Source organism: Lampris incognitus, chromosome 10, assembly GCF_029633865.1.
Source record: "Lampris incognitus isolate fLamInc1 chromosome 10, fLamInc1.hap2, whole genome shotgun sequence".
NCBI lineage: Eukaryota > Metazoa > Chordata > Actinopteri > Lampriformes > Lampridae > Lampris > Lampris incognitus.
In genome coordinates this window covers 31,130,848-31,202,936 of record NC_079220.1, presented here as the reverse complement: position 1 = coordinate 31,202,936, position 72,089 = coordinate 31,130,848, and the positions used below count along the sequence as shown (strand labels likewise).

Here is a 72,089-nt window from a genome sequence, read left to right as displayed (position 1 = left end):
TAGCATTTCATTGCATTATTCGCAAATCAGTGTTGTGCACGAAACTGTGTGCGGAAGTGAAAGAGGCGATGGATACTGAGATGAAACTGGTAAATTTTGTTCGCCAGAGTTCCAGTCTGCAACATCCCCTTTTCAGAGCATTGTTGGACGACATTTCTGCAGAATACAAGGAGGTTTTGCTGCATAATGATGTTCGCTGACTGAGCAAAGGCCGTGTGTTGGAGAGGATGTGCGACCTGCGTTATGAACTTGTGTCATCTTTAAGCGGCATGTGGAGCCAAAAAGCCCAAGAATATCAGAGGTTATCAGAGGCATATGTTCTTTTTTGTGTGACATCATGTCTCATCTAAATCACCATAATCTGCAATTACAAGATAAGAACCACACTGTTGCAGACATGTACGAGGTGGTTGAAGCTTTCCGGTCAAAGCTGAAACTTTTGTAGAGAGACATTCATGGGAGAAAGTTGCACTTTCCACGTCTGCGGGAGCACTGCGAGAAGAACGAAATGCGGGAGGACCCAGCGATGTAGGATTTCGTGACGAGCCTGGCAGAAAACTTCAAGGAACGATTTCAAAGAGCCCCTAAATTCTCAAGTAACATCCTCTTCTTCCTGAGACAGCTGTTCTCCATTTTGGCTGACTGCCAGTGGACTGCACAGGCCAAAAGGCTGGTACTTTCTATAGATGAGGCAACTCTTCAGATGGAGGTTTTGGTGATGGGAACATCTGATTTCCTCAAAGCGCAACACGAGGACATTGAGGTGAGTGACTTCTGGATCAACACGGTTCCCCAAGCTCGACTCAAAAACATGAGAGCTATTGCAATGCTCCTAATCACAATTTTCCCCTCCACGTACATATGTGAGTCATCGTTTTGTTCAATGAACTCGATCAAGAACCAGGAAAGAAACAAACTCTACAATGCACATCTTGGCCAGTGCCTCAGGCTTGCCACAAAACAGTACAGGCCCGACATCAGAAGGATTACATCACCCAATCGCTCTCACTTCTCTCACTGATTGGTGAATGAACATCCATTTATTTTTGTACATTTATCCATAATTAAATGGTTAGTTTTGGACTTATTTTTTTTCAAGGGTGTATTTTGTTTTTGGTATGACCCTGTTATGACCTGTAGTTAGTCCGGGAATCAGTAGAAAGGAGAAGCAAGAAAAAGACATGTAAAAAAAAGGAAAGAGGAAAATAAACAGTGCTGATGTGGACGATTACTGAGTGTCGTTTCTGCTGTATAATATGTGGATAAATATCATTGGCGACGAGGTAAAAGCAACACTAAGAAATAACTGACCAGGTCGTGAACTACGTGAGCGACGCGAAGGCAAAGTGTCATCACGCGAGAGTAGGCGGCGTAGCCAGTAAGAGTGAGACCAAGTGAAGCATCGGCGACAAAACGATACTAACGATGTCGGCCTTTGGAAAAGTGGATGCATTTGATCTAGCTTCGGGAAGATGTAGTAGATACGTAGACAGGCTGGAGTTTTATGTCACGGCAAATGAGTTAACGGAAGTGAAGACAAAACGGGCCATTCTTCTTTCTGCGTGCGGCAGCACACTATACGGGCTAATAATGGATTTAATCGCGCCACTGAACCTACTGACGTCACGTTTGCGGTCCTAGTTAAACGTGTAGGTGAGCATTTCGATCCCAAACCAGATGGAACTGTGGAGAGCTTTAAATTTGAGTCTTGTACAAGAGGGACAGGTGAAGCCGTTTTATCATATGTGGTTAGATTAAAACATCAAGCCACACAGTGTGGCTTCGGTAATACATTAGAGGTGCGACAGCGAGATCAGTTCATTTGGGGCATAGACTGTGAATAGATGCAGCGCTGCCTACTGGCAATCTCTGAGTTCACATGGAAGTCTGCCCATGATACAGACGTAGCACTGGAAGCAGCAGATAAAGGTGCAAAAACCCTGCAGTATGCTAAAACATGCTACCGCTGTGGGGATCCACACACAGCTGACAACTGCAGGTTTAAAGACTTAAAGTGCCATTACTGTAAAAAAAATGGGGTCATATCGCCCGTGTGTGTAGGTAGCGAGTAAAGGACAAAGGCAAGCAGACTCGGATGCTGGGCTCAAGGAAAGCTCATCTCATGTCAGAGTGTTCTCCGTCGTTGGCTGTAGAGGAAGGGGAGGAAGAGGCTGATTACCTTTTGGCGCTAAAAGAGAGACCACATGGTCCACTAGTGATAACAGTGGAGCTGAACAACTGCCCAGTGCATTTTGAAGTGGACACGGGAGCATCTCGTGCAGTCATAGGTGAGGAATGTTTTACCAGACTACAAGCCACAGTCCCGGGGTTGGAGTTGCAGCCTTCCACAGTCGTGCTGAGGTCTTTCACGGGGGAGAAGGTCGATGTCTAACGCAAAAATAAGGTGAATATGCACTATAAGGGCCAGACAGCACAGCTGAACGTGCTGGTAGTCCGCAGCCGTGGTCCGAATCTGCTGGGACAGGACTGGATGGATGTGTTGCGGCTCGACTGGAAAGAGGTTTTCAAGCCATTTTTTAGGGTCACAGAGGGCGAGCTGCAACATAATCTCTTCAAACATGATGATATCTTCAAAGATGAACTTGGAACATTAAAAGGGATGGACGTGCATTTCCATATTGATCAGACTGTAAATGCTCGCTATTGTAAGGCCAGACCTGTGCCATTTGCCATGCGATCAAAGATTTAAGCGGTGCTAGACCGACTCCAAGCAACAGGGGTCATCGAACCTGTGACACACTCAGACTGGGTTGTACCGATCGTGCTTGTACTGAAGCCAGACAAAACAGTGAGAATTTGCGGAGACTATAAGCTGACTGCAAACTTAGCTTCAAGACTGGAGCAATATCCCTTGTCACGAATCGAGGAGCTTTTTTGCCAAACTGGCATGAGGCAGATGCTACGCCAAACTAGAAATGTACCATGCCTATCAATAGTTGGTGTTGATGGAAGTCTCACGCAAGCTGATGACGATTAACACTCACTAGGGGTTATTCCAGTACTCAGTCTCCCTTTTGGGGTTTCATCAACCTGTGCAATTTTTCAGAGGACAGTGGAGAACTTACTGGCCGGGATCCCACATACAGTGGTATACCTGGATGACGTGCTCATCACGGGAGCAACAAAGGAAGATCACCTTCGAAATCTTGACCTGGTCTTAACACAACGAGAGGAAGCAGGACTCAGGCTGAAAAAGTCCAAATGTGAGTTCATGGTTCCAGCAGTTGAATATCTTGGACACCTGGTATCTGCCACCGGGCTCCAGACCCTGGAGAAGAAAGTAAGAGCCATCAAAGAAGCCCCGGAGCCCAAAAATATGTCAGAGCTGCAGGCTTACTTAGGAATGATTAATTACTCTGGGCGATTTCTTCAGGATTTGTCATCAGTCTTAGCCCCACTTCATTATCTCCTCAAGACAGGTATAAAATGGGTGTGGGGGTCTCAACAGCATGTAGCATTCCAGAGATCCAAGGACGTACTTTCAGCATCGACACGGCTGGCACATTATGACCCACAGTTGCCACTGATCATAATATGTGACGGCTCCAAGTACGGAGTTGGAGCAGTTTTGTCACATAGGATGAAGGACAACTCTTCAGAGGCCCATCTGGTTTGCATCCCGCTCTTTGTTGCCAGCAGAAAAGAAGTGCAAGCTGTTATTTTCACTGTTCCACCAATATGTGTATGGCAGTAACTGCACCATCCAAACTGACCACAAACCCCTGCTGGGTCTACTAGGTGAGCTAAAAAACATTCAGCCAGCTGCATCACCAAGCCTTCAGTGCTGGGCACTGCTACTTGCTCAATATCAGTACGTCCTCAGATACGGGCCAGGACCCTCCATTGCAAACCCTGATGGTCTCAGCAGGCTTCCCCTCCCAGAAATGCTCAAGGACACACACAGGCCAACCAAGCTGACATGCTTATGGAAACAGCTTCAGACTGCTCCTATTACGAGTCATCAGCTGAAGCAGTGGACTTGTAGGGATCCTTTGCTTGTTAAAGTGTGTCGCTTCGTCAAAGAAGGATGACCTGCCACCTGCCCAGCTGAGGGTTTACATCCGTTCTTCAGAAGGCAGGCTGAGCTCTGTGTAGAAGGTCGTATTCTGCTCTGGGGGCTCCATGTTGTGGTGCCACCACAAGCTCGTGAAACCCTGCCGAAGGAGCTTCATGAACCACTCCAATCTTGAGAATGAAGGCAACAGCCAGAGCTCATGTGGTGGCCTGGATTGGATAATGAAATAGAATTGAAAGTGCAAACCTGTACCACATGTCAACAGGTACGCAACACCCCTCCCCAAGTGTCAGTCTCACCTTGAGAATGGCCTGGCAAACCATGGACACACATTCACATAGAGTATGCAGGTCCATTTCTGGGGGAGATGTTCCGGATAGCAGTAGATGTGCATTCAAAATGGCTTGAAGTTTGCCCTGTCCGAATAGCCATGTCAGCAGCAACAATTGGGCACCTAGGGGAGATGTTCAGCACTCATGGCCTTCCCCATACGGTCTTGTCAGACAATGCAGCAATTTTCACAAGTGCTGAGTTTAAGGGATTTTTGACATCCAATGGCATAAGACACATAACATCTGCCCCCTACAAGCCTTCCAAAAATGAGTTAGTTGAAAGAGCTGTCCAAACAGTTAAGAGGGCCCTAAAGAAAACCGTGGGATCAGGAGGACCGCTAACGGCGCACATATTAAGGTTCTTGGCGGTATACAGATCAACACCACATGCAACAACAGGAAGGTCACCAGCAGAGATGTTATTCATCCATCGTGTCAGAACCAGGTTTGACCCGCTAAGACCATATGCTCATGCTAAAGTATTCCAGAGCCAAGAGTGCATGATGTGTAGCAAAAACAGCACCAGGCCAACCAGAACACTGGCATCAGGTGCAGAAGTGTGGGTAAGGGATTTCACAAGCCATAAGAAATGGCTACCCAGGGTGGTGATTACCAGCATAGGTCCTCTCTCCTACAGAGTGGAGGTGGAAGGCCAGGTGCTTAGATATCATGTGGATCAGTGGTCGACTGGGACACTGATGGTTATAGAGCTGAGCAGTCAACTCAGCCACCATATACAGAGCCTGAGGACCAGGTACAATGACCACAAGCTGTCAGAGGGGATGTTGGAAGTGATGCTGAGCAGCCACCTCAGCCGTCCGATACTGAGCCTGATATTAGGGGGGAGGAAATATAGGGTATACGGGCCCTCGCCGTTCCTGTAAGTCAAGGAAACCCCCTGAAAAACTTGATTTATAGTTAGAGTGGCCAGATTTTGTTGGAGCACAAAAATCCCTGTTCTGAGTCCACCAGAGCTGGGGCAGTCTACAACCACTTCTGAGTTAGCTGCTTTTATATTGTTCTTTCAGTGAATATGGTGTTATTTGATTAGACCCATATTTAATCATCGGTGAGTGTTCATGGGAGTTTATTTCAAAGTAATGGTTATGCTCAACGAGGGGTGGAGGGATGTTATATCCTGTAGTTAGTCTGCCACCCACTATGGGGGCAGTAGAAGGGAGAAGTAAGACAAATGTGAAAAAAGGACAGAGGAAAAGAAACAGCTGATGTGGACAGTTACTGAGCAGTTGTGTCGTATCTGGATATGCATGTTAGGGTTTATACTCCTGTCTGTGCCTATGACCGAGGCGTGGCAAGACAAATTGGAGTTGGTCCCTGGGCGCTGCACAGTGGCTGCCCACTGCTCCTAGCTACACAGCTAGGATGGGTTAAATGCAGAGAAAGAATTTCCCCACAGGGATCAATAAAGTAGTAAAAGTAAAAAGTAAAATAACAGACCCTCAACACAGGCTTTAAGAATCGCAGGCTTAAATTATTACTGCTACTACCACCACCACTACTACTACCACAACTAGTACTGCTATCACCACTACCACTACTACTACTACTATTACTACTACTAATAGTAATAATGATAATAATAATCATCATCATCATCATCATAGCAGCAACAACAACATCTGCACAAAAAACTATTTTACTGGCACAATGGAAAAACAAAGCCATGGACGTTTTGGCCCTTGGCTTGGCATGCATGACATGATTTGGCCCTTGGTGAAAACTAATTGGGGAAGTCTGCTCTATGACATCCCAGTCAAAAACCATGGTACTTAAAAACGGCTATAAAGTAAAGGATGACGTGATACATATGTGTGAATGAGAGGGAGGACAGTGGAATGGTGAAGATGGAAGGAGTAGAGATGATGAAGGCGTATGAGTTTAAATACTTGGGGTCAACTGTCCAAAGTAACAGGGAGTGCAGAGGAGAGGTGAAGAAGAGAGTGCAGGCAGGGTGGAGTGGATGTGATGATTGGCTGTGAGTGATTTGCGACAGAAGGATACCAGCAAGAGTTAAAGGGAAGGTTTACAAGATGGTTGTGAGACCAGCTATGTTGTATGGTTTGGAGACAGTGGCACCGAAGAAAAGACAGGAGGCAGAGCTGGAGGTGGCAGAGTTGAAGATGCTAAGATTTTCACTGGGAGTGAAGAAGGACAGGATTAGGAACGACTATATTAGAGGGACAGCTCAAATTGGACGGTTTGGAGACAAAGCAAGAGAGGCAAGATTGAGATGGCTTGGACGTGTGTGGAGGAGAGATGCTGGGTATATTGGGAGAAGGATGCTGAATATGGAGCTGCCAGGGAAGAGGAAAAGAGGAAGGCCAAAGAGGAGGTTTATGGATGTGGTGAGGGAGGACATGCGGGTGGCTGGTGTGACAGAGGAAGATGCAGAGGACAGGGAGAGATGGAAACGGGTGATCCGCTGTGGCGACCCCTAACGGGAGCAGCTGAAGTAGTAGTAGTAGATAAAGTAAAGGATTGCGGGGCTTCACCATCCACTCAATTTTTTGTTTTTTTGTCTTCTAGAGAGAGAGAGAGAGAGAAAGAGGGAGAGGGGGGCGCAGAAGTAGAGCGCGAGAGGGGTAGAAGTAGAGAGAGAGGGTTACTGGTGAACAAGCTGGTGGGTAACACTTCACGCTCCCCTGACAAAACAGCAGCATTTCAGTTTTCATGTCCACATCTTCAGATTTCCGAAATGTCGGACTAATGATTTAAAGTTTTTTTTTTTACATACAGCTACCACCCTAAAAGATAAGAGAACAATAGGCGGGGCGTCCGGGTAGCGTAGCGGTCTATTCCGTTGCCTACCAACACGGGGATCGCCGGTTCGAGTCCCCGTGTTACCTCCGGCTTGGTCAGGCGTCCCTACAGACAGTTGGCCGTGTCTGCGGGTGGGAAGCCGGATGTGGGTATGTGTCCTTGTCGCTGCACTAGCGCCTCCTCTGGTCGGTCGGGGCGCCTGTTCGGGGGAGGGGGAATAGCGTGATCCTCCCACGCGCTACGTCCCCCTGGCGAAACTCCTCACTGTCAGGTGAAAAGAAGCGGCTGGTGACTCCACGTGTATCGGAGGAGACATGTGGTAGTCTGCAGCCCTCCCCGGATCGGTAGAAGAGGTGGAGCAGCGACAGGGATGGCTCGGAAGAGTGGGGTAATTGGCCGGATACAACTCGGGGGAAAACGGGGGGAAAGAAAGAAAGAAAGAAAGAAAGAAAGAAAGAAAGAAAAGAAAAGAATGGGCCCCGATATCAACTATTACTAAATTACATATAGCGGTAAATCGATAATAATATTACAGTAACGGGTTATTATGGGCTGTAAAACACTGACTATTATTATATAGGTATGCCGGTATGATGATGATGGTGTATGGTATAGTTTCCATCACTTGTCCACCGCGAGCGTCTCCTGTCTGAGTAGCATCATGAAGCGTGTTTGGTGGATCTGCAGATGATGAAGCTGCTGGGTTTATTCTCCTTACGTCAGAGCACCTCCTGGCACGTTCATCCTTCTTTACGTATGCTAGCCAACGTCATAGATTAATCATGTAAATTAGGACATAGTAAGACGCTTATTGGCACCAGAGAGGAACCTTGGGTGTCTTCGTGCTACCAGGGAGGTGTTTATAGATGTCTCGACTTTTAAAACAAAGTCCCATTGCTTGTTGAGAAAAGGGCAATTTGATTTTGTGAATCCGTAAGACATGTGGGGAACTCTTGTCTTTTTGTGTCTAGCCATTATTTAATACACAACATTTTCAGCTGCGGTTTCTACGGTTTTCAAATGAGCCCCCATACCACAACTGTTTGTCTCCTGCAACACAACCCGACAGAGAAGGACGGACGGTAGGAATAAAGGCGGGGTGAGAGCACAAAGGTCATAATAACCAGGGAAGGTGAGGGGCATTTCCTCACTGCCACATCGATTCTGCGACTCATCTCTTTCTTCCAGCACAGTGCTGATGCAGTCGACCCCCCCACCACCCCAACCCCCCAAACCTCCCACTGTCAAGTGTCCCCCTATAACCCAGTGGGGGTAAAACAGCTGGAGGGGAGAGGGGGCTGAGGTTTGCCAGTCGACAGACACACAGAGACACCGACACATTTGTGTGACGGGCATCAGATCTATACAAGGCGGACACAATCCAATGAAGTAAAATACAGAGGAAGGAAGGTGATACTGAGTGAGCGGAGAGCAGACAGCTGCAAATCATTTGGGACCTTACAAAAGAAACAGCCAGAATACAAAATAAACTCTACATAGATGCTCAACATCTGTATTTTATCAAAACAGATGGTTGTCACTGATCAGCACTAATCACTTCTGTTTATCTCAGTCATTATAGGCTGCAGCAGTGAGATGTGCAGTTGAAGTGTTAGCACAGCACACTGTATGGACAAACACTCACAGAAACCACAAGTACACACACTGCAATTACAGGAGGTACCACAAACTGGTTTGATGTCATCACAGAAAATGGAGGGAATGGGCCAACTCTCTGGTTAACTGGTCAACCAGACTGATCAGTCAGGATGATACTAACGGTACTAATGATACTAATGATAGTAACGATACAAATGATAATGATACTAACGTTACTAACGATACTAACGATAATGATACTAACGTTACTAACGATACTAATGATAATAATGATACTAACGTTACTAACGATTCTAACAATACTAATTATACTAACAATACTAACAATACCAATGATACTAATGATAATAATGATACCAATGACAGTAATGATACTAACAATAATACTGAAATTAATGATAATAATAATGATACTAACAATACTAATGATACTAATGATAATAATGACAATAATGATACTAATGATAGTAATCATACTAATAATAATAATGATATTAATGATAATGATACTAACTATACTAATGACGCTAATGATAGTAATAATAATGATACTAATGACAGTAATGATACTAATAATAATAATGATAATGATGATGACGATAGTAATGATACTAATAACAATGATACTAATGATAATGATACTAACGATACTAACGATACTAATTAGAATTATTAGCATTGTTACTACTAATGGTAGTAACAATTCTAATAATACTAATGATACTAACGATACTAATGATAATAATGATACTATCCATCCACCCATCCATTATCCAAACCATTTATTCTAATCGGGGTCACGGGATGCTGGAGCCTATCCCAGCAGTCACTTATAGTAATGATACTAATACTAATGATACTAATGATACTTATGATAATAATGATACTTATGATACTAAGGAAAAAGGTGGGGGAAAAACAATGATGCTGATGATAATAATGATAATAATGATACTATAATGACTTGATCCAGAGACGTGTGTGTGTGGAGTTATGAAACAAAGAGATCTTATCACTTTCTTCATGCTGACTCGTATGATTGACGTGTGTGTGACAGGAGATTCTCTGATGACTCTCATAATGATTAAATTCAGAGGATCCAGTTGGCCTGTTGGTATTTCGCCTTCATGAAAGCAGCGTCGGATTTTTAGAATTCCTGTTATAATTTTTGAATTGACTTGTATATAGGTTTACAATGGTGATATAGTACTGCACACCTGGAGTTTAGAAATATTATATCCTTGGCTTCATTTTCAAACAATTTATTTGTGTATATTTCAACTCATCCAGTTGTTGTTTTTTTAATCTTGTAGTCAGCTCTAATTAATACCATCATCCATATTGAGTAATTGAAATGCCTTGATGGAAAATTGTGATGGGGGCCTAAAATCTGACAATTGCACAGCTCGACAGAAGAGCAGCTGATGAAAGCAGAGGTGAACGACATAATTAGCTCAGACGATGCTGATGCTAGACTCCACACCTTCACATATACATTATGTAGACATGGGGGGGGGGGACAAAAGACCCCCCAAACCGTATCGCTGCTGGATGTAACTTGGAAACAAATGATGTTCAGAGACTTGATTTGCCTCGTTCTGAAAAACGATTAGCACTGAGCATGTTACCCTGATTTTATTTTATTTTATTTATATATATATATATATATATATATATATATATACATATATATATACTCCTAATAGCAGATGGACGAGCACATGGAGGACAAAATGAGCAGTAGGACCAATTAGGCGCCGGTTGTAATTCTCTCACGTCACGTTGGTAGCGGCAGCGTCCAGCCCTGTGGTTTATTCTTTTCATCGTGCTTGCCGGAAGTGTGAACGACAAGAGAAATAATCAAGTCGCCGTTTTAACAAAGAATGATCCACCACGAGGATGCTGCCGTCGTCTGCACGCTGTAGTGCAGCGTGGTGCCAAATGTGCCGCTCCGCAGACGCACAAGGGCGTCCACTGTGCTTAATCACACAGTAGCCATGTTAATATATATATATATATGTATGTATGTATATGTATATATGTTAAAATAAAATAACATTGCAACATGCGGAGGAGGAAGCCTTACCGCTCTGCGAGTCTGTGGAGATGCTTTCAGATATATATGTTGTCCCTTGTGATAACTGTCGTTTTGGACTTGTTGAGGTCCAAACTTGATTCTGCCGTCGATGTCGGTTCCACTTTTTTCTCTCCGGAGGAACCAGTCGAACAACAACGCTGTTTCACCTTATAGCATTTCTGTTCGAGCGAACCAGTCCACGACGAACCGGACTACTCTGGCTGTAAACACGGCTGCCGATGACACTATGTGGTCTGCTGCGTAAAAGCAGTGCCAACATTCCTATAGGGCCATTCTGTAACAACGACGCCAGACAGCAGCCTGTCCATTTTGGCACGGGTCGTCATGAAGATGCTCCCCTGGCAGGAGCGGCCGCATCAGCTGCTTAGACCAAGCTTGCGAGCTATCTCGCTCATATCTCGCTGACTTGTTGATCCTATTTTGATGCGGATTTTTTTTTTTTTTGTGTCGCTCACACGTACGATATGTCTTCAGCGCTGTCCATGGAGTCCCTCATCTTCGGAGGAGTGGATAGTAGTAGTAGTAGTAGTAGTAGTAGTAGTAGTGGTAGTAGTGGTGGTGGTGGTAGCGGATGCCGGTCCACCCAAGTTCGTCGTGATCCTCCTCTCGGATTTACCGTGGCGATCGGTCTTTTCGGCGTGCGGCATTGTCACGGCGCGGCTGACAAGAGGCGCCGAAGGCAGGGGGACCCGGCGGGGGGACGGCGGGGGGTTCTGACACAGAGCCCTCCTATCAACGCGTCTCTGCGGAGTAAACACAGCAGCCGGTTACACATCTCCCGACGTGCGGGGCCGCGCTCTCTCCACGCGTCGCTACCGCGCACATCTGCACCGTTCAGCCTTCAGTTTCGCAGCCAGCGTGGACCGAATTAACGTGGTCACGTTATGCGCACGAATTATGTTATTCATGCACATGCGAATAAACGCTGTGTTAACGCCACGCCACAACATATGTGTATGTTAATGTCACCGCCAGAGGGGTAGAAATGAGTCCGTGAGGTTCCATTTTTGACACTGGCAATTAATCTAATAGGACATTTGTACGATCATCATACATCACCTGAATACCCAGTGACTTCATGCCTTACCTTTAGTTCTGAAGGCTACCTGGGTGAATCACCTGCTGGAGCCTGGGAGTGTCTACAGCAGCGTTGACTGTCCCTTCGCTCTATTCCCCCATTACAAGACACACATGGAGAATAAAGTTCAGTCAGGAATCTTGGCTCAGTTCTGATGGGCCTTCTGTCATATGGGGCAGTTTCAATGGAGCTTGATTACAAACTGGGTTCCACAATTACTCCTCCCTGATGACTCTCCCTTTAAATCAGGACAGGGTCTTGGGATTGGTCAGGTCCGGTCTGTGAGGGCGCCCAGAAAGCAGGCGAGAGAATCCCATTGCTTTTTACTTGTCATTAGTGAGCGCCCACAGAAAGATTGGACCCAGTACAACGTTGATGGGTTCAACCTGTTACGGGAAAAGAGAATTGAGACGGTTTGATGACCATGTAAGACAGCATGACGGGTTTTCACCAGGCCGCAAACCATATTCCGGGGAAATGACTGGATCTCCATTGGGAGTCCCTTCAGTAGATTAGGTCACCTTGTTCCGTAGCCTTTTGTGTAGAAGTCAGAGGGAAAGATGAGATCCATTCCAAGGTGCTGAGCATTTGCTACCAGCTCAGCCAGTACGCTATGTGAGGGTCTGGGTCTGGTCTCAATCTGCTTTTGCGGAAGGCCCCGGGCAAAGGAACACATATGGCTCATTTGGCAAATAAGCGCTTTGAGCTTGAAGCTTGATTGTTCTAAAGGGGTTATTGCACACATTCCTCCAGCCACCCCCCCCCCAAAAAGTCTGAAGCACTTTCAGGCACCCTTGCATATGTGCTGTGCAGCCTCAGTCAGCCCGTGGGCTACATGGGGTGGATTGACCTCTAGATCCCCTGATCTCTGTGATTAGATGATGATTCAGTGCTGTGGGTCCATTAGGGCCCCCAGGGTGCGGGAGTCACAGTCAGTCATGTGGTGGCGGGGTTTTTTTTTGGGGTTTTTTTTTTTGTCTCATTCGCTTGCTGCACCGACCTTGCCGGACCTCAACTTGTCACTGACCCGTCGGGCGGAGACGGCGCCCTCATGTGTCCGTAGGTTATGCTACAGCTGACCGTTTGAAGGTGATTGAGGAATGTCAGTTTGCATTCAATGCTCTGCAGTAAAATAGATACAGAGAGGAGACATTCAGATCTGACTTTGAGTCATGCACAACCTTTGTATCCTTGCTTTTTTTGTTTTGTTTTTTTGAAGCATGACATTGATTGAAGGCTTATTTCAACTCTAAAATCTCCACTTTACTTTCGAGTGTACTGATGATTGATGTGAGAGAGGTGTGTAGACGCAAAAATGAGTGGACAAGATGAGGGACAGAAAGAATGCAGAAGAGAGATTGCAGGAGACGGAATGATAAAAGAACAGAGGTGGTTGAGACCGGATGAGTTGGGAGGATGGGAGCAAGGCCTGTCTTGCAGGAGGGCCCCCCAGCAGGCCCTAGCGAGGTAGTCCTGCTTCCTCTCTATATTTAGCACAGGGTCCACAGATTGCAGCGAACGCTCCAGGGCGTTGTGTTCAGACCGGCAGGAACCGCTGCCATCCGTCTCGCTGCCCACGACCACGCACCATCACAGCTCACGCCAGCATGGGGGGCAGGGTAATGGGACCACATCATCCGAATACACGCGTTTAACACATGGACAGATCACATCCTATCGGAACAGATGTCTTCGAAGTGGAGGTGGGCATCGCAAAACCAAGCCTTGGAAAACACCCACAGTGTGTCGGTACCGTAACGTGCTAAAATGTACAGTCTAACAAAAGCTGCGCGTGTTCACAATGATTGTTAAAGCGATTGATTTCTACGTCCCCTCGTGTGTTGAAAAGGGCAAAGTATCCCTCATCGCTATCTACTCGTTTCTAATAATAATAATAATAATAATAATAATAATAAACTTCCCCATCTCGACATTTGTACTGACATTCTGTCCAAATGTCAAAACAACTATAGCCATGGCTGTCCCCCCCTCATCCTCAGCCCCAGACCACCGCCTCCCTCCCTCCCTCCGGGTACGTCGCTGCCGTTGTCAGTTGTGAGTGATATGAACCGTTCAAATGTCAGAGGTTTCTCAAGGTGTGACAGACTCGCACATCAAGGAAAGTCATCATAACTCAGGGAGCTAATCACAGAGCTGTGGGCTGCCACTCCGCTTCCCTCAGCCAAGGCCCCTTACTATGGAGTATGAAGCGAATCCAGACACTTTCCTAAATACTAGAAGGCTGCGAGTCATTTCTCCATTGCATGAAAACACACTGGTTGTTGTGTTTTTTTTTATAAACTTGTTATGCATGGTGTGTATGGGCATTGCAAATAAGAGACACCAATTTCCAAAGAAACTCCTGTCCATCTGACAGGATGCGGAAGCGGGGCAGGCTAAGCTAACTGCTAGCTCACGCAGCCCGGGAGTTCCGATAACACCGAGGGCGGTCTGGCGGCGGCCTCGCCGGCGTTAGCTGTGGTGTGTCGGGGACGTCTGGCTGGGAGAGCCGGCGTTAGATCGGCTGGGGGAGCCTGGTCTGCTGCGTCCTGTGGGCCCAACGACCACGGCCCCCTGCCTGGAGCTGCCCCCGAGGAGGAAGCACCGAGGGCGGTCTGATAGGACGCGGAAGCGGGGCAGGCTAAGCTAACTGCTAGCCCCCGCGGCCCGGCAGTTCCGACAGTCATCCTGGCGGGAACTTGTGTTCTTGAACACAATGTGTTAAGACAGTGTGTTCTTTAAGTTATTTGTAGTTTTTGGACGTGTTTTTGTCTTTGTGTTGCACTACTGTGGACTGGGGAGACGATATTTCGTTTCATGAACGGAAGTGACAAATGAAGTGTTCCTGATTTGGACCCAGCTCTTAACAGGCACTGAGCAGCACCTTCACTGCTTTTCTCCACTGTTTAAAGACTTAATGTTGACAACTAGTTGCAACTCTAGGAGCTCTCCTCCAGACATCTCCCTCAGTATGCTCCATCACTCCCGCTTTTTGTTTTTCCTATGCAGAAGGCCATGTGACTCAACTCGTTGCTTCTTCTCTGCCTGTCTACAGCTATCCATAAGCCCATCCATCAGCCGCTGCCCACACCGCACTTCCACACTGACATGTCAATCACTCAGACTTTCAGCAAAACCTTAACCTGGCGCTGTGCTCAACTCGTAGTAACAGAATTACATCTTACAAAGTAAATGCCAAGCACGCTTAAGTGCCCCGAACCCCACTGGTGTGTGTAGTTCAATATAACTACACAAGGCTGTAAAGTCAGCATATGAAGGGGCAATGTGTGTGTGTTTCCTATAAATATTTAGTGAAAAAAAAACACACACACGCAACAGAGGAACTTGGATGACACCAACATTTTTTTAATTTAAACATTCATACATCAGATCAATAAAATCAAATTTCATTAAAAAAAAGAAAAGAAAAAGGAAGGCCTTCTAAGTTATCTATTTGTACATATAAAAAACACAAGATAGAAATGAATTGTGACACATGCCATGTTTATCCATTACTGGTCCTTTTCACACTAAGTGATTGCTGTGGACCGCCCTATGAGAAGCAGCTTTCCATAAGAAACTGAAGGGGAAGGCTGCATGAGCTCTACTGAACCACGGGTCTGCACCTCAACTGTTTCATCACCCATCAAACAGGAATGAAAGAACAGGATCGCCCTTTTGTCACCCTTCTGCTACCACTGGTTGGTTTCATGAGTCCTATTACAAAGAGGGAGATGAGATGATGGAATAGTGAAGCCTTTGAAAAACCAAAATAAGACTTGTTCTGCCCAAACCACATCTATAACGCTGATGAAGGCAAACTTTCTGTGCCTTCTGTGCTGCTATGTTGCTACTCTGGTTCTTACAATGCTCCAAATAAAAAAAAAAAGGGGGGGGGATACAAATTCTAGAAAGAAACAGGAAAAAGAAACAAAAACACAGGATGGCATGGGTGCGCTGTGACCAGAGGAAGTTGAAGTGTCCGTTGCAGTGCTGATGTGTGGTGGAAGATGCACTGGCATGGCTTCTGGCTACCTCAGCATGGGGCCGTTCACATGGGGTAGTTCAGCACCACGTCCTGCTTGGCCAGCTCCAACAACATAGGATCGTCGAAGAACTTACTGATGCTTACATCCTCGCTAAGACCCTGTCGGGGAAACAGACAAAAAAAACAACAACATGTAAAACACTGAATTTCTAGGACGTCTGAGGTTGGGTTCACACCTCCAGCCTGGTTCTTTGGTCCGCACCAACTGGTGAAAAAATTATCTTGTTGAATTTTGATTTTGGCCCGAGTTGGGTTAACATTGTCTTTTCTTGCAAATGAATCACGGATCAGTCTGACCAACTGATAACTAATTTCATTGGTTAGATTTGGTGACAGTGTATCCTGCTGAGTACTTCAGGATCTAAAGACATGCAAAAATGACTGCTGGAAAAAAAATGACTGCTGGGATTTGTTCTTGTATTGTTAACGTTACAAACGGAGTGGCCAGGCATCCTGCGTCATGTTGTACTGCACAACATTTTGACCCTTTCTCAACCTAGCCATCCCACACATTAGACGATGTCCCACAGTTTGAAACACAATAACGAAATTACATGTTTCTTTATTTAAACATTAAATGATTGATTTGATATTATCCAATAATACTCTCTGGTACTCTCTGTTTAAACATGTCTGCTCTCTCATACAGCAGTCTGATTGGTGTGAAACTGACAAGCTCTTCAGCCAAAAAAAAATACAGTTAAAATATCTGAAAGCAGCTCATCCACCATTAGTCATGCCTATATTGATTCATTTTCTGAACTGTTTTTCAAGCATATTATAAGTTGTCAAGATATAAATGTGTCAAGTTATGGCCAATATGCATTTTATCAAAACTCAATTCCTTTTTACACTGGTAAGCTGTAAAGAGCGGACACCATAAATCTGTCCCACATGGTCTCGCAAAGGCTTACCGTTTGTCAAGTCAAGTCAATTTTATTTGTATAGCCCAAAATCACAAATTACAAATTTGTCTCAGTGGGCTTCACAGCAACACAACATCCTGTCCTTAGATCTTCACATTGGATACGGAACAACACCCTAAAAAAAAAAACCTCTAACAGGAAGAAAAATATGAAGAAACCTCAGGGAGAGCAACAGAGGAGGGATCTCTCTCCCAAGACGGACAACGTGCAATGGATGTTGTGTTTACACAATTTACAGAATACAACATTGAAAGAAGATAACAGAATTATAATGGAATTATAAAATTGTTGAAGAATATGATGCACAGTATGCCAAGCAGTGGCCAGATGCCACCGGAACAGTCCAGGACCCAAGCCATGCGATCACCATCACCATGTTAAAAAAAAATTTTTTTCGCACATCTTAGTGAGAGAAGGATATAACATTGAAACAGGATAACAAAATTATATGGATTTATAATATATATAAGAAAAAAATACGAAGAGGGGGATGCCAAGCAGCATCACGCACACAGAAAAAGAGAAAGGAGAAGACATCATTCAGAGAGAGAAAAGACACAACTAAAAACGAATAAGTATATTAAAGGGACAGCTCAGTTTGGACGATTTGGAGACAAAGCAAGAGAGGCAAGATTGAGATGGTTTGGACATGTGTGGAGGACAGATGCTGGGTATATTGGGAGAAGGATGTTGAATATGGAGCTGCCAGGGAAGAGGAAAAGAGGAAGGCCAAAGAGGAGGTTTATGGATGTGGTGAGGGAAGAAATGCAGGTGGCTGGTGTGACAGAGGAAGATGCAGAGACAGGAAAAGGTGGAAACGGATGATCCGATGTGGCAACCCCTAATGGGAGCAGCCAAAAGTAGTAGTAGTAGAAAAGACAATTACACAACTTACAGAATACAACATTGAAAGGATAACAGATTATAATGGAATTATAACATATATGAAGAATATGAGGAGGATGCCAAGCAGTGTCCAGACGCCACCGGAACAGCCCAGGACCTGAACCACATGACCACCATCATCATGTAGACCTGACAGGAGGACAGACTACACATGCACACAGGGGAGACTCACATCACACCATTCACATACACAGGAGAAGATAAAGGAAAAGACATCATTCAGAGAGAGAGAAAAGGCATGTGAGAGAAGAGAACAGTTTGCAGTAGTCAATAATCTATACTCTATAAACTTGTCAGCAGAACAGTGGTTGGTAAATTCATTGAAACGAGAAACCGACCCGCCATGCAGTACAGGTTGTGAAGCACTCAATTTAAAGGCAATTAATAGTATGTTAACGCAAAAAGATGAGTTTTAAGTTTGGATTTAAATAACTCAACAGACTCTGATTGTCTGATGACAGCAGGCAGGTTATTCCACAAGAACGGGGACAGATAGGGAAAGACCCTGCCACCAGCTGACTTCTTCTTAACTTTGGGTACACACAGGAGCCCTGTATTATGAGAGCGAAGAGCTCGAGATGGAATGTACGGTTTAAGGAGATCAGACAGGTAAGATGGGGCAAGCCCATTTAGGATTTTATAAGTCAGTAGAAGCAACTTGAAGTCTGATCTAACATGGATAGAAAGCCAGGGAAGGGAGGCAAGAATTGGTGTAATATGGTTAAACTTCCTAGATTTAGTTAGGATTCTAGCAGCAGCATTCTGAACCATCTGAAGACTTTTAGTACCAGAATGTGGCAGACCTGAAAACAGAACATTACAGTAATTAAGTATGGATGAAACAAATGCATGTATTAGAGTCTGTGTGTTAGCCATGGACAGGAAACACCGATTTTTAGCTATGTTACATAAGTGAAAAAAAGGCAGTCTTGGTGATTTCTTTAATGTGCTTATCAAAAGAAAGGCTAGGAAAACACCAAAATTTTCGGCTGCCATACTTTGTGTGATCACAGAGTTGTTGAATGTTATTGTTACTTGATCAAATTGGTGTCTGCGTCTCATGCTACACACTACCACCATCTCAGTTTTAACCGAATTTAAACGCAGGAAACATAGTGACATCAACTTTTTCACAGCCAAGCAGGCCTCTAAGTTAGTCATTTGAGTTTGATCATCAGCCCTTATAGGCACATACAGCTGAGTATCATCCGCATAGCAATGTAAATTTATTCCATGACTGCGTATAATTTGGCCAAGAAGTGAAATATAAAGAGAGAAAAGTAGAGGCCCAAGAACTGAGCCCTGACTTATTTAATGTCAGAGAATTTCAATGTGTCCTTCTAGATAAGTAGGATTTAAGCCAAGAGAGAGAGAGCTAAACCAGAGACACAAAAATTACAAATTCAATCCGTCTAATAGTATACAGTGATTGATGGTGTCAAAGGCTGCACTGAGGTCCAACAGTAGAAGCACAGAGGTGAAGTCTGAGTCCATAGCTAGTAAAAGATTGTTCACCACTCTGGTCAGAGCAGTTTCAGTGGAGCGACAGGGCCTGAAAGCTGACTAAAAAGGTTCATATAGATGGTTTTCTTCTATATGGGCCGAAAGTTGTTGATACACAACTCTCTCTAGTACTTTAGAAAAGAATGGAAGTTTAGAGACTGGTTGGTAGTTATTAAGAGAACCTGGATCGAGGTGCGTTTTTTTTTTTTTAAAGTAGCGGTTTAACCACAGCTGTCTTGAAACTGCTTGGAACAATGCCGGTAGTAAGTGATAAATTAACAATGTCTAGCATTGTAGGTCGCAGAAAAGGGCAGAGGCCTTTAAAAAGTTTTGCTGGTACGGGGTCAAGGCAATTGGTTTAGAAACTGACATGAACTTAGTCAAAGTATCAAGAGTGATAGTCTCAAAAGCTGTAATAACTGGGACTGTCAGAGACTCATTGTATAGATATGAATTTGGTCAGACAGGATCTGCAGGAGTAGCTGGAGTTGAAGAACTAATTGTGTTTATGATCTCATCAACCTAATTGCAGAAAAGTCTAGAAACCCATGGGCCGTGAATTTTGCCATTGACATTCTCCTGCAGGCCCGCTTAAGAGCACGTGTCTCATCATTAAACCAGGGTGTAGGTCTCTTTAGTCACCTAGCTCTGGTAGTGAGAGGTGCAACTGGATCAAGGACACTAGAGAGGGCCACATTTAAGACACTAGTGAGATTTTCAACAGAGTCTGTCTCTACAATGAATGGAGCCAAGACTTCAGGCAGCTGCTGGCCAAGTGCAGCTACAGTGGACAGACCAATGTGGCGAGTGATAATTACATCTGTGCTGAAATTAACAGGACAGGCCACTAATGCTTCAAATTAAATGAGGAAATGATCTGACACAGCAGATGTGGTTGGCAAGGCAGTCAGATCAGAAACAGCTATCCCTTTAGATAAAATCAAATCAAGGGTGTTACCACTGTAATGAGTCGACTGTTGAACAAACTGAGCAAACCCCATAAGTATCAACAAGCACCAAAAAGGCTTCACTTAGAGGATGATCAGCCTTATTCGGATGAACATTGAAATCACCAAGAATTAGATTCTTATCAGAATGAGTAACAACGAGGCGTCTGGGTAGCGTAGTGGTCTATTCCATTGCCTACCAACACGGGATCGCCGGGTCAAATCCCCGTGTTACCTCCGGCTTGGTCGGGCGTCCCTACAGACACAATTGGCCATGTCTACGGGTGGGAAGTTGGATGTGGGTATTTGTGCTGGTCGCTGCACTAGCACCTCATCTGGTCTGTCGGGGCGCCCCCCCCCAGGATCGGCAGAGAGGGGGTGGAGCAGCAACCAGGGACGGCTCAAAAAGAGCGGGGTACAGATTCAATTGGGGAGAAAAAGGGGGAAAATTGAAAAAAAAGAACGAGTAACAACACAGGATCACCAGATCAAATCCCCGTGTTACCTCCAGCTTGGTCGGTTATCCCTACAGAGACAATTCAACATGTCTGCGGGTGGGAGGCCAGATGTGGATGTGTGTCCTGGTCGGTCGCTGCACTAGTGCCTCCTCTGGTCGGTCGGGGTTGCCTGTTCAGAGGGAGGGGGAACTGGGGGGAATAGCGTGATCCTCCCACACACCACATCCACCTGGTGAAACTCCTCAATGTCAGGTGGAAAGAAGTGGCTGGTGACTCCACATGTATTGGAGGAGGCATGTGGTAGTCTGCAGCCCTCCCTGGAACGGCAGAGGCGGTGGAGCAGTGACCGGGACAGCTTGGAAGAGTGGGGTAATTGGCCAAGTACAATCGGGGAGAGAAAGAGGGGAAAAATTATTTTTTTTAAAAAGAATGCGTAACAAGACCTGAGATGAATTCTCCAAATTATACCAAGAAAAATAGTGAGTAAGGGCCAGGAGGTCCATCAGAGTATAGAGGGATATGGACATAGAATAAGAGCCTCAAAAAATTGAAATTTAGATTCAAGTTTAGAAGTTAAATTGAAAATAGACTTAAGTATTAAGGCCCCCCCACCCTGTTTATTTGCCCGAGCTACGTGAGATTTAGTACAATTCATTTCTTAACTATTCTAAATTCTGATTCTTTGAGGTGCAAGGTCAAAACAGGCCACATGCTTATTTCACAGAAAATTTTTTTTTTCAAAAACCTTTATAAAAGTCATATTTATATTCACAATTGACTTCATACAGTTTACGGAACCTGTAAATTACTTTCAAACAGTTTCATTTGGTTGCTGTTATTAAACGATATGATTCAATAATAATCTATTCATTCTTTTCTCATTCACTGTACTGTACTGTAACTATAACACTTCAAACTGTTGAAATGACAACACGGCAACAGTTTAAAAACCAATTAATTTACAGCTTAGGGAGCTGCAGCCCATGTGGGTTTTGATGAGAGAGAAACAGGTACGCCTGTCTAACGTAGATCTACGAAAAAACACTGTATAGGCACAACTTTAACACATTTTTAGCAACACAATAAAGTATTGCTAGTGTGCTGCCTCACAGTTAAGAATAAGAAAAACGCTATTTAATTTTCACTTTCCTGATGGCGACGAGGTGCTTGCCGTCAGCTGAGGGCTGACTGAGGAGGACGAGGCATGTGAGGGAAAGGGTGACCGGCGCAACATGTCAAACACTGTACACTCACTGATTTGTGTACCATGCTGGCGAAGATGTTTTTGTCGTGTTAGTAGTGCATTCTCTTGCACGAAACAAGTTTGGCACAAGTATTGTGCTGTCCCAACCTCTCATTTTTTCGAACAAAATGAAGCCACGCTTTTGAGCTTTTTTTTCGGTCGATGATGGCACATGGCTCTACCCAGACTTGTGTGCTCAGTACTCATATTGATCTTCCCACAAAACAAAAAGTATCACTTAGCGCAGCGTCATCCAGTATAGAAAGAGCATCAGTGTGGAGCTTAGGAGATAGGAAGATATGCGTGCATTCAACTCGCATGACTACAAGCGCAGCCACAATGATGGACAAGCAGGTCCTGGTACTGAAACTGAAACTAGCATGAGTGAAACCTGTATAGGAACTGACAAGCAGAATTCAAATTAAAATTTCTTAATGATGCCACTGGAATCATAATTTTGGAACCGACTAACTTGGAACCGGTTCTCGATGCCCAACCCCACAAATGAGGGGGAAAGCGTAAATCTCTGTCCATATAAAAATACACGTTATGGTTATTAGCCAAGTAAAAGCATGTGATGTTTTGGTCATTCAAGGTTTCATCAAATATTAAATCACAGTGATTGGACATTGCAAACAAAAGCACAAAAACATGGACAGATGATGAGGCAAAATCCTTCATTTTCAGAAAATCCTGCTGTTAATTTTTTCATGGTTTCCTGACTTTGGTACTGGTAGCATTCACACCACAAACGAACTGCATCTCAGTTCACTTGGAAGCAGACCGAGACCCAACTTTTCAGGCGGTCTTGGTATGGTTGTTTGAGCTGTACCAGAGTTCAAGTGACTTCACACCTGCCCAAACAAACTCATTAAATGGAGAAATGCACCAGAGCTCGTTTCAACTGCAACACACGTTAGGTGTGAACAAGACCTGACACAAACAGAAAAGAGTGCACAGGAACAAAATGTTAAGAGCTCACCTTGCGCCTGCGGGTCTTGATCATGAACTCTCTCGCCAGGTGAGGGGCTGGCTGTGGCTCCAGAGGCCGGATCACAATGCTCTTGTCAAGGGGGTCACCGGGCACGATCTACAAGAAAACAAGCATCAGTCATGTCATGGGGGGAGCACTTAATTGGCAGCAAGACTACAACATAAGATGTAACGAGTCAGATTTGAGGGTCAAACTGATCAAGAGGATACTTCTTCTAGAATGCATCTCCTTCAGCAAATACCTGAATCATTTGCAAGTCTTTCCTTTTGTTGCAGAGTCAGGAGCACTTTTACCAACATGATGAGAATAAGTGACATAGTAAGAATAATAATAAGATAATAATAATAATGATTAATCCAGAAGAAGAAATTACACTTGAAATTACATAGCCTTTAAAACTGCATAGACTCGACTACGGAACGTCCGAGTTGGTTGGCCAGGTTATATCTATTTTCGAGTTTTTCGTTTATCTTGTGTTCAGGGATACTTTCAGATTTTTTTTCTTTTTAAACAGTACAACAGCAAGTGAAATTGAATTAATCGACTGGATAGGCTCAGTTGTAGGGGAGTGAGGGGTGCAACTGTTGGTTGCTTTCTGAAGCAAATAGCTAACACAAAGGCTACCGAGATGCTAAATACTGTCGCTGCAATTTTGAAAAACAAATTAAGCTGGTTGATTTATTCCTTTTTTAACAATATTGAGTCGAGGGGCCAATCGGTGAGGGGTTTTGCTGAGTGAGTAACGTAGCAAAACCCGGTAGATAAATTGGCCATTTACTGGTCTTATAAACTGAAGCAGCCCTGTGATGGGCTGGCAGCCTGTTCAAGGTGTCCCCCGCCTGCCGCCCAATGACTGCTGAGATAGGCTCCAGCATCCCCGCGACCCTGAGAGCAGGATAAGCAGTTTGGATAATATGGATGGATGGATAATAATAATAATAAAAATAAGGGACATAATAAGTGACAATAAGTTACTTTCCCTCCTTCAGTTTGTGACCAGCACTACATCTATGCATAATAAGCTTAGAGAATAGGCTTCTAAAATTATTTCTTAAATCTGTTATCTTGATGACTAGCCTTTCACCTCCAATGTGTCATGGATGAATGATACACATCTATAGATGGGACAGTGGAAGGATTGGTTGGAGAATGTTTACTATGGTCCAGAAAGGAGATGTGTGACTTTAGATGAGTTTTTTTTTTTTTAAATTGTTTTAAAGGCCAGACCTAGCCTCCGCACAAGAGAAGTAATGCAGTAGAACAAATTAAAACAACTCAACCAGAAGGAAAATTTTATATTTGACATCAAACCATTAAAATTACAATACTGGCAATACATGATCGAAATTTAAAAAGCGGTGTAAACACTGCCTTTCCCTCAGCTTGCAGTGGAACATTTTCCTCGTAGTTTGGGACAGTCCAGTCAATGTTCAGTAACAGAAAAATGCTGGAACTCAGAAAACTACAACATAGACCCAGCTACTTATCCTGGATCTTTGCCGTTGAAAGAGATGAGGAGAGAAGATATAGGCATTGGGTAGAGCACCTGGAGGTAGATTTCTGGGAGTAAGGGTACATTTTCTGTTTGGGAACTGACATCACTACCCTGGAGAAGCTCATATAAATACTAACACATTCCACTGCTCAACACAAAGCATTGTATCAGCCTGATGACATCCCAAGTCTGACACGAGGGAATCGTTTTGTTTACAAAAACAGGCTGGAATACACTAGATCATATGAAAGCTATAAATTGTTAAAATGACTGATGTTCTTTTTTACAGGGAAAAGGAAACATGCTGTGAAAACCAAATGACTCATGCCAAAGTTATAATCCAGAAAGAATTGCAAACTCTGCCAGATGTAAACTATTGCAGTTTTACTGAGGCTATTTACCAGTCATTAAGGACTGTATGGAAGGGGATATTATATATTTCACACACACAGACACACACACACGCACGCGTGATATATCTGATGTCCTGTCTTGCGTTTACCCTAAGAACACTGGGAAAGTCCTTGGCAGTCTGGATAATGTGGCAGTAATTCGGTGAATTTTAGTCTTTTCGAATGATTCAGTAGAAAGATGTTGAACCAAGCAAATCATTTTTACTTCCAGCAAATAATGGGTAAAAGCAATCTGCTCAATGAAGTCTTAATTTTCATTGACACGCCGTAAAGAGGGGTGACACATTAACACCCACTTCAGACAAAAGGAGGGGAAAGACAGAGATGGGCACACCACATATTACTTGCTGACTCAACACTCGTGTACATCAGAAGTAATTTAGCAAGAGCGACACACGAGGACAGAGTTGGTCACAATGCAAGCTGCTTTGATTTTGTGAATGTGTGCGAAAATTAGAGATACCATAGTGCCATTAATTTGAAGGGCCCACATTATGTATTCACACAAATGCACACAAAGAATGTACCTGCCAGTGGTGGAACACAGACAGAGCGAAGGCCTGTCCTTGAGTATGTGTGCGAAGGTCAGTCTCAAAGCCAAATGAATCAATAGCAGGGATGAAAGCCTTGATGGTGTAGAGAGGAGACCCTGGGATGGGGGCATCCTGGGTAACATGGCCTCTGTCATGTGGAAAATAGCAAAACAAGATCATATGTATATCACAAAACTAATCAGTTTAAGCATTATCAGCGCTTGAAGCTCAACTTTTGAAGCCTAACAGAAAGTTGGGTAACACAAGTTCATTCCTTGGATTTTGTGCCTGAGGTGAACACCCCCCCCCAAAAAAAGAAAAGGATAACAACTGCAGACAAACCTTCTTCGAGCCAGAACTGTGTAGACAGCAGACACACAATCGGCTGGAGCCTGCACCTCCACAAAGTAATAGGGCTCCATCAGCCTGGGAGTGGCCTGGGGGATAAGGAACCACAACTGTTACACAGTTGACTATACACACACACACCACGCGCTATATATATATATATATATATATATATATATAGTTGTTGTTTTTTTCCAGAAACCGTCAGCGGTGTTTATAAAAGTGCACCCAAAAAAAAATATATATATATATATATATATATATATATATAGTGCATCCGGAAAGTATTCACACCCCTTCACTTTCCCCACATTTTGTTATGTTACAGCCTTATTCCAAAATGGATTAAATTCCTTTTTTTTCCTCATCAATCTACATACAATACCCCATAAGGACAAAGCGAAAAAGGTTTTGTAGAAATTTTTGCAAACTTATTAAAAATAAAAAACTGAAATATTGCATGTACATAAGTATTCACAACCATCAGTGGTGTTGATAAAAGTGCTCAACAAATGAGGAACGGAATATTAATATAGACGTAGGAAAAATTAAAAGTTAAAAATTGAATTAAATGAATTATATTAACTTAATTCAAGAGTTGGACCCTTTAGTCGACTGGTTAATGTAGTCGCCTGTGGTGCGGGAGACCCGGGTTCCGTTCCAGCTGCGGCGGTTCCCGGGCTGCCCCCCCGAATTCGTTACATTGGTGTCAGAAGTGGGTGAGAGGGTCCATCATTAAATGAATGAATGAATTAAAGTTTCCACCCCCCCCCCCACATCTATCTGACTATATATATATATATATATATATATATATATTGGGGGTGGGACGATACTGGATAGAATGCCGAATCATTTGATACGGTCTTCATGGTTCGAGATGCTCCCCATTTTGCGAGATTGTGTGTTCTGGTGTTAACACTAGAACGACCAGGGTTCACTCCTACCTAAAATGACCATGGGCTGTCAAAATGACCGCCGATTTTTAAACTCTATATTTTGTCAAGATAAATACCCAATTGAGAAATCAATGCATTATATATGTTAGTATGTCTGTTAGGAAACGACTGACACCAAAATTAACGTTTTAACAACTTTAATACTGTAGCAAATTTAGGAGGCAGCTGGGAATCTGTCATAGCCGGGATGCAAACCCGGATCGCCTGCACCACAGGCGACTGTGCTAACCAGTCGACTAAAGGGTCCCACCCGTTAGCCAACAGGCAAGCGAGTCTACACATCCATGATCATTACAATACTATTTTTCAAACAATTTAAAATGGCCGCTGTGCAACGCCTGTAAATACTGCAACACCTCTGTGGTAGCCATGGTGCATCTGAAACGGTGGCTGTACCCAGACATGTTGGAAATATTACCTGAAAAACAAAGCGGGAAACACATATTGCTGATCTAACAAACGTAACAAGGCCTATAAAATGTGAAATGTAAAAAAAAGAACTGAATGTTGCAAAGGAAATGATGTGACCAACACATGTCATAAATAATGACATGAAGCACATGATGACGCGCTAATTACTCGTGATCATTTTGACCGCTCATGGTTGTTTTAGGCAGAACTTATAACTTTTTTTTGTGCAATTGATCTAAAACCCATTTTAATGCAAATAATTGCAATTTTAGGAGCATTCAGGGAGCAGCAGGTCTGTATCTTTTTTCCCCCACAAAGTTATTAAACTTTGAAAATCCAAAACGCCTTGGTCTTTCTAGTAGTTTTTAAAGTTTAAAGTTTTAAAGTAAAGCAATTGTGTTACACAAGAAAAGATTGCACAAAGTATTACGAGTTATTACCAGTATTACGTTTGAATACATGCCTTGATAATGCCAAAACGTTGGGCCTAATTCTTAAAATAAATGAAAAATTGAGAACTGCAATGGTGTTTTGTCCCTTGCTTATCAAGGCATCCACTGTATCGTACTGAATCCAAATCATGAGCCCTGAATCATGAGACATATCGAACAGTGAGATTTGTGTATCGCCCCGCCCCTAATACACAGTTAGGTCTGGAAGTATTTGGACAGTTACACAATATTTGTAATTTCGCCCCTGTACACCACCACAGTGGATTTGACATGAAGTATTTGAGATATGATTGAAGAGTAGACTTTCAGCTTTAATTTAAGGGGTTGGATAAAAATATGGCGTCAACTGTTCAGGAATTACAGCCATGGATATACAGGGTCACCCCATTTTCGAGGCTCAAAAGTAACCCGAAAAACAAACATAACTATGATTAAAACAATTATATTGAATGTTTGGAGGAAAATCCTTTGCAGTCAAAGAGTGTCTGTGACTTCACTAGATGTTGGGAATGTGTTTGTCTTCATTAGGGAAGGAATTCTGTGATCATCCACTGTAGATGTGTTCTGTGGTCTTCCAAGCCTTTTGGTGTTGCTGAGCTTGCCAGTGCATTCTCTTTTTAACAATGTACCAAAATGTTGATTTGGCCACTCCTGAAGTGTTAACTATGCATCTGATAGATTTCCTTTGCTTTTTCAGCCTAATGATGGCCTCCATCACTTGTATTGACACCTCTATGGACTTCATGTTGAGAGTTCCGATGAACAGCTACCAAATGCAAATGTAAATACTTGGAATGAACTCCAGACCTTTTATCTGCTTAATTTGTCATGGAATAATGATGGTAAAGGTCTTACTTGCCCATGAAACCACTTGTTAGTCAAGTGTCCAATTACTTTTGATCCTCTGAAAATGGGGTGACCATACATAAAACTGGCTGTAATTCCTGAACAGTTGGCTATACAACCATGTATAGCCAACTTGGCAGCTGATGAGTGTGTGACGCACGAAACAGGCTTGTACAGCTATATATTAAAGTTTTTTTCCATGCCCGGGTACAGTAGCGGTCTATTCCATTGCCTACCAACGGGATCGCTGGGTTGAATCCCCGTGTTACCTCCGGCCTGGTCGGGCATCCCTACAGACACAATTGGCCGAGTCTGCGGGTGGGAAGTTGGATGTGGGTATTTGTCCTGGTCGCTGCACTAGCAACTCCTCTGGTCGGTTAGAGCGCCCCCCGGTTTGGCAGAGGGGGTGGAGCAGTGACCAGGACGGCTCAAAAAGAGCGGGGTAATTGGCCAGATGGGGGAGAAAGGGGGGAAATTAAAAAAAAAATTAAATTAAAAAATGTTTTCCCTACATCTTACTTAATATTCCGCTCCTCATTTGTTGAGCACCTTTATCAACACTACTGACGGTTTCCGGGAAAAAAAAGAAGAAAAAAAAAACACTATATATACATATATACTACAGCTATACCATGTCATGTTGATGCCAGGACTTATAACGACCATGGGTGCACTAATGAAAGGGCAAACAGATGAAGATGAGGAAAGCGGCCAAAAAGCCGAGAGGAATGTTATCACACTGCAATTAAAAAGAGGGCATGTCAGCAGAATCCATGACTGTAATCAAGGTAATGGAACATTAAAGAAGGCAAGGATGAAAGGGAAAGTTGTAGGGGGAAAAAGGAGATGTAATGGAGGCGGGGGGAAGGGACAATAAGGGGTGAGCTCACCATGAGGAAAGCAGAGTAGACCACTCTCCTGGCTGTTGGGATGACCTGGCCTCCTCCTCTGTGGAGAGGCTCCTGAGCAATCACTGCATCTAGGATCTTAAACTTGACGTTGCGGATGGCTGAGGAGAACAGTGAGGCTTCATTAAGGGTGCGTCTATAAGTACACTTTTTCAACATACTGTAACTGGGAAATTGGGCTAATCCTTAAAATGTAAATGTAGGTAGCTAGCTGCTTGAAACATCTTTCTTTTTTTAGATTCGACACAACTGCAGTAACTAGTTTTGGAATTTAATTCAGTTTTTTAAATGAACTATACAAACTTAATTGAGCATATCAAGTGCTTGCAGATGTGTACACTAGGGCAGAGGTGTGTGTATGTGTGTTTGTTTGTGTGTACTGTGGTTTTTAGTGGCAGAAGTGAGCACTTACGCTCATCACACAGAGGCCCTTCCCTGGTGCCCCACTGGAACCCTTGGACAATGCTGTCTTTGACTGAGCCTAGCAGAGCCTTATCCACCTACATATGAAACAAAAAGTAAAACACACATGGAGAGTAAATTAGGAGAGCTGTGGTCCCATTCTGTCCAACAGCAAAAGGTTGGTTTCCCACAGGCCACAATCACTCTATCAATCACGCTGTGGGTGTGGCTCAAAACCTCCTCTCTTACAATCCACACTCACACAAACACAACCCACTAATAATACAATATACGTCCCCCAATCCATCTTGTGAGGAACGTGGTTCACACTAAACCTCATTCGTACACATCCTGGAGACGGTCACTTTCCAGCTTTATAAAAACAGGCGTCACGTTCAAATCCCCGTGTTACCTCCAGCTTGGTCGGACGTCCCTACAGACACAATTGACCATGTCTGCGGGTGGGAAGCCGGATGTGGGTATGTGTCCTGGTCGCTGCTCTAGAGCCTCCTCTGGTCAGTCGGGGCGCCTGTTTGGGGGGGAGGGGGAACTGGGGGGAATAACATGATCCTCCCATGCGCTACATCCCCATGGCAAAACTCCTCATTGTCAGGTGAAAAGAAGTGGCTGGCAACTCCACATGTATCAGAGGACGCATGTGGTAGTCTGCAGCCCGCCTCGGTGGAGCAACGACTGGGACAGCTTGGAAAATAGGGTAATTGGCCAAGTACAATTGAGGAGAAAAAAGGGGGGTTACAAAAAAAGACAAAAAAAAAAAAACAGGTGTCAGGTTGAATTATGTGACCACCATGGTGGATGACAAGACACTCAGGCTGCCACTGAACTTTCATATCAAAACGTTTGACCTGGCTTGATTTTAACCCAGGACCTTTTGCTTTTGGTGAATTTTTAACCGATTGTCTAACCCAGTTTATTTCCATGGTCAACTGTCCAGGACAGGTCAAAATGGGCGGTAGAATGGAGAAACGCCTCAAGCTTACATCAAGAGACTGAAAACAGCTAGCCAAGTCATACTGGTAATTCATGAAGTTTAAAGATTAATTAAATCTTACTAACTATAAACCCCAGAGTTTAGGGAGTTTGCTGACATCTACAGGGTTAAAAGCCACGTAAAGGTTAAAACATGGCAGGCTAGTCTTGGTACGCTGTGATGTTAGCATAGCAGGATAAACACAGCTGCATATAATACCATTAATAATGACTTTGTTTGATTTGGTTGTACCAGTACATCTATTAGCATTGACAGACAGACAGAGCCAGCACTAACAATTATCAATATTCACTCATTTATTCATCTTCAGCCACTTCTCCGGGGTCGGGTCGCGGTGGCAGCAAGCTAAGTAGGGCACTCCACACGTCCCTCTCCCCAGCAACGCCCTCCAGCTCCTCCTGGGGGATCCCAAGGCATTCCCCAACCAGATTGGACATATAGTCCCTCCAGCGAGTTCTAGGTCTACCCCGGGGTCTCCTCCCGGTTGGACGTGTCTGGAAAACCTCCAAAGGAAGGCGCCCAGGAGGCATCCTAATCAGGTGCCTGAACCACCTCAACTGGCTCCTTTCGACGCAAAGGAGCAGTGGCTCTACTCCGAGCTCCCTCCAGATGTCCGAGCTCCTCACCCTAAGGCTGACCCAGACATCCTACGGAGGAAATGCATTTCCGCCGCTTGTATCTACAAACTTACCCTTTCGGTCACTAACGAAACCTCATGACCATAGGTGAGGGCTGGAACGAAGATTGACTGGTAAATTGAAAGCTTTGCCTTCCGGCTCAACTCCCTCTTCACCACAACGGTCCAGTACAACACCTGCATTACTGCTGATGCTGCACCAATTCGCCTGTCAATCTCCCGCTCCAGCCTACTCTCTATCATGAACAAGACCCCGAGATACTTGAACTCCTTCACTTAAGGAAACAACTCATCCCCAACCCGGAGAAGGCAATCCACCATTTTTCGGTAGAGAACCATGGCCTCATACTTGGAGGTGCTGACTCTCATCCCAGCCATTTCACACTCAGCTGCAAACTGCCCCAGGGTGCGCTGGAGTTCGCGTTCTGATGAAGCCAACAAAGCCACATCATCTGCAAAGAACAGATATGCAATTCTGAGGTTCCCAAAATGGACACACTCCTCACCTTGGCTGTGCCTTGAGATCCTATCCATGAATATCACAAACAGAATAGGAGACAAGGGACAACCTTGGCAGAGTCCGACACCCACCGAAAACGTGTTCTCGGCAATTATCAATAGTACTGTTTTAACCTTTACATGGTTTTTAACTTGTAGATGTCAGCAAATGCACTACAATGGTCGAACCAAGTCATTCCCAAATTGCCCCTAATGCCCTGAACCCCAATAAGAAGCCCACGAGCAAGGTCCAGCCCGTGAGAGCCAAATGTCTGGCCCACGCCGACCCATTGGCACTAATGCACCTGTCATAATTTGTGACATAAAGTGTGCAACATATGAAATAAAGTGTGTTTGTTCTACTTTATTGTGACCTCACCCCACACCGTACACTTGACCTATGCCGTAGATCGCGCGTTGACGTAAGATTGACATGCTTGATTTCCATGCAGACCATAGCTGTCTGCAAAGTGGCACGTCAATAATATGCATGCTGCCAGTTTTAATGCCAACTACCCTACAAAATCAGATCACCGCCAACAAAAATAGCAAATATAACATCATACAAGCACTCCTTTTCTACTATCTATAAATCAACGTCAGCACAAGAGAATGCAACAGCTGCACCATTGCATGTTTCATGGAACCTTGCTAAAGCTAAGAAGCCATTCACTGATGCCGAGTTGATTAAAAAGTGTACAATTGATTTGCTTGGTGAAGTTTTAAGTCCTGATGGGAAAAACAAGAAAACGGTTGTGCAGCTATTAAAGCAGGTGCCATTGTCGGCTAACACGGCAAGAAGAAGAATAGAACTTTTAGCGGAGGAGTGTTTTTCCAATCTACTCACCAATTTGAAAAAAGCAGAAACCATATCACTAGCCATAGTCTTGTCCTGTGACGGAACTGATATGGAACAGCTATCTGTGTTCACAAGATTATTTGATGGGAAGATCTTTCGGGAAGAAGTGCTTTGTTTGCTTCCTCTGCCTGGGCACACAACTGTGGAAATCATCTTTAATGAATTAACACAGTTCTTTGAGATGAATGGTTTGGATGTGAGTCAAATTGTGTCCGTTGTAACCGATGGGGCTCCGTCAATGGTGGGACAACACAAGGGCTTGGTGAGCAGGCTTGCCGCTGTTAACCCAGCACTCTCAGCATTTCATTGCATTATTCACAAATCAGTGTTGTGCACTATAAACTATGTGGGGAAATGAAAGAGGCGATGGATACTGAGATGAGACAGGTAAATTTCATTCGTGAGAGTTCTAGTTTGCAACATCGCCTTTTCAGGGCATTGTTGGAGGAAATGTCAGCGGAACACAAGGAGCTTTTGCTGCATAATGATGTTCGCTGGCTGAGCATAAGGCTGTGTTGGAGAGGGTGTGCAAACTGCATGATGAGCTTGTGTCATTTTTATCCGGACTGCAGAGCCAAAAAGCCCAAGAATATCAGAGGTTTTTAAGTGACAATAAGGTGATGGCTTATGTTCTTTTTTGTATGACATGTCTCATCTAAACCGCCTCAATCTGCAATTACAAGGCAAGAACCACACTGTTGCAGACATGTACGAGGTGGTGGAAGCTTTCCAGTTAAAGCTGAATCTTTTGTAGAGAGACATTGATGGGAGAAAGTTGCACTTTCCACGTCTGCAGGAGCACTGCGAGAAGAACGAAATGCGGGAGGATCCAGCGATGAAGGATTTCATGACGAGTCTGGTAGAAAACTTCAAGGAACAGTTTGAAAGCTCCCCTAAACTCTCAGGTAACATCCTCTTCTTAATGAGACAGATGTTCTCCGTTTTGGCTGACAGCCAGTGGACTGCAGAGGCCAAAAGGCCGGTACCTTCCATACAGAGGGCAACTCTTCAGATGGAGGTCTTGGAGATGGGAACATCTGATTTGCTCAAAGCACAACACAAAGATGTTTGGGTGAGTGACTTTTGGATCAACGTAGTTCCCCAAGCTTGATTCAAAACCATGAGAGCTATTGCAATGCTCCTACTCACAAGGTTCCCCTCCACATACATATGTGATCATCGTTTTCTTCAATGAACTCGATCAAGAACCAGAAAAGAAACAGACTCTCCAATGCACATCTTGGCCAGTTCCTCAGGCTTGCCACAACAGCATACAGGCCAGATATCAGAAGGTTTGCATCATCCCGTCACTTTCACTCTCACTGATTGGTGAATGAACATGCATTTATTTTTGTCCACTTGTCCATAATTATATGGTTGGTTTGGGACATATTTTAAGAGTGCATTTTTTTCTCGTGTGACCCTCAACACAGGCTTTAAAGTGATACTGACATCAAAATTTGAAAATTCCTATTGACAGGCTATGTTCCGAGTTGGAATGTGACCACGGAGAAATTCAGTGGCCAAAACAGCGCATCTGCAGCCACTCGAGAGAGATCTGTGATTGACTGTAGATGGTGTCCAAAGACAAATTGTGCCGGTGAATATGTAGACACCAGTCAATTTGCATATAGGGTTACACAGCCTCTATACTACGTATGAGAGCTGTTGATAACTGGATCCATGTCAAACATCACCGCGCTACCGCTCATGTTTAAAACCCTAAAATAAAAACTTTATATCCACGTATCTGTGTGTTATTGTTGTTTGTAACAGATTCTGAGTTATGAAGTCAAAATACTCACTGAATTGTGATATTAATCGACGTTTATTGGTCAGTTATCATGTCAGCGGACATGAACGGTAGCGGTAGCGCGGGGACGTCAGGAAGACAGTAGCCAATAGCTTTGAATTCATAAAACCACATCTATTTTCGGTTATGATTCAAACTCCAAATGTTAAAAAATGTGTTCATAAAGGGCATGTCAGTCTCTCTTTAAGAATCCCAGGCCTGCCGCTCTGATGGCCGAGCGGCATAAACCACCGTTCTTGCAATCCGCTCGTCATGTGGCTGGGAGGTTCGTATCCCAGACTCGCCGTAACCGGTCACGGCCAGAGCATCCACGGGGTAAGGCATTCATTAGACCACCCTTACCCGAGGGATAGTGGGTGTAGATTGGTGTAGTGTTCGTTCTCCAATGACCCCTCTGGCCCGTCCGGGCGCCTGCAGCCAAGCAACCGAAAGCATTCTCCCTACGTCTCCTTCGCAGCTTGAAGGAAATGCAATCCATGCGAGGCTTCAGCGTGTAAAATAGCAAGAGCAGCCGACACAAGTTTGAAGGAAGCTGGTGTAACGACTATCTCCTTCTTGTGGAAACGTGAGCCAGAGGAATTATTCGACAAGAGTTCCGGCCATATGCCATTGGGTTATTCGGGTGGGATAAGAGGAAAAACTAGAAATAAATTTAAAAGAAGAATCCCAGGCCTAAATTATTACTATTACTACTACTACTAATAATAATAATAATAATAATAATCGTAATAGCAGCAACAACATCTGCAAAAAAAAAAAAAAAATACCTGACGTTGTGGCCCTTGGCTTGGCAAGCATGACATGATTTGGCCCTTGGGGAAAACTAATTGGGGAACCCTGCCCTAGGGGGAGGGGGGCTGAAATATTTTACATTTTGAAAAAGATGCCAGACTGAAAAAGTTTGAAACCACTGCCTTAAATAAGCCCAGCTTTCTTTTACATCTAGTTACCAACACAGAATACTTGTAATCTGCCTTGCAGTATCAAAGAAATGTGTCATTCTAAACATTTGGTGTAGACCTTGGCAAGCTACTATTACTACTTTCGGCTGCTCCCGTTAGGGGTCGCCACGGCGGATCATCCATTTCCATTTCTTCCTGTTAGTAGCAAACTGATAGTCAATATTTCTTCACAGTGACAGAGCAGGTGTCCAAGAGTCAGTCACTCTGAGTTCACAAACACCTAGCTCAGGTAGCGGACCACCCAAAAAATAAACTCAACATTATCTTAAATTTCACCAAAGACAAAAAATTTGGCCTGATTTTCCATTGATCCCATGCCTTCCCAGCTGGTCCGTTATCTCACCTCAGAAGGCAGGGTGTCATCAACTAGGATGTTGGGTCCCGTGGTGTCGGGACCGAAAGCCCAGATGGACCTAGCAGCCAGTAAATCCCAGTCATACTTGGTCTGGAAAAACTCTCCCAGCTTCTTCCTGTGGGAAAGGAATGGGACAGTGACTTCTTGGAAAAAAGCAAGATTATATTAATGGGTTGCTTATTGCAGCAACTGATTAATGGGGGGCGGTGGGGTTAATGGTGGAGGGGAGGGGTTGGATGAATGATGTGTGAATTATGTCACTGCTTGGGGTTTGTTGCCCCATGTTAGTGACAGCCGGCCCACATGGATGACATGATTAGTCAATAACAGACATTTATTTATAGAGTATGTAGTTAACAAAACCTTCATAAAGCTTAAGAGTGTAAAAGCAAGGGTGGAGGGTTCACCTCTATAATGAACAGTCAAATCAATGTCTGATGTTCTAATGCATGGTTAAACTGAATTTAAAATGACCACACAATGTTAGGCATAAATACACACACCTTCCAAATCTGTGGTATCCTAAAGATTTTTAGGAGGCGACTAATAGATGATTTGTATTAAACTTGAAATTTGGCAAACTTTTGTTCTTTCCATTAGTTCTTAAAAGATTGACTAAAATAATAATACTCCCACACGTCAGTTGGACTTCAGGGAGGAAAGGAAGTGGAACACAGTCTGGACTGGTATACAAGCCAAATGAACAGAAGGGCCAAAAAGACCCAAATAAAAGCCTTCTGTTCTGAAATTGTGGCAACATGTATCTCAGTTCTATAACTGTAAAATAGAAAACAACAGAAAAATCCAAATACCGTATTTCCCAGACTATAAGTCGTTGTTTGGAATATAAGTCGCAGAACCAGCCAGACGAGTACAAAAAAAAAAAAAAAGCAACTTATACGATGTAATTTTCAGATGAATACGTTGCATTTCAACTAAGGCCATTAGATGGCACTGTTTGGTCTTGTGACTAAATTGAAAATACTGAACCACCATATAAATGCGACTTACACACGAAACGACTTGTTTTTTGTTTTTGTTTTTTCCTCGCAAAAACTCCCCATATGTGATAACTGGTAGAAAATTGGATAACACACCTATGGATCTTTTAAAAAAAAACATTACCTACCCAATTATTTGTCTAAATGAAAAACACTAAAATACAAATAAAACCAAACGATAAAATTATTAATTGAAACAAAAATACAAAGCACTTTTCTAAAGCAAAAGTTTACTGTAATTGCCAGTGCAGACGATAAACAGGCAGTGACGGTCGATTGGAAAGATGATAGAAACTGTCCAGTTTCAGTGCATTTCAATGACCTCAGACATGACACTGTATCATCACTCAGTTTCTGATGTATTGAAAAAGCTTCCCTTCCAGATAGCGGGGTAAACACTGAAGATCTCCTTAATCGAGGGGAAGGGGGTTATAATAAGTCTACCAAGTTCTTTTTTGCACACTAGTGTAATTTATGAGAGCTGTATTAAGTTAAAAGCTTAATCCTATGTAGTGCAATATTGGTTAAGGTTTTATGTTGTCTCCTATTTTTATATATGGGCATTATAACAATGTTCACGGCACTGTTAAATGAAACAAATGAGTGTCATACATGTTGAATGGATTTTGACCTACATAACAGCCAGACGACTGTGCAAATAGGCAGAAGTATAGACAATTAGATCTTTAGCTATATCAGACATATCTTAATATTCCGCTCCTAATTTGTTGAGCACTTTTATCAACACCATTGATGGTTTCCAGAAAGGAAATGATATATATATAAAATCCAGTGACTCAAGTAATTCTTTAATTGACAGAACAAGCCTGTTTCATGCCATAAGCAATCACCAGCTGTCATGCTTATGGCATAAAGAATTTACTTTACTCATTGGATTATTCTGCTCCTTATTTGTTGAGCACTTTCCCTACCATTGAGTGTTTCTTTCAACAAAGTTATATACACTACCGTTCAAAAGTTTGGGATCACCCAAACAATTTTGTGTTTTCCATGAAAAGTCACACTTATTCACCACCATATGTTGTGAAATGAATAGAAAATAGAGTCAAGACATTGACAAGGTTAGAAATAATGATTTGTATTTGAAATAAGATTTTTTTTACATCAAACTTTGCTTTCGTCAAAGAATCCTCCATTTGCAGCAATTACAGCATTGCAGACCTTTGGCATTCTAGCTGTTAATTTGTTGAGGTAATCTGGAGAAATTGCACCCCACGCTTCCAGAAGCAGCTCCCACAAGTTGGATTGGTTGGATGGGCACTTCTTTGAGCAGATTGAGTTTCTGGAGCATCACATTTGTGGGGTCAATTAAACGCTCATAATGGCCAGAAAAAGAGAACTTTCATCTGAAACTCGACAGTCTATTCTTGTTCTTAGAAATGAAGGCTATTCCATGCGAGAAATTGCTAAGAAATTGAAGATTTCCTACACCGGTGTGTACTACTCCCTTCAGAGGACAGCACAAACAGGCTCTAACCAGAGTAGAAAAAGAAGTGGGAGGCCGCGTTGCACAACTGAGCAAGAAGATAAGTACATTAGAGTCTCTAGTTTGAGAAACAGACGCCTCACAGGTCCCCAACTGGCATCTTCATTAAATAGTACCTGTTAGAGCCTGTTTGTGCTGTCCTCTGAAGGGAGTAGTACACACCGGTGTAGGAAATCTTCATTTTCTTAGCAATTTCTCGCATGGAATAGCCTTCATTTCTAAGAACAAGAATAGACTGTCGAGTTTCAGATGAAAGTTCTCTTTTTCTGGCCATTTTGAGCGTTTAATTGACCCCACAAATGTGATGCTCCAGAAACTCAATCTGCTCAAAGAAGTGCCCATCCAACCAATCCAACTTGTGGGAGCTGCTTCTGGAAGCGTGGGGTGCAATTTCTCCAGATTACCTCAACAAATTAACAGCTAGAATGCCAAAGGTCTGCAATGCTGTAATTGCTGCAAATGGAGGATTCTTTGACGAAAGCAAAGTTTGATGTAAAAAAAATCTTATTTCAAATACAAATCATTATTTCTAACCTTGTCAATGTCTTGACTCTATTTTCTATTCATTTCACAACATATGGTGGTGAATAAGTGTGACTTTTCATGGAAAACACGAAATTGTTTGGGTGATCCCAAACTTTTGAACAGTAGTGTATATATATCGATCCTTTGAAAAAATAAATGGCCATGCTCTGATAAAGGACATGTCGGGTCAAAATGTTAGAACAGTCATATGGTATTATGAGAACAGTGAGAAATTTTCTTCACTAAAAATAAAAAAAAAATTTACAAAGTGATTCATAACAAAGACAACAGAAGCTATGAAAACTAGGTTACACAAAAAAGGACAGCAGCAAAAAAACAAACAAACACAAAGCCATATGGGTTGGGAATACACACTCTGGTTTGGGTAAGAGGCGAATGTGTGCATGTGTAGTATATGTGTATGATGACTATTACTTCAGCCCCAGGCGGCACAGAATTCTGTCAGCTTTTCCAATAACATTTATTGTAGTCCCATTATTGTTTTATTTGCCTACTCAACAGACAACATAAATGGATAAACACGGCTGCTCTGAAAGAATGTGATTTTACTCTTGTACAAAAAAGGGGCAGAGAAGTGAAAAGGGAACATTTGACAAAGAGGAGAATAAAGATTGAATTATGTGATTATAAACTCTGTGTATGTGTGTGTACATATGTATGCAATAATGTTGCTGCACCACACCTGTTCCATGTAATCTGCACCACTTCGTTCTCGATGTCCTCGGCCAGGCCCTTCTCCAAGGGCTCTGCAATCATCGTGATCTTATTCCTGTCAATCAAATCAAACAGCTGTCAGTCAATCATTAAGGGATTCTGGAGGAGACCCTGCCAGGAGGAGGGAATGACTGACAGACAGAAGTCACAGTGCGGCAGTATAGTTTCACAACATCAAATATGTAGCATTCATACTAAATCTTAAGAAGCAGTCTGAGGAACAAGGTAATGTGAACAGTGGGATTTGGTCTTGTGTTGATATTCTGAGAATTCAAGCTTTTTCCTCCACCGCTGCATTCATTGCAAGTTAATATGGATTAGAGCACCAGGTCTATGCAAACATCAAAAATGAATATTGCAATGTCATGTTTGACACCCACTTCTTGTTAGGCGTTTCAGCAAAGCACTTGAGCGATGATGTCTCCACTACAGTTTCACAGAAAGTGACAACTGGGTCAGCAACCTGCAGGCAAAAATTGGCATAATTAAACAAGAAACAAGTAACACTTCCTCATAGGCTCCATCTTCGACCCTAACTTTTATTATTTGTTACGTACAGATATACATGACATCAGCACACAGTACTTTGATTACACCATTACATCCACCCATCCATTATCCAAACCGCTTATCCTGCTCTCAGGGTTGCAGGGATGCTGGAACCTATCCCAGCAGTCACTGGGCGTCAGGCAGGGAGACACCCTGGACAGGTCGCCAGGCCATCACAGGGCCCGCACGCATGCATGCACGCACGCACGCACGCACGCGCACGCACACACACACACACACGCACACACACACACACACACACACACACACACACACACACACACACACACACACACACACACACACACACACACACACACACACACACACACCACACCCACCCCTAGGGACAATTTAGTATGGCCGATTCACCTGACCTACACGTCTTTGGACTGTGGGAGGAAACCCAGCTTCTTTGAGTTCGTGGAGAGGATGAAATCAAGAGCCAGCTGTGTAGTACAGTTATATACCAAATTATGCCGAAATAATAAATGAATAGATGAATAAAAGAATTCCATTAGAGATGCTGTAGTTTACAAGACATCCCACACGAGCGGGGAACAAGACAAGACACCGTCATGTCATGTGTGAACAAACCATCCATCCATCACCCAAACCATTTATCCTGCTCTCAGGGTCACCGGGATGCGTGAGCCTATCCCAGCAGTCATTGGGCGGAATGCGAGGAGACATCCTGGACAGGCCGCCAGTCCATCACAGGGCCCCCACACACACACACACACACACACACACACACACACACACGATGGCCGATTCACCTGACCTACACGTCTCTGGACTGTGGGAGGAAACCGGAGCACCCGGAGGAAACCCGTGCTGCCCACTGCGTCACCGTGCCGCAGTGTGAGTAAAGGATATTTGTAAATCTTATAGACAGAAGCTATGTGTGAACACAGAAAACCACCACTGGCACTGGAAAAATCATTCAAACTATGTTACAGAATGTAAGCTTGAAAATGGCCCAACAAACAAAAATCTCAAGTTGTCTATCTTTGTAAGGTGAACAGCGCAGCAATGAGAAAACTGACCTTGATGTCAATCTCAGAGTACATCTTGCGCAGGTCATGCATGACACAGTCCAGGTAGAGCTCCCCTGTGCCCAAGATAACATGTTCTCCAGACTCCTCCACCTGAGACAGAGAAAAAGACACTTAGAAAAAATAAAATGCAGACACATTCACCTCATAATCTTAGTCAATAAGAAGCTCCAATGGAAGATAAATTGTTGGGGGTTTTTTGGGGTTTTTTGCACTTCGCAGGGGATCGATATTTTCACTTCTGCCAAGGAGGTTAGTTTTCTGGGTCCGTCTGTTTGTGTGTGTGTTTGTCAATTTGTCTATTTATGTGTGTGTAGGTCTGTCTGTGCATGTCTGTCTTAAAAGCAGATGGATGGATTCTCAAAAAACCTTGTCAGCAAGGGGTTCTTGTACAGTGGAACAATCAATTAGATTTGGCAGAGGTTTGCACTTTCCCACGGTTTTTTGTTCAAAATTATTTCATTGGGTCATGACACTACATTTAAAATGTTGGTTACCTGCACATTTAACTGTGTTTTCATTTTATTTATTTTTTTACTTTTTCCCTCTTTTTCTCCCCAATTGTACTTGGCCAATTATCCCACACTTCCGAGCAGTCCCGGTCGCTGCTCCACCCACTCTGCCATTCCGGGGAGGGCTGCAGACTACCACATGCCTCCTCTGATAGATGTGGAGTCACCAGTTGCTTCTTTTCACCTGACAGTGAGGAGTTTCGCCAGGGGGACGTAGCATGTGGAAGGATCACGCTATTCCCCCCAGTTCCCCCTCCCTTCCAAACAGGTGCCCTGATGGACCACAGAAAGTGCTAGTGCAGTGACCAGGACACATACCCATTTCCAGCTTCCCACCCGCAGACACGGCCAATTGTGTCTGGACGCCCAACCAAGCCGCAGGTAACACGGGGATTTGAACCAGCGATCCCCGTATTGGTAGGCAACAGAATAGACCGCTACGCCCCTCTTTTCAAAACATTTAACCAACTGAACCAACAGTATATTTTTGTGCAGCAAAGATTTATGTGGTGTGTGTGGGTGTGTTAGCCGTGATCCAGTACATCAGTGTTAATGGATGTACCTTTGTGGTGAGAGAAGGGTAGCTCTTGTTGACCTTCCTCAGTCCATCCAACATTTTGGGAAGTTCTGAGGGGTTGACAGGTTCGACGGCAATCTTGATGACTGATGCCGTGTTGAACTTTAGGGGCCTGAAGATCTGGGCCTGGCAAAGAACGCTTAGAGAATGAATGCCCTGCTCTTGCTCACGAGGGAATGCACGGACAGTAGGCCTGGGTATTGACAAGGACCTCAGGATACAATATGTATTACGATACGATTGTATCATACATTGCAATATGATTCATATTGTGATACATTGCAATACTCTACATAATTTACTGGAAATTTAAAAATATAGCTGAAAATACAACTTGCTGTGTACCACCTGGGTAGCCTAATATTTACATCATATTATAGTTTGATGATACAGTGGACAAGTTGAATGAAAACTATTTAATTAAAAATGTCCATTCCAATTTATTAGAACGGTCTTTGCATTGCACAGTGCACACTGTGTCACTGAACACACTTAACTAAAATATAGATGCCATAACATCATATGACAATAAAGTGTGCATATTAAGTATTCTTATTGTGTCCCAGAACACACTGAACTCAACCGCAATGTAGATGCCACAACATCATGAAATAAAGTGCATATTAAGTATTCTTACAGCGTCACTGAACACAGAGCTGAAATCCGTTTAAAACATGAATGTATCAATACGAGGGGCTGAAAAATCGATAAAGTACCATGAAATAAAATACTGCAATACTGAGCTGTATCTATTTTTTTGTGCAGCCCTTACAGGCAGCTGACAAATTAAAGGAAAAACCAACATCAAGTGTGTTAGTAAGGTGTTGGTCCACCACAAGCCTCCAGAACAGCTTCAATGCTCCTTGTCATAGATTCTACGAGTCTCTGAACTCTACTGGAGGGATGGACACCAATTCTTCCAAAAGACATTCCCTCATTTGGTGTTTTGATGATGGCAGTGGAGAGCGCTGTCTAATACATCATTCCAAAATCTCTCATAGGTGTTCAATTGTGTTAAGATCTGGTGACTGTGAAGGCCGTAGCATATGATTTGCATCATTTCCATACTTATCAAATCATCCAGTGACCCCTCATGTCCTGTGGATGGGGGCACTGTCATCCTGGAAGAGACCACTCCCATCAGGATAGAAATGTTATATCTTATGATAAAGGTGATCACTCAGAATAATTTTGTATTGATTTGTAGTGACCCTTCCTTCTTAGGGCACAAGTGAACACAAACCATGCCAGGAAAATGCCCTCCACAGCATAACAGATCCCATGGTCCCCCTCACTGTAGGGGTCAAACATTCAGGTTTTCCCTTTCATTTCTCATCAGTCTGCATGTCACTGATTTCAAAGGTGACTTCTATCATGCCTATTACCTCTTCATTTCCCCTTGGCTCTGTGATTGTGGCCGTCTTGACAATAGGCTGGTCACAGCCTTCAATGAGAACCCAGTTACCGGCTGGCACTCTGTTCACTTCAACTTGGTATCTACAAGGGCAGAGAGGTGGGGGAACTTGATCAAATAAGCATTGCTTCAGTCACTGGCATAAACGTAAAAAATGCTGCAGTCATCATGAGCCTAGATGGTATGTGCTTAACTTAGGTTCAGTCACCAGGACGCCTGCTTTCATCATCTTTTAATGACAATTCATTCAAATACGTACCTGGCCACAGAGATCCAGAGGCGTCCCACTGTACAGACCTGGGAGTCCTCCTCATCTTCCAGGGTGTAGTTCTCTCCCAGCACCTTCACAGGCTGGCCGGCCTGGATGGTCCCGCTCAGCACCCTGCCAAATGCATGGAACTGAACCCCGTCCTCGGTGCTGTACATCTTTGTGGTATGGCACATCAGGGGGCCCTGAAGAATGGAGAGTTGAAGAAAGGGGAGAATGGAAAAAAGCAATTACAGAGTGAGGCATTGGAAACCATTAGGACAGGAAAGTCTGAACACTGGAATATATCATCACTTCCCTGCCTCTGCTGACGTGGTTAAGGCCAAGGAGATTAAATGGAACTTGGAATGTGGCAGTCAATGCTCCTTTTGTCTTGTATTGTCAAAAGCTCCTTCATTTTAGAGTCAATTACGTTGATCTGCTTGTTTAATTTAGAGTTCGAATGGAGCTATTGACTTTCACTAGAAACAGGTTCTACCAATTAGCAGTTAACCAGCGTATCTGTTCCGCTCCAGCCTATACTCGACAGTCTGTCACACCTACTCAGTAACACTCACATCAGGATCACATTCTGCCATGGCCTCCCCAAGGTCTGAGTCCAGGCCTCCTGTGTAGCTGTGCTCTATCTTGTTCTTTGCACCCTCTTGTGGTGATGGGATGTGCTGCACGCACATGTCCACAAAGCCTGTTTGGCGGCAGGAAAGGTACCATACATGGGTTCAAATTAATTTGATCATCACATTTACTAAAACCATGACATTTCACTTAACAATTATAAATATATTATCCAGTACAATACAGGCAGACACAGTGCCTATACATTACTAGTTCCTCCGGTATGTTCTACAGCAGCAAATGCAAGGAAACCACACAGAGGCCACTCAGACTAGATTCATGTTAATCACGGGGGATCTGCATCACAAGTCCTGTTCAGCTACAATGGCTTTCAGAGAAATGCCATACAGTGTCATGGCTGAGAGAGATGTCTGATAGAGGAGGTGTTAATTAATGCAGTTATGGATGAGAGGAAAATATTAACAAGGATGCCCGCAGTGTAAAGTAACAAAGCAAAAGTATTTTTGAGCATATCTGTATTTTACTTGTGTTTACATTTTTATCAACTTTTACTTTTATTGCCCAACATTTTCATAATAAAATGCAAACTTTTACTCTGACACAATTTTCCTCAACACCTTTGTATGTGTGTAATATCAAGTGATTGATTCGGTTGATGAATGCCTTCAACAAACAGGCAGCAGTCTAAGCAGGCAGCTGTTTGGGAAACTTAGGGCTTACATCTGAATTATTAGCTCATTTAGTTATAACACACATGACTTACTGTGACGGGGTCACACAAGTCCTGACTTGCAAGCTAGGTTGGGTTTCTTTTACACCTTTTGCAGTGAATGACCAGAGGATGTGAAACTGAGAGAACTGACTGAGCAGAGATCATTCACATTCTAAGCAGGAGAATGTCTGTGAGCAACAGTACTAACATAATGGCAGTGTGTGTGTACACACATACATATTATACTATATCATATATAAAACAATAATAATGATGTGGCTGCTCTCCCCCCCTTCCACCTTTTCCTCCCCAATTGTACTTGGTCAATTACCCCAATCTTCCGAGCCATCCCGGTTGCTGCTCCACCCCCGCTGCCGATCCAGGGAGGGCTGAAGACTACCACATGCCTCCTCCGATACATATGGAGTCAATCAATCAATCAATCAATCAATCAATCAATCAATCAATCAATTGCCAGCCACTTCTTTTCACCTGACAGTGAGGAGTTTCGCCAGGGGGACGTAGCACGTGGGAGGACCACGCTATTCCCCCCAGTTACCCCTCCCCCCGAACAGGCACCCCGACCGACCAGAGGAGGCGCTAGTGCAGCGACCAGGACACATACCCACATCCGGCTTCCCACCCGCAGACATGGCCAGTTGTGTCTGTAGGGACACCCGACCAAGCCGGAGATAATACGGGGATTTGAACCGGAGAGCCCTGTGTTGGTAGGCAACGGAGTAGACCGCTACGCTACCCGGATGCCCCCGATGTGGCTGCTTTTTCACTTTAACTTTAAGTGATTTTCTAATAAAGCGTCTTTACTTTCAGTTAGGGTACATACCAGTGAACTCTCCGAAGAAACGATTGCAGACCAGCCTTAGAAGGGGTCTGATGTTGAGCTTCAGCTCTTCTTTGGTTAGATGGATCCCCAGCTCATCCAGAACCCTGGGGAGAGATGTGTCCACATCTCCCACCACCTACACACACGAGGACAGAGAGAGAGAGAGAATAATAATGTGGGGCATTTAGCCAGAGTCACAAAAGGTTGACTGTGACCTACTTCAAACGCTGCTTTTTCTGGATGCACATGAGAATGATCTTGGAGTCTAACCTGTGAAAGAATCTTGTAGAGAGGTTCCAGAACAAACTCCACAAAGCTACGCTGGGAGTTACTGCTGGGAGCTTTTTTTGTGAACTTTCGCCTGAAAGAGAGGTGAGAAAAGCCATAAAAGCACACTAGATGTATTAGAACAACGATGTGGTAGCAAAGAAAAGCTGACCATCAAATGTTAGCATCAACTAATTTTGTTAAAAAGGGTTTCGTAAGAGCTACTAACGTTTTAGGGTTGAAGTAAATGTCTCCCCAAAGCCTCTTGGCAAACTCATTGTAGTTGATGTCACCTGCAAAGCCACAGAAAAGAGTTACACCTTGAAGATGATTGAAACACACTGATAGATGGGTGTGACGGCTCCAGTGTCTCTCCCTTTGGTCCTGTGGTGTGTGTTTATGTGTTGCAAGTCCTAGGAAGGGTGGAACAGGCAGCCGAGATGCCATCAAGTATTAAATGGGAAGACCTGGTCGTTATCCCAGAACCCACATTAGCCCGCTTGCCCGGTTTCCACTCTCTTTTCGTTCTGATCTCTCTCTAATCACTTCCTTGCTTATCAAGCCTTGCTCGACTTGTACCAAGTCTGTTCATACGTTATTGTATTACCTTTGTTGCTTACTTTAATAAATTCCAGTTTGTTATTGTTAAATTTGTAATGCTTCTCCCTCTTTTTGTTGTGGCCTGCGAGCCGGTCATAACAAATTGGGGGCTCATTCGTTTGAAGAAAGTATGAAGAACTTGGTTTGTTTGGGACAACTTTTAAAGGTTCCTGAATTTGGTTTAGTTGAGTGTTTTGTTTGTAGAATTGTGTAATCGGCTGTGTGCAGAGTGCCTTGTGGACAGGGGTGGACAGTAACAAAGTATATTTACTTGAGTAATGTACTTAAGTACATTTTTTGAGTATCTGTATTTTACTTGAGTAATTTTTTTTTGTTTGGAAACTTATGGCTTTTATTCCACTATATTTGAAAGATAAATATTGTACTTTGGACTCCACTACATTTCTATGAAGGTTCCCGTTACCCTGCGCTCACACCAGCAGCGACTTTATCATTGTACTAGTAAGTGACCCGCAACCAAGTTGCGGTGATCATGACGTTTATTAGCTATCCACCCGTCTAACTCTCCCTCCTCTTCATCCTGCCAGCTAACCGCCTTCCCCCATGCCCCTAAACCCCCCCCCACTCCAACTCCCTCCCCCCAAATGCTCAGAATCACTTGAAATGCCGAGAAAGGTGGTTTTTAGCCATTTTTAGAAAATGCATATTTTGCATAATTATTATAATTATATTTTAATTTTCTGCTATTTTTCTGGTCCTCTCTGGAACAATACCTACCACCTCCAAAAGAAATTAGGATCATAAATGCTTTAGTTTTCGGTCCCGCTATCTACACTAACACACACACACACACTAACACCACACACACACATTCCGAAAATATATGAGTAGAAGGTGCGAAAGTACCCACACCTGTACGACACGTCACAGAGAGGATACATACCACCGTCTCTTCGATTTATTGTCTTGTAGAGCCAGCAGGCAAGAGCATCTCTTCCTCGTCGTCAGTGTCGGACGCCATGACAGAAGCGCGTAAACACGCAAGCATTGTGGGTAATGTCGTGTTTCACGGACAGCTTTACAGGAAACTACAACGCGGAAGTGCGCTCGACTATGGAAGCCCAAATGACTGCGGACATTCCTCGTGGAGTCCGCTCCGCGTACGTTCCGCCCGAGTATGTTTGGGCCTTTAAATCTGATTCATCAGATAAGACACTCGGACACTTCCACGCGCGCAACAGCGGCCAACTTTATTGTTCGTCAGACCCGCCAAAACCCGAACCACCCGCACGCCCTGATTTACATTCAAAAACAGAAAACTTTATTGAGTTCACTTCACGTGACAGCCGCCATATACGCCCGTGATCGACCCGTGCAAATGCCACTCTGACGTTGCGGCTTATTTCACGGACGCTTTGTATTTCCAACGCTGCTCGCTGTCTCCACCCGCCATCCAGCAAGCCGTTAAAAACGCGAGGTTTGTGCGAACGGCGGAAAGAGCCGAGGCGTGACGTAGCCAGAGCCCGCCATCTTGTTGAACTGCTCAGGATTCTTAAGGGATTCCACATATTTTATGCATATTATGCATAATTTTAATGTTCTGCTATTTTTTATAGGTGCCCCCGATCATCCCCAATAACCTCCAAAAAGAATCAAGGCCCCAAGTGCTTTAGTTTGTCCGTTTATAGACTCACACAGACACACACCAGACACACATTGTGAAAATACAGGAGTCGATGTCGCTAAATCGCTGTGGCGCTGGCTGCAGCCAGCTTGTGGGCATTGCTAACATAGTTTTGAGGAAGTGGGCTACAAATGTATTGGCAGGAGATGCACCAATTTTCTTTAAAAAATGTATATACTAATAAATATTATAAACATATATAAAACACATTATATTTTATATTTATTTATATATTTACAACATATTTGCTACATTCATCGTGGAGTTGTATGGTTGTATTTTCTTAAAGGCATGCCTATTAATATATGGCCCAATATATGCGTGAACCCACAAATCAGGTGCTTTCTCGATGAAAAATATGTTTTGGAGGGAATTTATTTTCCTATAAATAGTGTGATCTTGTTTCAAACACTACTGTTTCATCATGGACCGCAAAATAGTATTCGCAATCACCACTATCCATGGGCGGTGACAACGCCACCAGAAGTGATTTTTATATTCATTCATTCATCAGCTGCTTCTCTGGGGTCGGGTCACGGTGGCAGGAAGCTAAGTGGGACACTCCAGATGTTCCTCTCCCCAGCAATGCCTTCCAGCTCCCCCTGGGGGATCCCAAGGCATTCCCAAGCCAGATTGAATATGTAGTCTCCTCCAGCAAGGTCTGGGTCTACCCCGGGGTCTCCTCCCAGTTGGATGTGCCCAGAAATCTCCAAAGAAAGGCGCCCAGGAGACATCCTAATCAGATGCCCGAACCACCTCAACTGGCTCCTTTCGACGCAAAAAGGAGCAGTGGCTCTGCTCCAAGCTTCTTCTGGATGTCTGAGCTCCTCACCCTATCTCTAAGGCTGAGCCCAGACACTCTGTGGAGGAAAGTCATTTCAGCCGCTCGTATCCGCGATCTCACCCTTTCGATCACTACCCAAAGCTCATGACCATAGGTGAGGACTGGAACGAAGATTGAATGGTAAGCTGAGAGCTTTGCCTTCCGGCTCAGCTCCCTCTTCACCACAATGGTCTGCTACAATGTCCGCATTACTGCTGAGGCTGCATCAATCTGCCTGTCAATCTCCCGCTTCATCCTAACCTCACTCGTGAACAAAACCCCGAAATACTTAAATTCCTTCACTTGAGGCAACAACTCATCCCCCATCTGGACGGAGCAATCCACCATTTTCCAGTAGAGAACCATTGCCTCAGATTTGGAGGTGCTGACTCTCATCCCGGCCATTCCACACTCAGCTGCAAACTGCCCCAGTGCGTGCTGGAGGTCGCGTTCTGATTAAGCCAACGAAACCACACCATCTGCAAAGAGCAGAGATGCAATTCGGAGGTTCCCAAAATGGACACACTCCTCACCTTGGCTGCGCCTTGAGATCCTGTCCATGAATATCACAAACGGAATAGGAGACAAGGGACAACCTTGGCAGAGTCCGACACCCACCGAAAACGTGTTCTCGGCAATTATCAATCGTACTGTTTTAACCTTTACATGGTTTTTAACTTGTAGATGTCAGCAAATGCACTACAATGGTCGAACCAAGTCATTCCCAAATTGCCCTTAATGCCCTGAACCCCAATAAGAAGCCCACGAGCAAGGTCCAGCCCGTGAGAGCCAAATGTCTGGCCCACGCCGACCCATTGGCACTAACGCAGCTGTCATAATTTGTGACATAAAGTGTGCAACATATGAAATAAAGTGTGTTTCCTCTACTTTATTGTGACCTCACCCCACACTGTACACTTGACCTATGACTATGCCGTGCCGTTGTTGTAAGATTGACATGCTTGATTTCCACACAGACCATAGCTGTCTGCAAAGTGGCACGTCAATAATATGCATGCTGCCAGTTTTAATGCCAACTACCCTACAAAATCAGATCACCGCCAACAAAAATAGGACCTTCTTGCTGTGAGGCAACAGTGCTACCCACTGGGCCACCGTGCTGCCGGGATTAGGATTAGGGAGGTTATCCAGATGATTATGAGGTTTAGTTCCAATGACTTTTTGTTTAGCCATACTGTGCGGGGTCCTTTGGCACTTAAACAGAACATCTGCAAAAAGTTGCGGCCACCGCAAAATTTGATCGATTACATTAATGGCTTTAGGTATAGGCTTTATAAAGTCCTGGAAGTGGCCAAGAAGAAGTTAGCATCTGCACAGGGCAAGATGAAAAAACTTTATGTGGTCATCAGGTTGAGAATCATTTTTCTCCCAGGAGATCAGGTGCTAGCTCTGTTGCCCATTGTAACTTCTCCATTTCAGGCTCAGTTTTCTGGTCCATAGTCTGTTGAAAAGGCATGTATGAAAGGTATGTATGCGGTTGGAAAGACAGATGCAGATGGGTTCAAGGTGGAGGTAGGATTACATCAAGGATTGGCTCTGAGCCCTTTCTTGTTTGCAATGGTGATGGACAGGTTGACGGACGAGATCAGGCAGGAGTCTCCGTGGACTATGATGTTTGCAGATGACATTGTGATCTGTAGTGAGAGTAGGGTGCAGGTTGAGGAGAGGCTGGAGAGGTGGAGGTATGTACTGGAGAGAAGAGGACTGAAAGTCAGTAGCAGCAAGACGGAATACCTATGCGTGAATGAGAGGGAGGACAGTGAAATGGTCAGGATGCAAGGAGTAGAGGTGACGAAGGCATACGAGTTCAAATACTTGGGGTCAACTGTCCAAAGCAATGGGGAGTGCAGAAGAGAGGTGAAGAAGAGAGTGCAGGCAGGGTGGAGTGGGTGGAGAAGAGTATCAGGAGTGATTTGTGACAGAAGGGTACCAGCAAGAGTTAAAGGGAAGGTTTACAAGATGGTTGTGAGACCAGCTATGTTATATGGTTTGGAGACAGTGGCACTGACGAAAAGACAGGAGGCAGAGCTGGAGGTGGCAGAGTTGATGATGTTAAGATTTTCATTTGGAGTGACGAAGAAGGACAGGATTAGCAATGATTATATAAGAGGAACCGCTCCGGTTGGACGGTTTGGAGACAAAGCAGGAGAGGCAAGATTGAGATAGCTTGGGCATGTGTGGAGGAGAGATGCGGGATACATTGGGAGAAGGATGCTGAATATGGAGCTGCAAGGGGAAAGAGGAAGGCCAAAGCGGGGGTTTATGGATGTGGTGAGGGAGGACATTCAGGTGGCTGGTGTGAGAGAGGAAGATGCAGAAGACAGGGAGAAATGGAAACGGATGGGCCGCTGTGGCAACCCCTAATGGGAGCAGTCAAAAATAGTAGTAGTACTAGTAGTAGATTCTGTTGAAAAGGTGGTGATAGATCATAGCTAAACCTGCCCGTAGAGCCTCTACTCAGCTCTGTCACATTAACTTATTAAAGCCATACCACTCCCATGCACATCAGTCAGTATGTCAGAAAGAGCTGTTATCAGTAACCATTCTGTTTGACAGTGTCTGTGTTTCCTCACGCTGAAAGCACAGGAAAAGAGGGAGGACTAGTTAGGCCCCAACGAAGCTGTTCTTTATGGACTTCATGCTCGTCTAAAAAATTCAGAGTCCTTGCAGAATCTGGATCGTTTATTGGGTCATTTGGAGATTTCTAAGCATGGTCAACTTGCTGACTTATTTAAACGGTACCCATTGTTTGGTGATATGCCTACGCGCACACATTTGATTGAATACAATATAGCAGTGTTACTCTTTACGTGGCTCGCGAGACTTTGTTTTGCGCTTCATATAGCTCCACTGATAACAATAAGAACATAGCTATAACTTACTTCTATAGGTTCCGTTTGTGTCGTTTTAGCACATTGAAATTAATTATCCAGCAGATGGAAGCATACTGAAGATACATCAAAGAACGTAGGCTATGCAACAGCGTGGGATCATGGGTAGACGTATAGCCTATGTGTGTAGCTTTGTATTTGCGAAACATTTCTTTCATGTTGATAATGATTATGTATAATTGCATATGTACATGCATACATAAGATGGGTTCCACTCCCAGCCTTACAAACAAGTATTATATATTTTAATAATGCAATGTAATTATTAATTGAGAATAAAAAGAGATGTAAGGATGTAAAGCATGGTACTATATATTTTCTAAACATACACAAAGATGGTAAATATCTGAGTGATGATAAAAAAAAAACACCCGAGTTATATCTGCAATCTCTGTGGCTCTTTGAGGAATGGTCTTACTCATAAGTGGCTCTCCTAAGAAAATTAGTGAGCACCACTGCGATATAGACATCGGAGATTCTAACCCGGTTAGGCAGAGGTGTTATCATGTTCATCCTGAGACGGAAACATCTTGATGCAGAGGTCAAGTATATGATTGATAGTGGTATTACAGACCCATCTTCTACCAGTTGGGCATCACCTTGTCTGTTGGTACCTAAGTCAGATAACAGACTCACAGATTTTGTTCAGATTTCTGCAAGGTGAATGATGATGTTACAAAACTGGACTCTTTTCCACTTCCATGTATGGAAGACTGTGTCGACAGAGTGCGGTTTGCTAAGTTTGTCAGTATGTTTGACCTGCTGAAAGGCTACTGGGAAGTCCCTTTGTCTAAAAGAGTGCAAGAAATTGCTGCATTCATTACACCCATGAATAGGGTTGTATTCATATAAGGTGATGCCCTTTAGTTTGTAGAATGCACTGGCAATCTTTCAACGACTAATGAATATAGTTGTTGGGGATCTGGAGCATTGCTTTGTGTACTTGGATGATGTGGTCATCTATTCAGATGATTGGGATGTCCATCTTGACTGCATTAGGAAATTGTTTGGCTCATGCATGTTTAATTATTATCCTTGCCAAGTGTGAGTTCGTGAAGAGTACATTTACTTATTTGGGTCATGTAGTGGGGTAGGCAAAGTGTGTCTGGTCCGTGCGATGGTGCAGGCTATTGATGACTATGTTCCGCCTGTGACTAAAGAGGGTTTCACACATTTTTTGGGGCTAAGTGGTTTTTACAGGTGTTTCTGTGGGAATTTTTCCACATTAGTTGCACCCCTAACTGACCTGTTGAAAGACAAGGCCAAATATATGTGATCCTAAGACAGCCAAAAGGCTTTTCAGTGTTGAAGCCCTGATCTGTCATACTCCCATTTTGGCTCCTCCTCAGTGGGATAGAACTTTTAAACTTTGGGTGGATGCAAGTTATGTGGAGATGGGTGCAATATTGTTACAATCTGACACTTTTGGGGGTTGATAAGCCAGTTTGTTTTTCAAAGAAATTCAGTAAACATCAGCTGAATTATTAAGTATTGAAAAAGAAACACTAGCTTTGATTTAAGCTCTGCAGCATTTCAATGTGTATGTTAGCGCTATGCCTGTGGTGGTCTTTACAGATCACAATTCATTGACCTTTCTCGTGTCTCTCCAGTGTCCTAACCATAGGCATATGCACTCTTTCTGATCGCTGGTTGCTCTGATCTCTCTCTAATCGCTTCATTGCTTATCAAACCTTGCTTGACTTGTACCAAGTCTATTCATATGTTATTGTATTACCTTTGTTACTTACTTTAATAAACTTTAGTTTTATTGTTAGGTTTGGCATGCATCTCCGTTTTTTTGTGGCCTGCGAGCCAGGCATAACAATGTGTATCCAAGGTGGGAGATGATAGACAACATATCGAGTTGAGTGTTTTTAGTGAGTGTGTCTGTGCACGTTTGTTGAAAGTTTTCTTACCATACGTGTCAGCGTAGATCTTAGCAAATGAGCCAAGGGTGAAACAGATGCTGTACTGGGAGCTGGCAAAGCACACATTCCCCAAGAGGGGAGACACTACGAGATTCTCATCTGTTGCATAGGTGCTGAAAGGAGAGGTAAAGAAGGATAACTTTTCATTTTCAAGCAGGACAGAGGGGGGAAAAAAGCATCTCAAATGGGCTGATTCATCCAAAATTACCTCAGCAAACCATTGACTTCATCCACTATGTGGCGCAGTTTGTAGTAGGCATCTGTTGGTGGTAGTTTGAGTTCCACAATGAGTCGGTCCACCTTATTGATGCAGATGGTGATGGCCAGGCGCTCCTGGACTGCATGTTTGATAAGGCGCTCAGTATTTAGCATCACCTTGACAGAGATTAAAACAAACCAGAGTTTACAGTGGGTAACTTTAACTAATCTACATAAAAGGAGAGAGGTAGCGCAGGATTAGAAGGGAGGTGACAACAAAGACTTACTCCTTCTGCTGCATCAATGAAGAGCACAATGCCGTCTGAGATTCGGATCCCAGCTGTGACTTCATCTGAGAAGTTGACGTGGCCTACGGGGAGAAGATAACACAAAATTAGTTTGGTCCACTTGTTTAAAAGTTAACTTTTATCCCCTCTTTAAAGGGGAAAAAAACATTTTAAGGCTATGCAACAGGATCAGCCAGCTATGGAAGCACATCTGGAGAAGGTAGGGGTAAAGTATCCTAACTGAGGATGACTTGAATGACAATGACCCTGGGCCTCACCTAACCACAGGGTGCACCTATCTACACCCACAGAAAAAACTACATTCAGAAATCAAACATGAGATCCCCCAACATATCATACCTGGTGTGTCAATGACATTGAAGAGGTAGGATTTGCCTCTGGAGTCAGGCAGGACCAGTGTGACGGGGGTGCTCTTGATACCAACTCCTCTCTGTGGAAAAGCACAACGCACAAACCCCATTTACACATCATGCTCCTGTTTCCAAACCATTATGAGACGATATTGACACTGGATTTTTGCACTGAGGGAGAGGTTATAGTGGACATCACAAACATTCTAAACGTAGATTTTTCATGAAATTATTTCTAGTGATGTTGAGTTGAGAAGCTGTTCTTTTGTATGTCATTCTACTCACGCTGATATTTTCTGTGACAGGAAATCCCTTGGTTTTGTTTGTTAAAGTTCATTAAAAAACACTCACCTCTTGTTCCGTGAAGAGGATATCTGTATACCGGAGCTGAAAGATAAGACAAAAGCAACCAGTAAGTAAAATAAGCAGCCTCTAAGCTTCCATAGAAACCATTCACCAGCACTGTCTGTCTAAATGTAAGGAAGTGACCAGCAATAGGTTGAAATTGGTGATTTTTAGAGAAAGTACTCACATCAACATCGTCCCTCTTCCTGATTTCTGGGTGTGTCTGCTCGATCATGCAATCCACAAAGCAAGTCTAAATGGGAAAAAAGATACCATCAAACGGACTCGTATAACTTGAGGTATAAAAGCACAGACATTTTCAAATAAATCTGCTCTTAGATTTTTTTCCCCAGTCCTTCTTGACTTCAAAATTCAGGATCATGTACTCCTTGGAGACAAAAGGCAAGGCCTTATTCATCTAACAACCTACTGTCAACTGATCATACCAGCTCCTTCCTACCAACACCATGCTTGAAGAAGAACTGGAGAACAAGATTTCTATTGCTGGCCAACAAGAAGCTCCACTGGACCAATTGAAGAAAAGGAGCTTTGGTTTAATATTATCCATGACAGTAGTTGTCTCGCAAGGGGCCCTACCCATCCCCATTTTCTCAGACGGTCAAGGGATTCTAATTGCAAGTAAAAGCCTAACACTCCAGTGTCTGGACAATGTAACCTGTCTTGAGAGATCTCTAGAAAATGGCAACAGCTGGCCACCGTTTAGAGACAAGAATCCAGCACTACAGAGATTAGCAGTCCAAAACATGTCCCACCTTGCCATGGTGCAGATGGCCACACAGGGTGACATTACGGATCAGCTCTGAACTATCCATCAGATCAGCAAGGAACCTGCAAAGAGGATATTGATTAGAAAAATGAGCAACACAAATTAATATGATAACACTATAGAAATTATTCAGTAAATAATCCATCCATCCATTATCCAAACCACTTATCCTGCTCTCAGAGTCACGGGGATGCTGGAGCCTATCCCAGCAGTCATTGGGCAGCAGGTCGGGAGACACCCTGGACAGGCCGCCAGGCGATCACAGGGCCCACACACACACACACATTCACACCTAGGGACAATTTAGTACGGCCGATTCACCTGACCTACATGTCTTTGGACTTTGGGAGGAAACCGGCGCACCCAGAGGAAACCCACGCAGACACAGGGAGAACATCCAAACTCCACACAGAGGATGACCCGGGATGACCCCCAAGGTTGGACTACCCTGGGACTCGAACCCAGGGCCTTCTTGCTATGAGGCAACTGCACTAACTACTGCGCCACCGTGCCACTTTTCATCAATATATTACAAAAAATACAGTGTTTGTGTGTGCGTGTGTGTGTGTGTGTGTGTGTGTGTGTGTGTGTGTGTGTGTGAGCCCTGTGATGGCCTGGCGGCCTGTCCAGGGTGTCTCCCTGCCTGCAGCCCAATGGCTGCTGAGATAGGCTCCAGCATACCCGTGACCCTGACAGCAGGATAAACAGTTTGGATAATGGATGGATGCACATCTAATTTGATTAATTTCAATTTATATAAACCACAATTTTTGAGATGGAGCTATGTAAAATCCTTTTCTTTTTTCTTTTTTTCTTTTTTGTCAAGTGTTTTAAAAATTATGTCATCTGTTTAAAATAAATGTTTTGGTTTTACATTTCTATTTCTAAAATGGGGAAATCTCTACAGTAATATTGCATGGGGTCATGTCTCAAGTACTCAGCAAGTTAGAAAGCAACTTTTTTTTTAAAAATTTGATCAGATTGCAATTTTCAAAGGTTTACACAGATCCTTCTCAGTAAATCAGTTATTAATAATTTAATTAATTCTTAACTAAGTATTTTAAACACGCCTTAATGAATAGCCACGTATTGCATCAAGGAAAGAACAGTCTACTTACTCCATATCATAAACAGTGGCAGGTAGTTCTTGTTCCATCAAAGTGAACTGCTTATTCTTCACAGGCTTTATGATGGGCTCTAGAAGGAGCAGAAAGGATTATGTCAATATCGCTACCTTACCAGCACACTGTGGCAATACGATATTAGCACTAATCACAGACCCTGTTTTCTGTTCTCTAAAATGTGCATACTTTTGTATGCACATTTTATTAGCTAACTCAGAGCTCTTTATTTAGTACACAGTAAAACTACTAGAAATGTAGGGTTGACTTTTGTTTCTGACCTGTAAGAGGTTGGGTATCTTCCTCTTGGACAATGGTTTCCACTTCTGGCCCATACACTTCCTCTGCTGTCGGATAGTATTTCTTGTCCTCATGCAAAACCACCACCATTCCTGGAACGTCATCATCAGCATCGGCGGGCTCATCGTCATCATCTTCATCAGCCTTAACAGGAGTGAGACAAATCATCTTGACATAAATAATGTACTTCCCACATGAATATACCCTTCCCTCGCCCCAACTTTTGAAAATCATTAAGGCTATCATCCAGGTTATAGCAAGTTAAAAAAAAAATCTGAATTTTTCCCTTAAATAAGCTAGATGCAACTGAGTGAGCAGGTAATTATATTGCACAGTGGTGGAATGAACTCCCCACTGATGTCAGGACAGCGGAGTCGCTGCCCATCTTTCGGTGCAGGTTGAAAACTCACCTCTTCAAGAACTACTACCCTGTTACTTGCTCTTAGCACTTATTGTATTCCCTCATTAAAAAAAAACTCTTTCTTGCACTTTAACTTTAGCACTGGTTTTGCTCCTAGATGCTTGTTTAGAGAGAAGATGCACTTATGACCTCTGATGACTAGTAGTTCTCCTGATTTCCTACATTAAATGCACTTATTGTAAGTTGCTTTGGATAAAAGCGCTGGCTAAATGACTGTAATGTAATGTAATGTAATTATCCTTGGGGATTTTAACAGAGCAAACCTCAGCCACGAACTGCCAAAATACAGACAGCATGTTAAATGTCCCACCAGAGACAAAAACATTCTGGATCATTGCTACACAATATTAAGGATGCCTATCGCTCTGTCCCCCGAGCACCCCTGGGCCTCTCTGATCACTATCTGATTCATCTCAACCCAACCTATACAGGCAGAAACTAAAATCTGCAAAGCTTGTGGTTAAAACTGTGAAGAAATGGACCATTCCATTATCCAAGCCGCTTATCCCAACCGGGGTCAATGAGTGAAAACTGGAGCTCCAGGCCTGCCTTGCCTGCACTGACTGGAGTGTTTTTGAGGCTGCATCTACAGACCTGGACGAACTTACCAACACTGTGACATCTTACATCAGCTTGTGTGTGCCCACCAAAACCTTCTATACCTTTAATAACAATAAGCCCTGGTTCTCAGCTAAACTCAGGGAGCTTTGTCAGGCCAAAGAGGAAGCCTACAGAAGTGGAGATAGGATCTGGTACAACAAAGCCAGAAATACACTCACAAAGGAGATCAGAGCAGCAAAAAGGTGCTACTCTGAAAAGTTGATAAAACAAGTTTTCTGCCAACGACCCATCATCAGTCATCAGTCTGGAGTGGTTTGAAAGACATTACCAACTACAGGAGTCCATCCCCCTACACCGCAGGGAAACATCAATTGGCTGGCAATCTAAATGGGTTTTATTTCAGGTTTGAGAAGCAAACTTTCACATCCCTCATCCTCTTCAGCCACAATTCACAACCAACTGCACCCCCTGCCAGCCACTCTCCCCTCACCACCGAACTCCCACCCACACTCAGAATCTGTGTTGAAGACGTGTGCCAGCTCTTCCAGAGACAGAAGACCAAGAAGGCATCAGGCCCAGACAGCATATCACCCTCCGGTCTTAAAGTCTGTGCTGACCAGTTGGCCACCATTTTCACACTGATCTTCAACAGATCACTGGAGCAGTGTGAAGTCCCCTTACCCGTCTGTGGTCATAAAATCCTTCGAGAGACTGGTGTTGGCCCACCTGATGGACGTCACAGGCCCCCTGCTCGACCCCCTGCAGTTTGCCCACCGAGAAAACAGGTCAGTGGAGGATGCAGTCAACATGGAATTGCAATATATCTTACAACACTTTGACTCCTAAGGGACATACGCAAGGGTCCTGTTTGTGGACTTCAGCTCAGCGTTCAACACCATCATCCCAGATATCCTCCATTCCAAACTCACCCAGCTCACTGTACCAGCCCCCATCTGCCAGTGGATTAAAACCTTCCTGACAGACAGGAGGCAGCTGGTGAGGCTATGGAAAATCACTTCCAGCACCCGGACAATCAGCACTGGCGCTCCCCCAGAGATGCGTGCTCTCCCCTCTACACTGCACCTCAGGTGACCAGTCATTTAAACTCCTGAAGTTTGCAAATGACAGAACCATGATTGGCCTTATCCGGGATGGGGACAAGTCTGCATATTGACAGGAGGCTGATCAGCTGGCCCTCTGGTGTGGCCATAAAAACCTGGAGCTGAACACGTTCAAAACAGTGGAAATGACAGTAGACTTAAGGGAAAGTCACCCCACACTGCCCCCCCCTCCCTCAATCGTACTCAACAGTACGGTCTCTACGGTGAAAACCTACAGATTTCTGGGTTCCACAATCTCCCAGGACCTAAGGTGGGTATCCAACATGGACACAATCATCTACCTGCCTCTGGAACTGTTGATTCAGTTCAACACTGCAATAATCCAGTCTGTCCTCTGCACATCCATCACTGTCTGGTTTGGATCAGCCACCAAACAGGACAGGGACAGACTACAATGGACAGTTAGGTTTGCAGAGAAAATCACTGGTGCCAACCTGTCCTCCATTCAGGACTTACATACCACTAGACTCAGGAAATGGCAAGACAACATCACTGCAGACCCATCACACCCGGGTAACAACCTGTTCCAACTACTTCCCCTGGCAGGCATTACAGAGCACTGTACCCCAAAACAATCAGATATAAAACAGGTTTCCGCGGGCTGTCATTCAAATGAACGCTTAACACTGTCAAATAAATCCAACCATTTTATATAAACTATACTGTACTGTACATTGTACGTATACTGGTACACTGTCATGTCCATCTACATCAGGCATGTATGTAAGTAACCCGCTAACATCTATTTGAGCATCTCTGATATATTCTCTGCACCATTGCACTTTATCACTTCTTATTTCGCCTGTATAAGTCAATCCTTGTGTATATATCTGAAGATTGTTGTGTTGTAGTGTTGTTATTTTATGTTAAGTACACTGAGAGAGCCGCAAAGCCGGAGGCAAATTCCATGTAGTGCAAACCTACATGGCCAATAAACAAGATTCTGACGATGCCTTGGCTTTCTCATCCTGGAAAAAAAGTAGCATATTGTGTTTTGGACTCCATTTATTGTTACATGCAGCTATATTTATATAGCAGTGTGTGTGTGTGTGTGTGTGTGTACATATGTTTAGCTAACCTTGTGCGGACCAAATGTCCACAAAAGGATAGCAAAACCTGACAGGACGTACCTTGTGCGGACAAGGAAAAGCGTCTATTTTAGGGTAAGGGGTTGGTTTTAGGGTTACGGTTAGAATGAGGGTCAGGTTAAGGTTAAGGTAAGGGTTAGGCATGTAGTTTGCGTGGGTAACGTTACGGTTAAGGGCTACGAAATGAATTTAGTCAATGAGGGGTCCGCACAGGGATAGTGAAACACGACTGCGTGTGTGTGTTTATATAATGGAGGCAAACCTCATCATCATCTCTGTCATCTGCATCAACCTCATCGTCGTCATCAGAGTGTAGCTCTGGGCCAATATAGTTTCCAAACTCATCATACAGATCAGTCTCCATCTCGTAGAAAAGTGAGAAAAGATACAACTGAGTATTTGTTGACATTCATCTTTCGCAATAGTGGCATAAACCAATGAAGCAATAGAATAAAAAGCCAATATGTGACAGAACACTGAGTCGGTTAATACGAAAATACTATATTAGCTAACTTAAATGAATAGCTGTATTTTATATGGACTCTGGGCATATCCGTACTCTGTTTCAAGTAGTTACTTTACATATCCAGTAAATATGCAGCTGATAACTGTCCAGCCTTCTTTGAGTGGCTGTTGCAGCTAGAAACGCGTTATATAAAACGTAACTTGATTGATTGATTGACTATTGATTATTGCTTTCGAAGTGCACAATGGATGTGCTGGTTCAAATGAATGGCGCTTCAAAGCGACGTTTGAGTTGCGTTGTTAGCTAATGCAAATAGGAACACTGTAAGAATAACCTAAAATATTCGTCTGCACGAGGAAACTCAAACAAGCTCACCTGTATTTTCTTAGAGGAGAATTAGAGTCTTATCGTTTCAAATTAAGAGAAAAGCAGGACGTCCGTTGAAAAGAGACAACCCTTACAGGACCGCCATGCGCATAGAAAACTATTTCCGCTTCCAGCTTTTCTCCATTGGTGTCATTGGCGGTTCTAAATAAGCGCTATTGTGTTTTACTGCCATCTGCTGGAATGGAGTGTGGCTTGGAGACAAGCAGGAAGAAAACGACGCTGGTCATGTTTTCTCCAACCAGTGCAAAGCTGGAACTATTCATTGTTGTAATTCCTCTCCTTATCTTGATTCATGAAGCGTGTGCTACTGATGCTAGGCAAAGTGATTCTTGGTCTTTTTAAATGTACACAAACACATTATAATATTGCGTATGTTTCCTGAACAGCAACATCCACTTCTCAGTTTTCCCTCTTAAAACCGCTGTCAAATCCACATCTGGTGGAGAAGATAGAGACTGTATTCGTCTTACAGCTACACAGTAAAACACACAAACACACACATGCAGGGAGTGGTGGCTGAAGAAATTTTCCTTCTGCATTTTTCCCATCCTGCTGTCCTTCCTCCAGGGTTCGCCAAGAACAGTGGGCAGCCCTTTCATTTGGCGCCCGGGGGCATCCGTGTCATAGTCAGGGAGAGCGTTCTGCATGTTTTTATTGGGGTTATTTTTGATGTTGGAGGAAACCTATATGATGGGGAGAACATGCAAACTCCACATAGAAAGGTCCCTAAATGAGAGATTACCCACCTGAACACAGGGAGAACATGCAAAGTACATGGACAACCACTGCACACCAGCAGGCCTGGGGAGAACATGCAACTCCCCCTGTACTAACCCCACCCCAGTTGGGAATCAAACCCAGGACCTTCTTGCTGTGAAGCAGTAGCGCAAGCACTGCACCGCTGAGCCACAGCTGAGCCAGTAGCCATGGTGGATTCAATGAGATTATAGTAGTTTGACTAAACTGCATTTGTTCCAATCTTATTTTCTAAACTTTTCCCCCCTATCCATCCAAGGTTCCCTTAGACTCCCTTTCTCACTCCCAACATGCTTGTGGCACCTTCTTTGTGTGAGGGGACATCCCATGCACTTTCAGATTGACCCAGTAGTTTCGCTCTGGATGCTATCCTCTAATATGTATCTGGAATGCAGCTCTGTGTGAACTTCTACATACCCCGATATACCAAGAGCCTAAGCCTGAATTTATACCAGCCTCTGCAAAAGCATCTGAACCGCAGATCCATTGTCTATACTCCCATAATTCAACACTGACAAAATTATCTCAATATGAATTGTCTTGAGAGCTGATCCCATCGCTCTCCACTCTTCTCCTCTCAAACATTTCATTACATTTTTTGCATTTCTAGATGTGCAATCCCCATAGTAACCTTATAATCCCATTTTTTCTAGGTTTTTTCCATCAAATGTCAATATGGATTCTCCTCCAAACATTTTCCAAGCAATTATTATTTTGGTCTTCGCAACAGAGAACCTAAATCCCAATCTCATGGCTCAGCTTTCCTTTGTGTTTATGACCTCTTGATTTTTACTAACTGTTTAAGAAATGTTTCTTCCATAGTGCTTCATCATCAATGCAGAGTGATCTGCTTATATCAGTTACATGGGGGAAATTATCATTTACTGTGATTGAGAGCAACAGTGAATTTATGCTTCTTTGGGGTCTCTTATTATCTGTAGCATAAATACCTGACACTGCTCTTCTCATCCATATTGACCATAAATCCAAAAAGTCCTTTATCCAAGTTGAACCTCTCCCCCCTAACCTCATAGCATCCAATGCATTCATTGATCCCTCTTCCCACATAATTTCCTATGCTTTTTCAATAGAAAAAAAAATGACTACCACTGCCTCTCTAATTCCATATGCTCTTGAAATGTACTACATTGTGACTTTTCAAAGACCTATTTTTTCCACTCCTTTCAGTAACTCTACCTCTCTCCTCAGTCTTATCTCACAGATGATGGGATACTGGTTGCTTCCAACTGTTATTTCACTATGTACCTCCCATTCACAAACTCCTGCTAAAATAATGGATACAAGAGACAGGTCCAATATGACTTCATTTCCCACTGCTGTTGTTAATCCTTGTCCTCTTTTCCGTGGATTGTCACCTTGTCATGGTAGAGAAGCTTGTGTGGTCCTGAGATCCCAGGAGCAATGCCATCTGGAGCTATGCTCCTGGTAGGGTCACCCATGGCAGGTAAGGTCAAGGGGGAGGTCCCTGACAAAGAGCAATCCAACCAAGACCTCAGTGATGGAACAAGCGGCGGATGATGGCTGACTTTAGGGAAGCATCACAACAGCTGGGAAGGCAGAGGAAGGCTGCAGCAGAAATGGGCCCCAGTCATCTGGAACTCCACACCACTGGATCCTAACCCAGATCTGTCAAGGACCATGTGGTGGCTGTCTGTGCACCAGTCTCCCCACATTAAACAAAGTCACGCACAGGCATCCTCCCTAAAGTGAATCCACCCCAACATCCCGGATTAAGTCCTATGGCAACCAGCAAGTGGCAACGGGGGCAGGATTGTGAGATCTGGAAGCCACTAGTCATGAACCAGCACATCAGGCAGTGGGTGCTAGATTCAGTTTCTAGGCTTTTGGAACGAGGTAGAAAGAGCCCTTCAGTAGCTGCACCTATGACTGAGCAGCCCTCTTTAGGATCCACTCTGTTCACCCCACCTGGGGAAGGGGCTAGAAAAGGTGCCCTAAAAATAACCTGCCTCAAACCTCCTGACTGAATTATTGCATCCAGAGGGATCGCCACATGCAGTCAGAAACACAGAAACATGAACTTTGAGGCATTCCCCAGAATCCCATTAGAGAAGACACTGGGGGACCCTCCCACCATGACAGAGGTTCAAGATGCCATCAAGAGCCTTAAGAACAATAAGACTGACGGCTGAGATGGGAGCCTAACTGAGATCTTAAAGGAAGGTGGACCCGAGCTCCTGTATCATATCCATGCCCTCCTCATCAAGGTCTGGAGAAAAAAGAACTTCCCTCAGAGCTCAGGGATGCTCTAATAGTGGCCATATTCAAGAAAGGGTGCAAGGCGGAATGTGGAAACTACAAGGGCACGTCACTCCTGTTAGCAACAGGCAAAGTCCTCGCTCACGTCCTCGCAAACTGACTGCTACCACTGGCTGAGGAAGTATTCCCAAAATCTCAGTGTGGCTTCCACCCATCCAGAGGTACAGCAGGCATGATATTTACAGCACGCCAACTCCAGGAAAAATGCCGTGAACAAAGGCAGCCTTTGTACATGGCTTTCATAGACCTGACAAAGGCCTTTGACTCAGTAGACTGCCAGGCTCTGTGGCTGGAGCATACTATCAAGATATGGCTGCCCTGACAAATACATCAGAATATTGAGGCTTCTACATGATGGCATGTCAGTCACAGTGTTCAGCAACAGCAGCTCTGAGTCAGAGCCTTTCACTGGGAAACTGCGGTTAAACAGGGATGCATCATCGCACCCACCATGTTTGCCATCTTTATTGCTGTCATACTTTACCTCATTGGTGAAAAGTTTCCATGGGGGATCCCAATCCTATGCAGAACTGACGGCAGACTCTTCAACTTTAATAGGTTCAAGGCCAAAAGCAAAGTCTGCACCACCACCATCATGGAGCTTCAGTATGCAGACAACAACACCATCACAGCACACACCGCAGAAGACCTCCAGGACATTCTGAATGCCTTTGCCAATGCATACAAAGCCCTAGTAATAGCATTAAACATCAAGAAGACCCAGGTCCTATATCATCTTCCACCTAACCAGCCATCTACCCAGCACACCATAAAAGTGGACAACAAAATTCTTGAAAACGTTGATCACTTCCCCCACCTCGGCAGCCTTCTCTCCTCAAAAGCTAACATTGACTCTGAGGTGAACCATCACTTGAGTTGTACCAGTGGTGCTTACGCCAGACTCAGGAAAAGAGTCTTTGAAGACCAAGACCTAATGACCCAAACAAAACTCCTGGTCTACAGAGCTGTTGTTCTCCCCACCCTGCTGTATGGAGAGAGTCATATACATCTTACAGCAGGCAAATGAGAGCACTGGAACAATACGACCAGATATCCTTGTGTAAGATCCTGGGGATCAGCTGGATAGACAGACACACCAACAGCAGCTTTCTGGAAGAAACCAATATGACTTGCATCACCACCACAATAATGCAGCACCAACTCCGATGGCCAGGCCATGTCATCCGCATGTCCAACACACGCTTTCCGAAACAGATCCTGTACTCCCAGCTGAAGGAAGGTCAGCGAGCTCCCAGTGGGCAAAATAAACATTTCAAGGACAATGTCAAGACCAGTCTGAAGAAATTCAACATGACATCGAGCAACTGGGAACATATTGCACTGGATAGGTGCTCCTGGAAGAAATCTGTGCAGGAAGGAACTGCACGTCATGAAATGGAACTCCACTGTGCTGCAGAGAAAAAGTGACAGCACTGCAAGGAGTGAGAAAAAGGCTCAACCACCACCACCAACCATCACCACTTTCCCCTGCCCACACTGCACCACAGGTATGAGGATCACGGATCGGCCTCTACAACCATCTGAAGACCCAAAAGTAGACAGCCCAATGGAGAGGACAGTCATACTCACTTCCAATGACCGCCGATGATGATGATGATGATGATGATACATCCTTGTCCTTATCTCCTCATTCAGACACCCAAGCCCCTTCCTTCTCTGTTTGATCCTTCAATACATGTTTATTTCCATCCATCCTTACTCCTCTCTACGGTGTACTATGAACATTTAAGTCTCCCCACCATATCACCACTGCCCAATCATGTCCTCCCATACCCTCCTGAGAAGCTGAATCCAGCCTCTTACAAGGATTATAGACATTAACAAGAAGAGCTTCCTCCCTATCCAGACTTCCACTGCTACAGATGCTGAGTGCTTGGTTCCTTTATTCACCATTCTCTCTGATGCCCCTCTTCTTATAAATATAACACACACACACACACACATTTCATTGGACATCATGGTATCCCTGAATAACAAAATGCAAACTCAGTTTAAGAAATGTCACATAAGTTTTCTTCTGATGTACTCTTAACGACATACTGTAAGTCCTTTCCAAGAGCCAACAAACTTCTTATAGTCCATCGTGAGAGGATAAACATAGCAAGGATCAAAATCAAATACATCTCTGACTGGACAATAAGGTCATCCCTTACTGCTCCCTGTGCAGCTCTCAAATGAATTTCTGCAGCTTTAAAGTTAATCTCTATTCTTCCTGTCTTATGGCTCATAATCAGTTGTTCAATCATTTCTGATAAAAATGTCACCAACTTTCTTCACATCTATGGGACACTTGTTTTTTCCCTTGCTCTTGTGGTCTTGTACCCCTCCTCTCACCTCCTGACAGTTTTCTCGCACCCTCCCTCACCTCAGCACATTGATATTTTGCTTTCACTTCTCCATCTCTGCGTCCCTCCTTCATCACCTCATAATCACCATAGGCCACAGTGTGGGCTCTTCATAGCTGCAACATTTCAGTTGAGCTCCTCCTCGTTTTCCATACTCTTTGCACACTGCTGCTATATCCCTAACTCTGGCAATCATAGCATCTTCGAGGCTAAGGAATACAACTCTTGTATAATGTCTCATATACAATACACATACGTATACCATGTGATAATGAGGTCGTCTGAGGAACGACCTCATTATCACATTGCAAGAGCATGTGAGAAGAGTCACTTGTTGGTTTTACTCCCTATTTTCTTTCTTGGAATCTCTTCTGCCTTTACCAATTTAATATCGTTCAAGTTAACTTTTAACATAAGACAAGATAAGATAAGGGTTAACAATGTAACTTTTAGCTTGTCTGTAAAGGTATTTCTGGCAGTCTTATCATCACTACCTTACAGTTCTTAGTCATGCCCTGAATTAGCACTTTTTCTATCACCTCACAGTTTCCCATCCATTTTACATAAAGAGCTCTCTCTCTCTGAACCTCAGCTGAACAAACACCAGCAGCCCTCATTCTTGGTGTCTCCTTGGGGCCATAGTCTGCCTACCCATGAGGAGGGTCTTTTTCCCCCAAACTGTGGACCTTTTTATTCCGAGCAAAGGTTATCTTCAATTTGACCAACTGTAGCTATGAATACACCTTATACTATACTAAAATTTGTAGTGGTTTGTAAGAAGCACCAAATAATGCATATTCCAGGCTTGCAAACATTAAGACTAGTATAAGTTTCTTATGTTATTCAGGTAACTGCTATTTAGTTTCATTGAATACATTTTATCTGGACTTCTTGAAGCTTTCTTTTCTTGGTGTTGGAAGACTTCACTAAATCTCCCATTTTACTTTTTTTGTCATTTTCCTTGCTTTTCTTTCCAGACTTCACCTGCTTATTTATTTACATGCAACACTTTCAAGTAAGGGGCGGCACGGTGGCACAGTGGTTAGCACGGTCGCCTCACAGCAAGAAGTTGCTGGGTTCGAGCCCCAGGGCAGTCCAACTTTGGTGGGTCATCCCGGGTCGTCCTCTGTTTGGAGTTTGCATGTTCTCCCCATGTCTGCGTGGGTTTCCTCCGGGGGCTCTGGTTTCCACCCACAGTCCAAAGACATGGCCTGACATCCTGTGATGGCCTGGCGACCTGTCCAGTGTGTCTCCCTGCCTGTCACCAAATGACTGCTGGAATAGGCTCCAGCATCCCCGCGACCCTGAGAGCAGGATATGCTGTTCAGATAATGGATGGATGGACTTTTAAGTACGCAAATTTTCTTGAGGCAAGAAACACCTTCCTCAACCCAATGACAATCATAATCCATATCTCACATACTTTTTTAAGTCACTAAACATGTATGTAGAGTATTTGGGATGTGTGTGTGTGTGTGTGTGTGTGTGTGTGTATATATATATGTATGTATGTATGTATGTGTGTATATATATATGTAGTTAAGGTCAAAATTATTAGCCCCCAAGGAACTATGGAACATTTCGCTAAAATTCTGCGCAATGTTTGCATCATTCATAAAACTTTACATAGTAAAACATTCATCAATGTTAAGACCCGTATTTGGTACATTTTGGATTGTAAAAAAAATCTTCAGGTTTGCTTTATACCAAATGTAGTGAAAATTGAGGTGGTCAAAATTTTCAGCCCGCATGTGATTTTTTTTTTTTTGCTTGCAAACCATACCTGAGCAATCACTCAACTTTGTTAAAAGAAACACTCAATGGTAGGGAAAGTGCTAAGGAGCAAAATAATCCAGTGAGTCAAGTAAATTGTTTAATAGACAGTACAAGAATGTTTCATGCCATAAGCTATCATCATCTGTCAATAAAGCTTTATGGGAAAGAACATGTTCTTTATTATTATTGTTATTGTTATAATAACAACAACAACAATAATAATTTCATAAATTCATAGTGCTTTTTCTCGATACCCAAAGCACTTCCCAGTGAAGGGGGGAAACTCACATGATGCACGGCAGCCATTTTGCACCAGAATGCTCACCTCACATCAGCTTGATGTGGAGAGGGAGGGAGGAATCATTGTGCCAATTACACTGGGGGGATTAGGTGGCCAGATGGTGAGAGCCAGGACACCGGGGGACCCCCGACTCTGCAATAAGTGCCATGGAATCTTTAATGACTCATCATCTGCTAACGTTTAGCAGCTGATGAGTGCAAGATGCACGAAACAGACCTGTACTGCTATGCATTAAAATCTTTTTTCCTGTATCCGTGTTGATATATATATATATATATATATATATATATATATATATATATATATATATATATATATATATACACACACACACATAGCAATCATCAGCTGTCAGTAATGATTATTGACAGCTGATGATTGCTTATGGCATGAAACAGGCTTGTACTGTCTCATAAAGAATTTACTTGAATCACTGGATTACACACACACACACACACACACACACACACACACACACACACACACACACACACACACACATATATATACTATATATGTATGTGTGTGTGTATGTGTGTGTGTGTATATTTATATGTATGTATGTTTGTTTGCATGGTTTTGTGACATGTTTAGGTCAAGGAAGTTATCATCGCACCAATCAACAAAGGCAGGTAGGGCACAACTGTGATCTGACTCCGATATGGGTGGCATGGTGGTGCAGTAGTTAGCGTGGTTTCCTCACAGCAAGAAGGTTGTCCTGGGTTCGAGCCCCAGGATTCTCCAAACTCGGGGGTCACCCCAGGTCATCCTCTGTGTGGAGTCTGCATGTTCTCCCCGTGTCTGCGTGGGTTTCCTCCCACAGTCCAAAGACATGCAGGTCAGCTGAATCGGCCGTACTAAATTGTCCCTAGGTGTGAGAGAGATAGAGTGTTTGTGTGTGTGTGTGTCAGTGCTGTGATGGACTGTGTCCCCGCCTGCCACCCAATGACTGCTGGAATAGTCTCCAGCATCTCTGCGACCCTGAGAGCAGGATAAGCGATTTGGATATATCCGCCTTGTTATATCATCTTCTTTTATAATCTTGATGTTGGGAAAGTGGTCTATATAACACATTTGGTTTTACAGAAGATGGGACTAAACCAACCAAAGTTACAATTCCTTCTTTGAATGACATTCAAATCCCATGGCTTAAATTGGCCTTGATTTTTAGACTTTAACGTTATTATGTTTACATAACTTACCAGTGTAACCCTTTCTTAGGCACTACATTTAGTGTATTTACTATTGTGTCTCTAGGAGCCTAAATTCATAAGTGTGGCAGATGGTGTAGTCCACTAGGGTTATTTTACATGACATTATACTGGCTAAATGATGCGATGCCTCCACCTGGCATAACAAAACACCCTCTATTGTGTGTAATTAAAACACTAGAGCTAGAACATTGCACCTGCATGTATTTATATAAGCATATGAGAACAGAATATGCATTAAAGAAAAGACAAAGTTCCACAGTAAGTGATTTTTAAGTACAACTAGATGTGTATTGTCAATACATGAGAGGTAAAACACACACAATATGATCCGGATTAACGTTGGCAGACTTGTTGGAGCTCATGCGAATCCTCGTCAAATTAAAAAACCGGTTACCTTTGTACTAACAGCAAACAGAATACAGAACCCGGGAGTGTCCCCAATGGAAGCAGTCACATCTGACTGACGTCTGAGGCGTCCTCGTATAGATGGGAAGATCCAGGTCCTCTCGTCTCGAACAGTGGTAGCGAATGGTTCAGCTACGAGCAGCTAGCAGCAGCAGCAGAACTTTTATTATTGCAGAATCCTTCCTTCATGGCGGAATCGATGCAAACTAACGCTGGATAGTGCCACCAACCACATGTGCCCTATGGCATTGAGCCTAGCTGAGGTTAGTACATAAGTCAACGAATTATTGTCCGTCCTGACCTCAAAATGAGCCCCATACAAATATTCATGAAGTCTGTCTACTGCAGCCCATTTTAAAGCCAAGAATTCAAGTTTATGGGCTGGATAATTCCTTTCAGAGGGAGTCAAACTTCTGCTTATGAATGCTACAGGCCTCAGCCCCTCTAACTGCTCCTGATACAAGACTCTTCCAAGCCCATCTAGGCTTGCATCAACATGAAGGATATATGGTTTCTGAGGGTCTGCAAAGGCTAATATTGGGGCATTGATCAAGCAGTTTTTGATACATTGAAATGCTCCTTCACACTTCCCATCCCATCAATCTCCAAAAGATTCAGATGGTTTGTGGTACATTTTATCAGGAGGGAGATTGGTTTTTGTGACAGAAGGAGGGTACCCTTGCAGTAACGGGTTGAGGGGGCAGACTATGTTTGAGTACTCTTTGATGAACCTCCTATAATATCTGCAAAACCCAGGAAGGATCTGAGGGTAGTGAGTTTGTGTGGAGTTGGCCACTTGGCAACTGCTTCAACTCCTTCAAGTTTTGAGGGATCTGTGGAAACTCCATTTTCAGACACTATATGCCCTACCTAAGTCACCGACGTGTGACAAAACTGGCATTTGTCTAATGGGAGTTTTAGCCCCTCCTCCTTCACGTGGTCAAGAACTTTCAGCAAGCATTCATTGTGTTCCTCCAGTGTCCGCCCAAAAATGATTAAGTCATCAAGGTACACCAGCACCTCGAGCATATTCATATCTCCAACTGCCCTCTCCATTACCCTCAGAAAAGCTGCTGGGGCATTTGAAATCCCGAGGCATTCTTTCAAACTGATAAAACCCCAGAGGGCATATGAAAGCTGTTTTTTCCTTATCTGAGGGGCTCATGGGGATCTGGTAGTATCCACTGTGTAAGC

The 72,089-nt window shown here is 43.7% G+C and overlaps 1 protein-coding gene across 1 annotated transcript; it reads right to left on the bottom strand.

The window, feature by feature from the left end:
* Window positions 1-15,298: 15,298 nt before the first annotated feature.
* eftud2 (elongation factor Tu GTP binding domain containing 2) lies at window positions 15,299-61,863 on the bottom strand. The gene is made up of 28 exons (XM_056287408.1): window positions 61,768-61,863; window positions 61,189-61,290; window positions 57,717-57,879; window positions 57,433-57,511; window positions 56,301-56,376; window positions 55,715-55,780; window positions 55,534-55,569; window positions 55,172-55,262; window positions 54,812-54,894; window positions 54,535-54,701; window positions 54,315-54,439; window positions 46,648-46,711; window positions 46,422-46,512; window positions 46,152-46,287; window positions 44,577-44,704; window positions 44,011-44,204; window positions 43,723-43,834; window positions 42,323-42,463; window positions 41,240-41,341; window positions 40,022-40,104; window positions 39,610-39,696; window positions 35,862-35,988; window positions 29,748-29,835; window positions 29,318-29,436; window positions 25,754-25,848; window positions 25,406-25,559; window positions 22,959-23,066; window positions 15,299-16,092 (listed from the first exon to the last, which is right to left on the bottom strand). Exons 2-28 carry the CDS (start codon window positions 61,288-61,290, stop codon window positions 15,997-15,999), a joined length of 2,913 nt encoding a protein of 970 aa, XP_056143383.1. The 5' UTR covers window positions 61,768-61,863; the 3' UTR covers window positions 15,299-15,996.
* Window positions 61,864-72,089: the final 10,226 nt, after the last annotated feature.

Bases quoted from the DNA above. Each gene is read 5' to 3' on its own strand.
- eftud2 (XM_056287408.1), bottom strand. From the start codon at position 61,290: ATGGAGACTGATCTGTATGATGAGTTTGGAAACTATATTGGCCCAGAG. The intron at 55,781-56,300 runs GTGGGACATGTT...TTTCCCATTTAG, and splicing joins GCCATCTGCACCATGGCAAG to ACTTGCTTTGTGGATTGCAT. The intron at 44,705-46,151 runs GTATGTACCCTA...GCCGCCAAACAG, and splicing joins TTTCTTCGGAGAGTTCACTG to GCTTTGTGGACATGTGCGTG.